Here is a 72089-nt window from a genome sequence, read left to right as displayed (position 1 = left end):
CATAGCAAACACCCTCTTCCAACAACACAAGAGAAGACTCTACACATGGACATCAACAGATGGTCAACACCAAAATCAGGTTGATTCTATTCTTTGCAGCCAAAGATGGAGAAGCTCTATATAGTCACCAAAAACAAGACCGAGAGCTGACTGTGGCTCAGATCATGAACTCCTTATTGCCAAATTCAGATTTAAATTGAAAAAAGTAGGGAAAACCACTAGACCATTCAGGTATGACCTAAATCAAATCCCTTATGATTATAAAGTAGAAGTGAGAAATAGATTTAAGGGAATAGATCTGATAGACAGAGTGCCGGATGAACTATGGACGGAGGTTCATGACATTGTACAGGAGACAGGGAGCAACACCATCCCCAAGAAAAAGAAGTGCAAAAAAGCAAAATGGCTGTCTGAGGAGGCCTTACTAATAGCTGTGAAAAGAAGAGAAACAAAAAGCAAAGGAGAAAAGGAAAGATATACCTATTTGAATGCAGAGTTCCAAAGAATACCAAGGAGAGATAAGAAAGCCTTCCTCAGTGATCAGTGCAAAGAAATAGAGAAAAACAATAGAATGGGAAAGACTAGAGATCTCTTCAAGGAAATTAGAGATACCAAGGGAACATTTCATTCAAAGATGGGCTCAATAAAGACAGGAATGGTATAGACCTAAGAGAAGCAGAAGATATTAAGAAGAGGTGGCAAGAATACACAGAAGAATTGTACAAGAAAGATCTTCATGACCCAGATAATCACAATGGTGTGATCACTCACCTAGAGCCAGACATCTTGGTATATGAACTCAAGTGGGTCTTAGGAAGCATCATTACGAACAAAGCTAGTTGAGCTGATGGAATTTCAGTCGAGCTGTTTCAAATCCTAAAATATGATGCTGTGAAAGTGCTGCACTCAATATGCCAGCAAGTTTGGAAAACTCAGCAGTGTAAACAGGACTGGAAAAGGTCAGTTTTCATTCCACTCCCAAAGAAAGTCAATGCCAAAGAATGCTCAAACTACCGCACAGTTGTACTCGTCTCACACACTAGTAACGTAATGCTCAAAATTCTCCAAGTCAGGCTTCAGCAATATGTGAACCGTGAACTTCCAGATGTTGAAGCTGGTTTTAGAAAAGGCAGAGGAACCAGAGATCAAATTGCCAACATCCATTGGATCATCAAAAAAGCAAGAGAGTTCCACAAAAACATCTACTTCTGCTTTATTGACTATGCCAAAGCTTTTGACTGTGTGGATCACAAGAAACTGTGGAAAATTCTTAAAGAGATGGGAATACCAGACCACCTGACCTGCCTCTTGAGAAACCTGTATGCAGGTTAGGAAGCAACAGTTAGAACTGTACATGGATAAGAGACTGGTTCCTAATACGAAAAGGAGTACGTCAAGACTGTATATTGTCACCGTGCTTATTTAACATATATGCTAAGTATATCATGAGAAACGCTGGGCTGGAAGAAGCATAAGCTGGAATCAAGATTGCCGGGAGAAATATCAATAACTTCAGATAAGCAGATGACACCACCTTTATGGCAGAAAGTGAAGAGGAATAGAGCCTCTTGGTGAAAGTGAAAGAGGAGAGTTTAAAAGTTGGCTTAAAGCTCAACATTCAGAAAACTAAGATCATGGCATCCGGCCCCTTCACTTCATGGCAAATAGATGGGGAAACAGTGTAAACAGTGGCTAACTTTATTTTTTTAGGCTAAAAAATTACTGCAGATGGTGACTGCATCTGTGAAATTAAAAGACGTTTACTCCTTGGGAGAATATTTATGACCAACCTAGACAGCATATTAAAAATCAGAGATGTTACTTTGCCAACAAATGTCCGTCTAGTCAAGGCTATGGTTTTTCCAGTAGTCATGTATGGATGTGAGAGTTGGACCATAAAGAAAACTGAGAGCCAAAGAATTGATGCTTTTGAACTATGGTGTTTCAGAAGACTCTTGACAGTCCTTGGACTGCAAGGAGATCCAACCAGTCCATCCTAAAGGAAATCAGTCCTGAATATTCATTGGAAGAACTGATGTTGAAGCGGAAACTCCAATACTTTGGCCACCTCATGCAAAGAACTCACTTATTTGAAAAGACCCTAATGCTGGGAATTGTTGAAGGTGGGAGGAGAAGGGGATGACAGAGGATGAGATGGTTGGATGGCATCACTGACTCAATGGACATGAGTTTGAGTAAACTCTGGGAGTTGGTGATGGACAGGTAGGCCTGGTGTGCTGCCCTCCGTGGGGTCGCAAAAAGTCAGACACGACTGAGCAACTGAACTGACTGATTGAAGAAGTGTTTTTATTTAAAAGCTTATGATTCTTTTAAATTAATGACAAGTTGTTTTTTGTTGTTGTTGTCCCCAAGGAAAATGTTTGTGTCAACATCCACATTAAAATAAGTGAAAGAGCCAGGGTTTGCATCTGTTGTTTATTTGAGGCAGCAGTAATTCAGCCCACAGCAGTTAACGTATAACTAGAAATCTCATCATCTCTAAGATCCTTTCTCACTGTAACAATCAAGGTTCAGGATCAAATGCTAAGTTCTACCTTTTTACCTAATAGAATTCATGATTTCTATGGACTTAATAAGGTTTTCATTTCTGTAGTTCTTGAAAGAATAAATGATCTGTTTCAGCTTCAGTATTGTGACATTGAGCTAATATCCCCCTTCTCTTAAATAAAAACATACGGAAAATCTAAATCTACCACCATATCAGGATATTTAACAGGACTCTAAGAAACTGATAGCTGAAGATAATAAAGTGAATCAACACATAGAATATTTGTTTAAAAATGTAAAGCTTGATCTAAAATATGCATCTAGAACCCTCCATGGACCCAGATAAATATTTTGACCAAGTTTTCAACTTTATTATAAATTATTTCCAAAGCACATTGAATATTTAAAGCCAAAAGAAGTCTTGAGCATTTCACCCCAAATTATATAAAACAAGCAAAAAAACCCTCTCTGACCATTAAGTCACTTAACTTCAAATTAACAATAAAAAGTCACAAAAAGATTCACATATGCAGTTTTTAATTTTATTTTTAAATTGGAGTATAGTTGCTTTACACTGTTGTGTTAGTTTCTGCTGTACAGCAGTGTGAATCACTATCAGTTCAGTTCAGTTCAGTTCAGTCGCTCAGTCGTGTCCGACTCTGCGACCCCATGAATCACAGCACGCCAGGCCTCCCTGTCCATCACCAATTCCTGGAGTTCACTCAAACTCATATCCATCGAGTCGGTGATGCCATCCAGCCATCTCATTCTCTGTCGTCCCCTTCTCCTCCTGCCCCCAATCCTTCCCAGCATCAGAGTCTTTTCCAGTGAGTCAACTCGTCGCATGAGGTGGCCAAAGTATTGCAGTTTCAGCTTTAGCATCAGTCCTTCCAATGAACACCCAGGATTGATCTCCTTTAGAATGGACTGGTTGGATCTCCTTGCAGTCCAAGGGACTCTCAAGAGTCTTCTCCAACACCACAGTTCAAAAGAATCAATTCTTCGATGATCAGCTTTCTTCACAGTCCAACTCTCACATCCATACATGACCACTGGAAAAACCATAGCCTTAAGTATACATATATCCTCTCCCTCTTGAGCCCCCTTCCCACCCCTCTAGACCATCCCAGAGCACTGAGGTGAGCTCCCTGTGATATATAGCAACTTCCCATTCACTATTTATTTTACACATGGTAGTGTACATATGTCAGTGCTACTCACTCAATTCATCCCACCCTCTCCTTCCCTGACCCCCGTGCCCAGAAGTCTGTTATCTACATCTGTCTCTCTATTCTTCCCCTGCAAAGAGATTCATCAGTGCCATTTTTCTAGATTCCATATCTATATGTATTAATACATGGTGTTTTTCTCTTTCAAACTTCTCTCTGTGTGACAGACTCTAGGTTCATCCACATCACTATGAATGACCCAGTTTCATTCCTTTTTATGGCTAAGATTCCTTTGTATATATGTGCCACATCTTCTTTATCCAGTTATCTGTTGATGGACCTTTAAGTTGCTTCCATGTCCTAGCTGCTGTAAATAGTGCTGCAGTTAACACTGAGGTACATGTGTGCTTTTGAATTATGATTTTCTCAGGGTATATGTCTGGTAGCGGGATTGCTGGGACATATGGTAAGTATGGGGCTTCCCTGGTGGCTTAGATGGTAAAGAATCTGCCTGCAATGTGGGAGACCCAGGTTTGATCCCTGGGTTCAGAGCATCCCTTGGAGAAGGGAATGGCTACCCACTCCAGTATTCTTGCCTGGAGAATTCCATGGACAGAGGAACCTGGTGGGCTACACTCCGTGGGGTGCAAAGAGTTGGACATGACTGAGAGACTAGCACACATGTGGGAGTTTTATTAATAGTTTCTTAAGGAACCGCCATACTATTCTCCATAGTGGCTGTATCAGTTTACATTCCCACCAACAGTGGAAGAGGGCTCCCTTTTCTTCATATCCTTTCCAGGATTCATAGTTTGTGTTAATAGATTTTTTTTTTCATGACAGCTATCCTGACTGGTGTGATATGACACCTCATTGTAGTTTTGATTTGCATTTCTCTAATAATGAGGAATGTTGAGCATTTTTTCATTTGTTTGTTGGCCATCTGTATGCCTTCTTTGGAGAAATGTCTGTTTAGGTCTTATGTTCATTTTTGATTGGGTGCTTGGTTTCTTTCCCTTTTTGTTTCCCTGATACTGAGCTGTTTATAAATTTTGAAGATTAATCCTTTGTCAGTTGCATTGTTTGCAAATATTTCTCCCATTCTGTAGGTTGTCTTTTCATTCTGTTTATGGTTTCTTTCTCTGTGCAAAAACTTTTGAGTTTACTTAGGTCCCATTTGTTTATTTTTTTATTTCTATCACTCTAGGAGATGGCTTGGAAAAGATTTTGCTGCAATTTGTGTCAAAGAATGTTCTGCCTATGTTATCCTCTTAAGAGTTAGTATCTGGTCTTACATTTAGGTCTTTAATTCATTTTGAGTTTATTTCTGTGTATGGTGTTAAAGAATATTCTAATTTCATTTTTACATATTTTCCCAGTGCTATTTACTCCTTTGTCATAGATTAATTGGCCATATATGTGTGAGTTTATTTCTAGGCTTTCTTATTTATCTACATTTCTGTTTTTTGTGCCAATATCATACTCTTGATGACTACAACTTTGTAGTATAGTCTGAAGTCAAGGAGCCTGATTCCTTCAGCTCCATTTTTCTCTCTCAAGATTGCTTTGGCTATTTGGGGGGTCTTTTGTGTCTCCATACAAATTTCAAGATTTTTTGCTCTAATTCTATGAAAAATGCTGTTGGTAATTTGATAGGGTTTGCATTTAATCTACAGATTACTTTGAGTAATACAGTCATTTTCAGAATATTGCTTCTTCCAATACAAAAACATGGTATATCTTTCCATCTGTTTATGTCATCTTAAGTATCTTTAATCAGCATCTTACAGTTTTCAGAGTACAGGTCTTTTGTCTCCATAGATAGGTTTATTCCTAGATACTATATTCTTTGTGATGTGAAGGTAAATGGGATTATTCCCTTAATTTCTCTTTTTGATCTTTTCATTGTTAGTATATAGAAATGCAACAGATTTCTTCTTTTTAATTTTGTATCATACAACTTTTACCTAATTCATTAATGAGCTCTAGTAGTTTTCTGGTAGTATCTTTAGGATTTTCTGTCTATATCTATAGTATCATATCATCTGCAAACACTATCAGTTTTACTTCTTTACAATTTGAGTTCCTTTTATTTCCTTTTCTTCTATGATTCCCAGAGCTAGAACTTCCAAAACTATGTTGAATAAAAGTGGTGAGAGTGGATATCCTTGTCTTGTTCTTCATTTTAGAGGAAATACTTTCAGCTTTTCACAATTGAAAATAATATTAGCTGTAGATTTGTCAGACATGGCCTTTATTATGTTGAGGAGGTGCCTCTGGGCTTCTCTGGTGACTCAGTGGTAAACAGCCTGCCTGCAATGCAGGAGCCACAGGAGCCATGAGTTCAGTCCTTGGGTTGAGAAGATCTCTTGGAGAAGAGCATGGGAACCCACTACAGTATTCTTGCCTTGAGAATCCCATAGATAGAGGAGCCTGGTGGGCTACAGTCCAGAGGGTCACAAAGAGTCAGACATAACTGAAACAACTTAGCATGCACACAGGTTCCCTGTATGCCCACTTTCTGGAGAATTTTTTGTAATCACAAATCGGTGTTCAGGTCAGTTCAGTCACTCAGTCATGTCCGACTCTTTGCGACCCCATGGACTGCAGCATGCCAAGCTTCCCTGTCCATCACCAGCTCTTAGAGCTTGCTCAAACTCATGTCCATTGAGTCGGTAATGCCACCCAACCATCTCATCCTGTCGTCCCCTTCTCCTCCTGCCTCCAATCTTTCCCAGCATCAGGGTCTTTTCAAATGAGTCAGCTCTTCGCATCAGGTAGCCAAAGTATCGTCAGCTTCAACATCAGTCCTTCCAATGAACACCCAGGACTGATCTCCTTTAGGATGGACTGGCTGGATTCCCTTGCAGTCCAAGGGACTCTCAAGAGTCTTCTCCAGCACCACAGTTCTAAGGCATCAATTCTTTGGCGCTCAGCTTTCTTTATAGTCCAACTCTCACATCCAAACATGACGACTGGAAAAACCATAGGTTTGACTAGAGGTACCTTTTTTTAACCAAGTCATGTCTCTGTTTTTAATATGCTGTCTAGGTTTGTCATAGCTATTTTTCCCCAAGGAACAAGCGTCTTTTAATGTCATGGCTTCGGTCACCATCTGCAGTGATTTTGGAGCCCCACAAAATAAAGTCTGTTACTGCTTCCATTGTTTCCTCATGTATCTGCCATGAAATGATGGGACCGGATGCCATTATCTTAGTTTTCTGATTGTTGAGTTTTAAGCCAACTTTTTCACTCTCCTCTTTCACTTTCATCAAGAGGCTCTTTAGTTCTTCTTCACTTTCTGTCATAAGTGTGGTGTCATCTGCATATCTGAGGTTATTGTTATTTCTCCCAGCAATCTTCATTCCAGCTTGTGCTTCATCCAGCCTGGCAGTTTTCATGATGTATTCTGCATATAAGTTAAATAAGCAGGGTGACAAGATACAGCCTTGATGTACTCAAAAGCTTTTTTTGCATCTATTGAGATGATCATACAGTTTTTATCCTTCACTTTGTTGATGTATCATACTGATTAATTTGAGGATACTGAAAAATCCTTGCATCCCTGTACAAATCCTACTTGATAGTGGTGTATGATCCTTTTGGTCTGTTGTTAGATTTGCATTGCTAGCATTTTATTGAGGATTTTTACATCAATATTCATCAGTGGCATTGGCCTGCAATTTTTTGTGTGTGGTATCTTTGGCTGATTTTGGTATCAGGGTGATGGTGGCTTCATAGAATGAGTTTGTGAGTATTCTTACATATGCAGTATTTTGGAATAGTTTCAGAAGGATAAGTGTTAACTCTTCTCTAAATGTTTGATAGAATTTTTCTGTGAAGCCATCCAGTCCTGGATGTTTGCTTGTTGAGAGTTTTTAATCCCAATTTCAATTTTATTACTTGTGATTTGTCTGTTCATTTTTTTTTTCTGTTTCTTTTTGGTTCAGTCTTGGGAAATTGTCCCTTTCTAAGGATTTGATCATTTCTTCCAGGTTGTCCATTTTATTGGCATATAGTTGCTTGTAACAATCTCTTTGTGATCCCTTGTATTTCTGTGGTATTCATTGTAACTTCTCCTTTTAAATTTCTAATTTTACTGTTTTGAGCCCTCTTTCTTCTGATGAAGCTGGCTAATGGGTTATCAATTTTATTTTTTCAATGAACCAGCTTTTAGTATCATTGATCTTTTATATTGTTTTCTTCACTTGTATTTCATGTATTTCTTCTCTGATCTGTATGATTTGTTTCCATCTACTAACTTCGGATTTTGTTTGTTGCTCTTTCTCTGGTTGCTTTAGGCATATGGTTAGGTTATTTTTTTGTGATTTTTTTTCTTGTTTCCTGAGGTAATATTGTATTGCTATAAACTTTCCTCTTAGACCTGCTTTTGCTGTGTCCTATAAGTTTTGGATTGCCGTGTTTTCATTTTCATTTGTCTCCAAGTATTTTTTAATTTTCTCTTTGGTTTCTTCAGTGATCCATTGGTTGTTTAATAGTATATTGTTTATCCTCAACGTGTTTGTGTTTTTTATGATTTATTTTTTTCTTTGTAGCTGATTTTTAATCTCATAGCATTATGATCGGAAAATATGCTTGATATGATTTCAATTTTCTTAAATTTACCAAGGCTCACCTTGTGGCCCAGCATGTGATCAATCTTGGAGAATGTTCCATGTGCACTTGAGAAGAATGTGTATTTATGTGCTATTGGATAGACTTTTCTTTTTACAAAGATTTATTCATTTTTTTGGGCTGCACTGGGTCTACATTGTTGTGCACAGGCTTTCTCTACTTGCAGAGAACAGGGGATACTCTTCATTGCAGTATGTAGGCTTCTCATTGTGGTGGCTTCTTTTGTTGTGAAGCACCAGATCTAGGTGCACGGGCTTCAGTAGCTTCGGTGTTTGGGGTCAGTAGTTGTGGTTCATGGACTCTAGAAAGCAGGCTCAGTAGTTGTGGCACATAGGCTCAGGTGTTCTGAGACATGTGAGATTCTCCAAGACCTGGGATCAAACCTGTGTCCCCTGCGTCAGCAGGTGAATTCTTAACCACTGGACTGCCAGGGAAGTCCTGGGTGGACTGTTACATAAATATCAACTAAGTGCATCAGGTCTAACGTGTCATTTAAGACCTATGTTTCCTTATTGATCTTCTGTCTGGGTGATTTATCCATTGAAGTTCCCCCACAGTTATTGTACTACTGTTGATTTCTCCTTTTATGCCTGTTAATATTTGCCTTATATATTTGGGGTACTCCTATCTTGGGTGTATGTATATTTAAAATTATTGCATCTTCTTCTTGAATTGATCTCTTGATCATTATGTAGTATCCTTCTTTGTCTCTTGTAACAGTTTTTAAAGCCTATTTTGTTTGACAGGAGTATTACTACTCCAGCTTTCTTTTGATTTCTGTTTGTGTGGAATACCTTTTTCCATCCTCTAATTTTCAGCCTCTCTGTATCCCTAGATCTAGAGTGGATCTCTTGTAACAACATATATACAAGTATCATTTTTGCATTTATTCAGCTTGTCTACATCTTTTTGTTGGAACATTTAATCCATTTATATTTAAGGTAATCATTGATATGTGTGTTCTTAGTTCTATTTTCTTATTTTGGATTTGTTTTTGGAGGTCTTTTTTCTTCTCTTCCTCTTTTTTTCTCTTCTGTATTGATGACTAACTTTTGTGTTGTGTTTGAATTCCTTTTTGGTTTTTGTTTGTGTATCTGTTGATTTTCGGTTTATGGTCACCATGATGTTTTAATAATTATGAAAGGGGAAATTAACAATAACACAACAATAGTGGGAGACTTTAATACCCCACTCACACCTATGGATAGATCGACTAAACAGAAAATTAACAAGGAAACACAAACGTTTTCAATCCCTGGTCAGGGAACTAAGATCCGACAAACTGCATGGTGCCCCCCACCCAAAAAATTTATCTGTCTGTGGTGATCTTGTTTGTCATATGCACCAGGATTGGGCCACCTCCACTGCCCTGCCCTTGGGAACACACTGTTCCCACCAATTTCTTAGGATAACAGTGGCCTAATTGATATTTGATCTGTTCTCTCCAAACATTATTTTAATCTTTGGGAGTGCTAGTTGTGGGTTTTAGTTGTATCAGCATTTTGTGCCTCCCGAGCACCGTTAGCTGACAGCATAGGCGAGTGATGCAACAAAGCCCATTATGACATAGGTGGCCAGGAGGTGATTTCTGCCTACTTTACTCAGGGGAAGTATGACATTCACCGTCCCCATGTGAAACCCTCTTTCCATCTGGGTTCTGGCAATCTGGACCCTAATGTCATTCCACACCCCAAACAAAGGCAGTAACACCACACCACTAATCCTTGCCACTGAGATCAACTGTTAAGCAGGGTTATCCATCTTCAGTGCAGACTCCTGACCCAGTCCAGACCTCTACTCTCTGGCTAACTGGGGGCCTGAGGGTCTGTTCCCCAATCTCCCGGGACTCCACACCCCTCCCCACTCAGGTGTCCACCTCTTCTCTTCCTTCCCTCCCTTCCCATCAGAAAATTCACACACACACACATATCATCTTTTTACCATTTGATGTTTATTTTAATGGCAGCCATCAGTTTATTATATTAGTGTGAGAGTCAGTCTTTTCCTGGTTGGACATTTGTAAGAAAGCAGACCTCTGGAGAAACAATTCTAAACTGTCTGACCTTTGGTGTTCAGTTACTGGCTGCCCAGGTTGTACTTCTCCAGGGTCTCTCATTCTGGGGCGGCTTAGCTTATCTTCTCTTTCGATTCTGCCTCCTTCTAGGACTCTGCCTCATATTTTGATAACGTTTTTGGCTTTGATTCAGTTTCTTACGTGCACAGGAACAGAAAAAATAGTTTGGTTTTGTTGTTTTCTTCACCTTGTTTGACTGAGTGGCATATGATCGGATTTTCTTTCTCAGAGTTCCTTGTAGAGGTCTTCTGACCCTCATGGTCATATTTCGTGCCTGGAAAGAAAAGAGAAGGGTATTAGTTTTGAGGAAAGAGTATAACAACTGAGTTGGAAGGGAGATTTCATGAAAAGGGATGTGGTCTGATGAGGGCTTTTGTGCCAGGCAAGGGCAGTGCAGAGGTCTTGGGCAGCAAAGTCAATGGAGAACATGGGGAACATAGATGGAGTCATCTTACCTTCACACTGCCTTTGTATCTCCGTTGAGAAAGGGTTGTCTTTCTTCCTTTCATCCTTGAAGCAAACCGCATTGCAGCTCTTCTTGGCTTCTGTGGCTTTCTGGTTCCCTTAGTCATGATGATCCCACAAAGTGGCCTAACCCAGAATCTCTGCCTCTGACCTCCCTATATATACCTTCTCAGAACAATGAGGAGCCACACCCTTCAATCTGATTGGTCAGCTAGGCACTCCCCCAGCCAGTGGTGGCCTTGGGGTCTTAGACATCACAATGTACCACTTTGCCTATCAACATGGGCTAGTGGATGCTGAGGGAGGCCATGATACAACTTACCCACTGCTGACACCTCTGTGTGTCTGATTCTGGGGAGTGGTGATTCAGGGGCATGGTGTTTCTGCTCATGACCTTCAGACTTTCCTTCAGTGCCCTTTATTCTTTGATTTATATGTCCCCCTTCAACACTGCTGCCTCCTCCATCCCTGTATGAACACTTTTCATCCCATTTCAGCACTTCAGAGTCCTCTAGTCACTTCATCTCTAGACCACCCTCTTCCTATTGGGAGTTCTTGAGGGGCTTAAGGAACTTAAGAGCAAGCACTTAACATGGTAAAAGGTAATTAAGAACATGTTGTATACTTTTTCTACTCCAATGAGCTTTAGAGACCCCAAGATTTGGTGAATCCTCAGTCTGTTGCCCCAAGGTCAATACACCGTCTCCATAAGATTACACATCAGAGCAAAGGACAGTGTTAAATGTCTCCTCCACTAATATTGTTGGGGACACTTCAACTCTCATATTGAGTAGGGAAACTCAACTTGCCCCATCTACCAGAAATACATTCCTGATTTTAAAAAAAAGTAAGGTGCCCAAAGGCAAGAGTCACATGACCACTGCACCACTGACTCTTGACTGAATCACTTCCCCACTGGTCCCTCATTGACAGTTATCATCAGGTAGGGCCCACTGTGTAGCTGAGCAGGAGAAGTACCAGTAGGTACCTCATTGATAGTTGGTTACTTATGGGCGAGGCCCAGGGATGCACTGTCCAATTGCTGAGCAAGACCTGTTGCTTAGTAACAGGATGTGGAGTAATAAGACACAGCAATGGCTACCTGCTAAGGGCTGTGCTCACACTGCTCTGTTACATAAGGATACTTTGGGTCCAGTGTGCTGGAATCTTTTTGATTGACTCCTTTCCAACCTCAGATTTTGATTTCACATGCTTGTTTAACTTTTGTACATTATTCTTTTCATTGTATTCCCAGGCATGCCTGTCAGCAGTGCTTATCTATATGCCCCTTCAACAGCTGCCACTTGATCCCATGTGCCACATATAGTATAGCTAATATTTCAAACCCGACAAGAATGTGAAGGCCAGCCCACCTTGAGAACTACTTTGACAAACCTTAACATCATAATGATTCTTATTCTATTCACAGTATAACAGAGCAGGATGATGGAAATTCAAAAAATATAAAAATGAAATTAGGGGACACCAATAAGTATGTCAATAGAAATATATACTGTTAATATTTTGTCTTTGTTGTTCTACCTAAATGTTTGTAACATATATATTATATGTGTTATATAATGCTAGAATATATAATACATATATATTTGGATGAGCATATATACATCAGTGAATTTTTTTTAATTTATAGTAATTGAATCAAACTATATGCACTATTATAGCCTTCTTTTTCGGAGAAGGCAATGGCACCCCACTCCAGTACTCTTGCCTGGAAAATCCCATGGATGGAGGAGCCTGATAGGCTGTCCATGGGGTCACTAAGAGTCAGACACGACTGAGCGACTTCACTTTCCCTTTTCCCTTTCATGCATTGGAGAAGGAAATGGCAACCCACTCCAGTGTTCTTGCCTGGAGAATCCCAGGGACGGGGGAGCCTGGTGGGCTGCCGTCTATGGGGTCGCACAGAGTCGGACACGACTGAAGCAACTTAGCAGCAGCAGCAGCAGCCTTCCTTTTCTATACAATACGCTGGAAGAATTTTTCCATCTCAACGAACATTGAATCTGCCATTATTTCTAAGGATTACTATAGTGTTCAAATGCTTGCTTATCCCATACTCCATGCAAGTGCTTTGAAGACAGGAACCATGTGTGTTTTGTTCACTGGTTGCTTCCATATCTTTTCTATTGTAAATAACGCTGTAATAAACATTGGAATTCATGTATCTTTTCAAATTAGTGTTCATTGTCTTCTGATATATACCTCGGAGTGGAATTGCTGGGTCAATTGGTAGTTCTTTTTTTAGTTTTTTGAGAAACTTTCATGATGTTTTCCATAATGACTGCACAAATTTACATTCCCACCAATTAAGTACAAGGGCTTCCTTTTCTGCACATCCTTGCCAACATTTGTTATTTTCAGACTTTTTGATTTGATGATAGCCATTCTGATGAGTGTGAGGTGATATCTCCTTGTGATTTTGGTTTTAATTTCTCTGACAATTAGTGATGTTCAGCATTTTTTCATGTGCCTATTAACCATCTGTATATTTTCTTTGGAGAAATTCAGATCTTCCCATTGTTTGTTTTTTTTTTTAATATCGAGTTGAATAATCTGTTTAGATAGTTTGAATATTAACCCCTTATAGTCATATCATTTGCAAATACTTACTCCCATTCAGTAGGTTGTCTTTTCATTTTGTCAGTGTTTTCGTTTGCTGTGCAAACGAAAGCTTTTAAGTTTAATTAGATCTCATTTTTTTCTTTTGCTTCCTTTGCCTTAGAAGACAGGTGAAAAAAATGTTGCTATGAATTATGTCAAAGAGTGTTCTGCCTACATTTTCTTTTAGGGGTTTCACAGTTTCCAATCTTTCATTTAGGGTTTTAATTCATCTTGATTTCATTTGTTTAATCATTTTTTTTTTGTGGTGGCTTATAGCTTTCTGTATATAGTATCATGTCAACTGCAAGTAGTGACAGTTTTACTTCTTCCCTCCAATTTGGATTACTTTTATTTATTTTCCTTGAATGATTGCTATGCCTAATACTTCTAGTATTTTAGAAGTGGCAAGAGTGGGCATCTGTGTCTTGTTTCTGATTTAAAGGAAAAGCTTTCAGCTTTTTGCCACTGAATATGATATCATCTCTGTTTGTTATAAATCACCTTTATTATGTTCAGATGACCACATGGACTATACAGTCCATGGAATTCTCTAGGCCAGGATACTGGAGTAGGCACAGTGTGACTTCCACTTTCACTTTCATTATGTTCAGATATATTCCCTCCATATCAAGTGTGGTAAGTTTTTGAAATGAATGATTATTGAATTTTGCAAAATGCTTTTACAGCATCTGTTGAGATGATCATGTGATTTTTGTCCTTCTCTTTCCTAATGTGGTGTACCACATTGACTAATTTGCAGATATCGAACCATTCTTGTACCCCTGGAATAAGTCCATCTTGATCATGGTATGTCATGGTTTCAATGTGGTGTTTTAAGAATATTCACATCTATATTCAACAGAAATATTGGCATTTAGTTTTTTTTTTTTTGGTGGTGTCTTTGTCTGGCTTTGGTGTTAGAAAAACAATAGTTTCATAAAATAAGTTGGGAGTACTCCATTTTCTCAATTTTTTTGGAATAGTTTGAGAATGTTGGGTATAAACTATTCTGTATATGTTTGTAAAGATTCTGCTGTGAAGCTGTGTGGTCCTGAACTTTGTTTTACTCAGAGATTTTTTATTATAAATTCAATTTCACTACTAGTGATTCAACTATACAGATTATACATTTCTTCCTGGTTCAGTTTTGAAAGATTGTATGTTCCTAGAGATTTGTCAGTTTCTTCTAGGTTGTCCAATTGTTTGGCATATAACTATTTGTAGTATCCTCTTATGATTTTATCCTATTGCTGTGATGTTGGCAGTAATGTCTCCTTTGCATTTGTTTATTTGAGTCATCTATCTTTTATTTTTGATGAACCTGGCAAAAGACTTAATTATTTTATCTTTTCAAAAAATATCTTTTCACTTAATTGATACTTTTTACTTTAGGAAAGGGGAAGTCTCAATTTTATTAATGTCCTCTCTGATCTTTATTATTGCCTTCATTCTGAGGATTTGGGGCTTTATTTATTCTTCTTTTTCTAATTCATTTATATAGTAAGTTAAGTTGTTTATTTCAGTTTTTCCCCCCCTTGAGGGAAGCATCTGTCACTATAAAATTTCCCCTAGAACTGCTTTTGCTAAATCCAATAGATTTTGGAATGTTGGTGTTTTTATTTGTCTCAAAGTATTTTGTGATTCCCTTTTTGATTTCTTCATTAGCTCATTGGTTTTTAGTAGCATGTTGTTTAGTTTCCATATGTTTGCATTTGTCCCATATTCCCCTTCTGTAACTGATTTCTTATTTTGTACCATTGTGGTCAGAAAAGTGCTTGATATAATTTATGTCTTCTTAAATGTGTTAAGACTTGTTCTGTGGCCTAGCATTTGATCATCCCTGAAAAAATGTCCTGTGAGCACTTGAAAATGTATATTCTGCTATTTGGGGATAGACTATGCCAGGTGGCTCAGAGGTAAATAATCTGCCTGCAACGCAGAAGATGCAGATTTGGTCCCTGGGTCAGCAAGATCCCCTGTAAAAGGAAATGCAATAAACTCCAGTATTCTTGCCTGGGAAATCCCATGGACAGAGGAGTCTGGAGGGCTACAGTCCATGGGGTTTCAAAAGAGTCAGACAACTTAGTAACTGAAGAACAACAACAAATGCTGTAGGTATCTATTAAGTTCAACTACTCTAATCTGTAGTTTAAGACTACAGTTTTCTTATTGCTTTTCTATCAGGATGCTCAGTCCATTGATGTAATAGGGTGTTTAATGTAGTTAGCATTTAATTTGCAATTCATTTGTCTTTTAATTTTCATACTAGATTATCTAGTTGGTTGATCCACAGCCTTTACTATGTGTTTGTGTGTACTGGTGGAAGTTTTTCCCTTCTCTGTAGATTTTTACTTCTTTTTCCCCTTAGAGAAGACTCTTTAATATTTCTTTCAGAGTTGGTTTAGTATGGATAAACTCTTAGTTTTTGCTTGTCTGAGAAGTTCTTCTCTCCAATTCTGGATGATAATCTTGCTGGGTAGAGTATTATAGGTTGCAAGTTTTTTTTTTTTCCTTTTAACACGTTAAATATACATTTTGACCCCTTTCTATCTCTCTTTTCCTTCTACGACCCCGATAACGTGAATGTTAGTATACATGATGTTGTCTAGAAGTCTCTTAAACTGTTCTCCTTTTTAACATGTTTTTCTTTTTGTTTTTCCTATTGGGCAATTTCCATAATTTTATGTTCCAGATTAATTTTGCTTCTTGTGTATTGACAACTCTCACTTTGGTGAGAGGTGGGGCTAGAGATAGAGGGGCTAGAACCAGTGCCAGGTAAGAGCCCGGACTTCTCCTGTGCTCAGTAGCCAACCCTGCCTATTGGGGAGTTAGGTTGAGTATCCAGTTGATGGTACAGAAGCCCTGAGTTTCAGGTCCATGCTGATTCCATTTCATGTAAGTGTGTGCTGTATCCCCTTCCAGCATTGGAAATTTTGCCCCAAAAGAAAGAAGTGCTGGAGCAAGAAAGGGTGCCCAATATGGGCTTGGGTGCATACTAGGACAGTCCCAGCACACCAGTCAGATTTCCAGATACTCCCACTGTGCCACCTCCATAGGCACTGGTAACGGCTGCTCTCAACTTGTTCAGATGTAGGCCAGATCTGAGTTGGCTCCATTCCTGGCACCTGTACATTCTTCTCAGCCATGGAAGCCTTTGCCATAGTTGTGGGAAGGGGTGTTCTATGAAATAAGAGGGGCTGAAGTAGGCATTCAGAGTGGGTTAGGTCATGACCTGACATTGTTATGGGGAAACAGCCAGCATCCTGTGTAATTTCAACATGTTTCCTCTGCCTTGTTTTGTGAGTAAGCAAACATGTGGTTGCCTCCACAAACTCTTCACATATAGAGTCTAGATTTCTTACAGCCTTCTTGTTAGTCCCAGTGGTTTTCAAATTAGCTAAGGGAACTCATTTTCCAGGTTTCTGACTCCAGGGTGGGGTTTCCAAGATGCAGTTTGAACTGCTCACGCCCCAGGAGTTTCTCTGAGCCTGTAAAATCTCCCACTCCTTTAATCCCCTCCCAGGAGTGCAGGTCCTAAGCTGATGGCTTCTTTTCCCTTCCTACCCAACTCCTTGTAGACCTTCTTCTACAGCTTTGGTTGTCTAAGTTTCTATCTGCCAGACTCCAGGTTTTTGGTGAGCATAGATATGTTTGATGTGTTCATGGGGGAAAGTGAGCTCAGCATCCACCAACTTCACCATCTTGCTTTCTTCAAGTATATGTTCTTTCTAAGACTTTTTATATGAATTGCCAAGCCATCTTTCAAAAATATTTTATTTCCAATTCACAGTCTCACAAAAACTAGATGAGAAAGTCATTTTCCTCAATATTTGCCAACCCAAAATATCAATTTCTTCAAATGATATGTGAAAAGATAATCTCACGTTACAATATGTATATATGTGATAACTCGTTGTTATTCAGTCTCTCAGTCAAGTCCCACTCTTTGTGACCCCATGGACTGCACCATGCCAGGCTTCCCTGTCCATCACTATCTCCCAGAATTTGTTAAAACTCATGTTCATTGAATCGGTGATGCCATCCAACCGTCTCAACCTCTGTCACCCCCTTCTCCTCCTGCCTTTAATCTTTCCCAGAATCAGGAAATTTTCCATAGTCAGTTCTTAGCATGTGGTGGCCAAAATATTGGAGCTTCAGCATCAGTCCTTCCAATGAATATTCAGGCTTGATATCCTTTTGGATTGTAAGAGAAAAATATTTTTATATTTTATTGACATTTATCACTTGTGTTTTCTTTCTTTTGTGAATTTCTCGATCACATCCTTTGCTGTTTGTCATTTTGCATTTGTGTCTTCCTTTTTTATAATAGCCTTTTATTTTTATAAAAGAAACTATTGTCTGGTTTTCTAGGCAGCAAATGTTGGAGTTGCTTCTAAAGCATAAATTTTACCCTTTCCAAATTGTACAGCATTCACATGATTTCAAATTGATTAGCCCCACACCCAGTTCCAGTAATAGACTTGGATTGTCCTAAACTATAACGAATAATTCCATTGTCTTTCCTCAGTGATTAGTTCAGGAACTGGCACCTAACTGAGCCCAAAGACAATCAGTGATTGGTTCAGAGGTGGCAAGTAGCACTCCCACAGAAGAACAATAAACTAAGGAAATTGGGGTAATTCCACGGTATAGTCCACAGGGATAGGTATTCAGTTCAGTTCAGTTGCTCAGTCGTGTCCGACTCTTTGCAACCCCGTGAATCACAACACGCCAGGCCTCCCTGTCCATCACCAACTCCCAGAGTTCACTCAAACTCATGTCCACCGAGTCGGTGATGCCATCCAGTCATCTCATTCTCTGTTGTCCCTTTCTCCTCCTGCCCCCAATCCCTCCCAGCATCACAATCTTTTCCAGTGAGTCAGCCTTTCGCATGAGGTGGCCAAAGTATTGGAGCTTCAGCTTTAGCATCAGTCCTTCCAATGAACACCCAGGACTGATCTCATTTAGGATGGACTGGTTGGATCTCCTTGCAGTCCAAGGAACTCTCAAGAGTCTTCTCCAACACCACAGTTCAAAAGCATCAATTCTTCAGTGATCAGCTTTCTTCACAGTCCAACTCTCACATCCATACATGACCACTGGAAAAACCATAGCCTTGACTAGACGGACCTTTGTTGGCAAAGTAATGTCTCTGCTTTTTAATACGCTATCGAGGTTGGTCATAACTTTCCTTCCAAAGAGTAAGCGTCTTTTAATTTCATGGCTGCAATCAGCATCCGCATTGATTTTGGAGCCCAAAAAATAAAGTCAGCCACTGTTTCCACTGTTTCCCCAACTATTTGCCATGAAGTGATGGGACCAGATGCCATGATCTTAGTTTTCTGAATGATGAGCTTCAAGCCAGCTTTTTCACTCTCCTCTTTTACTTTCATCAAGAGGCTTTTTAGTTCCTCTTCACTTTCTGCCATAAGGATAGGCACTAGCTCAGGCTTAATGTGGAGAAATAACTCCAGAAAGAGTGAAGAGATGGAGCCAAAGCTAAAGCAACACCAAATTGTGAATGTGACTGGTGATAGAAGCACGGTCTGATGCTGTAAAGAGCAATATTGCATCAGAACCTGGAATGTTAGGTCCATGAATCAAGGCAAAATGGAAGGGGTCAAACAGGAGATGCCAACAGAGAATGTCGACATTTTAGGAATCAGTGAACTAAAATGGACTGGAATGTGTAAATTTAACTCAGATGACCATTATATCTACTACTGTGGGCAAGAATCCCTTAGAAGAAATGGAGTAGCCCTCATAGTCAACAAAAGAGTCCAAAATTCAGTCCTTGGATTCAGTCTCAAAAACGACAGAATGATCTCTGATCATTTTCAAGGCAAACCATTCAATATCACAGTAATCCAAGTCTATGCCTGGACCAGTAATGCGGAAGAAGCTGAAGGTGAAGGGTTCTATCAAGACCTACAAGACCTGCTAGAACTAACACCCCCCAAAAAGATGACCTTTTCATTATAGGGGACTGGAATGCAAAAGTAGGAAATCAAGAAACACCAGGAGTAATGGCAAAATTTGGCCTTGAATTACAGAATGAAGCAGGGCAAAAGCTAATAGAGTTTTTCTAAGAGAACACACTGTTCATAGCAAACAGCCTCTTCCAACAACACAAGAGAAGACTCTACACAGGGACATCACCAGATGGCCAACACCAAAATCAGATTGATTATATTCTTTGCAGCCAAAGATGGAGAAGCTCTATATAGTCAACAAAAATAAGACTGGGAGCTGACTGTGGCTCAGATCATGAATGCCTTATTGTCAAATTCAGACTTAAATTGAAGAAAATAGGGAAAACCACTAGACCATTCAGGTATGACCTAAAGCAAATCCCTTACAATTTTACAGTGGAAGTGAGAAATAGATTTAAGGGACTAGATCTGATAGAGTGCCTGATGAACTATGGACTGAGGTTCCCAACACTGTACAGGAGACAAGGATCAAGACCTTCCCCAAGGAAAAGAAGTGCAAAAAAGCAAAATGGCTGTCTGAGGAGGGCTTACAAATAGCTGTGAAAAGAAGAGAAGTGAAAAACAAAGGAGAAAAGGAAAAACATACCCATTTGAATGCAGAGTGCCAAAGAATAGCAAGGAGAGATAATAAAATCTTCCTCAGTGATCAGTGCAAAGAAATAGAGGAAAACAATAGAATGGGAAAGACAAGAGATCTCTTTAAGAAAATAAGAGATACCAAGGGAACATTTCACGCAAAAATAGGCTTAATAAAGGACAGAAATGGTACGGACCTAACAGAAGCAGAAGATATTAAGAAGAGGTGACAAGAATACACAGAAGCATCACTACGAACAAAGCTAGTGGAGGTGATGGAATTCCAGCTGAGCTATTTCAAATCCTAAAAGATGATTCTGTGAAAGTGCTGAAACGCAATTGTGAAACTCAATATGGCAGCAAATTTGGAAAACTCAGAAGTGGCCACAGGACTGAAAAAGGTCAGTTTTCATTCCAATCCTAAAGAAAGACAATTCCAAAGAATGCTCCACCTACATGACAGCTGCACTCATCTCCCTCACTAGTAAAGTAATGCTCAAAATTCTCCAAGTCAGGCTTCAGCAATATGAGAACCGTGAACTTCCAAAAGTTCAAGCTGTTTTTAGAAAAGGCAGAGGAACCAGAGATCAAATTGGCAACATCCACTGGATCATTGAAAAAGCAAGAGAGTTCCAGAAAAACATCTATTTCTGCTTTATTGACTACACCAAAGCCGTTGACTGTGTGGATCACCATAAACTGTGGAAAACTCTGAAAGAGATGGGAATACCAGACCCCTTGGCCTGCCTCCTGAGAAGCCTATTTGCAGGTCAGTAAGCAACAGTTAGAACTGGACATGGAACAACAGACTGGCTCCAAATAGGAAAAGGAGTACGTCAAGGCTGTATATTGTCAGCCTGCTTATTTAATTATATGCAAAGTACATCATGAGAAATGCTGGACTGGATGAAGCACAAACTAGAATCAATATTGCTGGGAGAAATAGCAATAACCTCAAATATACAGATGACACCACCCTTATGGCAGAAAGTGAAGAACTAAAGAGCCTCTTGATGAAAGTGAAAGAGGAGAGTGAAAAAGTTGGCTTAAAGCTCAATATTCAGCAAACTAAGATCGTGGCATGTGGTCCCATCACTTCATGGAAAATAGTTGGGGAAACAGTGGAAACAGTGGCAGACTTTATTTTCTGGGGCTGCAAAATCACTGCAGATTGTGACTGCAGCCATAAAATTAAAAGATGCTTGCCCTTGGAGGAAAGTTATGACCAACTTAGATAGCATATTAAAAAGCAGAGACATTACTTTGCCAGCAAAGATCCATCTAGTCAAGGCTATGGTTTTTCTAGTAGTCATATATGGATGTGAGAGTTGTACTATAAAGAAAGCTGAGAGCTGAAAAATTGATGCTTTTGAACTGTGGTGTTGGAGAAGTCTCTTGAGAGTCCGTTGGACTGCAAGGAGATCCAACCAGTCCATCCTAAAGGAGACCAGTCCTGAGTGTTTATTGGAAGGACTGATGTTGAAGCTGAAACTCCAATACTTTGGCCACTGATGTGAAGAAATGACTCATTTGAAAAGACCCTGATTCTGGGAAAGATTGCAGGAGGGAGGAGAAGGGGACGACAGAGGATGAGATGGTTGAAAGTCATCACTGACTCAATGGACATGAATTTGGGTAAACTCCGAGATTTGATGATGGACACAGGGAGGCCTGGCGTCCTGTGGCCCATGGGGTCACAAAGAGTTAGACATGACTGAGCAACTGAACTGAACTGAACTGAAGTGAAACAGGTGATGGAAATAGTCCCTGAACAAAGTGTTTGAATTTAAGGGTGATCTAATCAGAACTAATGTTAAGTTGTTTTTTGATAGTTATGGGAAATAGAATATTTTTTCCTCTTGGAATAAAAAATGGATAATACAGACCCAGTTGCCAGTCACAAACATTTTATGATTTTCAAAGAAGCCAAAATGAGGACAAAGCCAACACTAGAAATTATATGGAATCGAGAAAAATGATTAGACCCAGAGCTGGGTTATAACCATGCTAGAAATCTCCTCAAACTGAGAAAATATAATTTAAAAAAATATTTTAAAGCAGTGTAATTTGTGCTGTCACTCATAACTAAAACCACCTGATTGTTGTAATCTTATAATTTTCATTTTTAAAGTTCTTCTTTGTCACTTTGTTCATGATACTTTCATAATGGTTTAACATTTATTCAAATATACTATTCTTGGTGTATTTTTTAAACTATGACATTTGTCCTAGTTGTCATACAAAGTCAGTGCTAAGTCTCAAGACCCACACAACATTTCAAGGTGTCATTTTTCTGTTACCATTCTACGCATACCAAAATGTATAATATTTATTTCTCAGGATTCGTGTCCTTTACCCAATAGAAATCATATGATCTCCATGAATCCTTACTTTTCTAATTCTGTGGCTTTTATTTTATGGAGCGCATTAAAGAACTTTGACTGTGGATGTCTTTTGAGACATTGTTGGCCCCTTGAGTGAGACAGAATACAGTTACTAAGCAGTATTTATTTTTCCAAATTGCAATTTTGCGTATAATTGTTGCTGTTATTTTAAGAACATCTTCTAAAATTGAACAGCATATTGTAAACATCAGTATAAAATGATGAGCTCCTGAATTATTTTTGATGTTTCAGAAGGTTTTATTGACAGTCATTCACATTCAAGTTACATAATATACAGGCAACTTCTGATATATTTCTTTTTTAATTTTAATTTTTTAACATCAAAATCAGTTTGTGTTGGGGTATACATGATTAACAATGTTGTGGTAATTTTAGGTGAACAGTGAAGCAACTCAGTTATACATATACCTGTATTCATTTTCCCCTCATTTCTTTTTTTTTTTTCTTTTTTAAAAATTATTTTATTTATTGAAGGATGATTGCTTTAAGAATTTTGCTGTTTTCTGTCAAACCTAAGCAAGAATCAGCCATAGATATACATATATCCCCTCACTTTTGAAACTCCCTCCCTCCTCACTTTTGAAACCACCTCTCTAGTTTGCTACAGAGCCCCTGTTTGAGTTTCCTGAGCCATACAGCAAATTCCCGTTGGCTATCTATTTTATATATGGTGATGTAAGTTTCCATGTTAACTCTTTCCATACATCTCGCCCTCTCCTCCCCTCTCCCCATGTCCATAAGTCCATTCTCTATGTCTGTTTCTCCATTGTTTCCCTGTAAATAAATTCTTCAGTACCACATTTCAAGACTCCGTATATATGTGTTACAATACGATATTCATCTTTCTCTTTCTGACTCACTTCACTCTGTATAATAGGTTCTAGGTTCATCCACCTCATTATAACTAACTCAAATGCATTCCTTTTTATGGCTGAGTAAAAAGGAATTGTGTATATGTACCACAACTTTATCCATTCATCTGTTGATGGACATCTAGGATGGTTCCATGTTCTAGCTGTTGTAAATAGTGCTGCAATGAACAACAGGATACGAGTGTCTCTTTCAATTTTGGTTTCCTCAGGGTATATGCCTAGAAGTGGGACTGCTGGGGCAAATGGTGGTTCTATTTCTAGTTTTTTTTGTTTGTTTGTTTGTTTGTTTTTAAAGGAATCTCCATACCGTCTTCCATAGTGCCTGTATCAATTTACATTCCCACCAACAGTGCAAGTGGGTTCTCTTTTCTCCACACCCTTTCCAGCATTTATTGTTTGTGGACTTTTTGATGATGGCCATTCTGACTGGTATGAGATGATATCTCATTGTATTTTTGATTTGCATTTCTCTAATAATAAGTGATGTTGAGCATCCTTTTATGTGTTTGATAGCCATCTGTATATCTTCTTTGGAGAAAGTTTGTTTAGATCTTTCTCCCACTTTCTCATTGGGTTGTTTGTTTATCTGGCACTGAGTTGTATGAACTGCTTGTATATTTTGGAAATTAGTCCTTTGTCAGTTATTTCATTTGATACTTATTTCTCCCATTCGGAGGGTTGTCTTTTCGTCTTGCTTATAGTTTCCTTTGTTGTGCAAAAGCTTTTAAGTTTAATGAGGTCCTGCTTGTTTACTTTTGTTTTTATTTCCATTACTCTAGGAGGTGTGTCATAGAGAATCTTGCTTTGATTTATGTCATCGAGTATTCTGCCTATGTTTTCCTTCAAGAGTTTTATACTTTCTGGTCTTACATTTATGTCTTTAGTCCATTTTGAGTTTATCTTTGTGTATGGTGGTAGGAAGTGTTCTACTTTCATTCATTTACACGTAGTTGTCCAGTTTTCCCAGCACCATTGATTGAAGAGGCTGTCTTTGCCCCATTGTATATTCTTGCCTCCTTTGTCAAAAATAAGGTACCCATAGGTGCATGGGTTTATTTCTGGGCTTTCTATGTCATTCCATTGGTCTATATTTCTGTTTTTGTGACAGTACCATACTTACTTGATGGCTGTAGCTTTGTAGTATAATATGGAGTCAGGAAAGTTGAGTCCTTTCTTTTTTCCCAGGATTATTTTGGCTATTCAGGGTCTTTTGTGTTTCCATATGAATTGCGAAATATTTTGTCCTAGTACTGTGAAAAATGTCATTGGTAATTTGATACGGATCACAAGTGAATATGTAGATTGCACTTGGTAATATAGTCATTTTTACAATATTGATTTTTCCTACCAAGGAACATGGAATAATATCTCTCCATCTGTTTATGTCATCTTTGATTTCTTTCATTCAGTTCAGTTCAGTTCAATTCAGTCGCTCAGTTGTGTCTGACTTTGCGACCCCATGAATCACAGCACGCCAGGCCTCCCTGTCCATCACTAACTCCCGGAGTTCACTCAAACTCATGTCCATCGAGTCAGTGATACCATCCAGCCATCTCATTCTCTGTCGTCCCCTTCTCCTCCCACCCCCAATCCCTCCCAGCATCAGACTCTTTTCCAGTGAGTCAACTCGTCGCATGAGGTGGCCAAAGTATTGGAGTTTCAGCATTAGCATCAGTCCTTCCAATGAACACCCAGGACTGATCTCCTCTAGAATGGACTGGTTGGATCTCCTTGCAGTCCAAGGGACTCTCAAGAGTCTTCTCCAGCACCACAGTTCAAAAGCATCAATTCTTCGGCTATCAGCTTTCTTCACAGTCCAACTCTCACATCCATACATGACCACAGGAAAAACCATAGCCTTGACTAGTGTCTTATAATTTTCTGTGTAGAATAATTTTCTACCTTCAGTTCATTTCAGTTCATTTCAGTCGCTCAGTCATGTCCGACTCTCTGTGACCCCATGAATCACAGCACATCAGGCCTCCCTGTCCTTCACCAACTCCCGGAGTTCACTCAAACTCATGTCCATCGAGTCGGTGATGCCATCCAGCCATCTCATTCTCTGTTGTCCCCTTCTCCTCCTGCCCCTAATCCCTCCCAGCATCACAGTCTTTTCCAGTGAGTCAACCCTTCGCATGCAGTGGCCAAAGTATTGGAGTTGCAGCTTTAGCATCAGTCTTTCCAATGAACACCCAGGACTGATCTCCTTTAGAATGGACTGGTTGGATCTCCTTGCAGTCCAAGGGACTCTCAAGAGTCTTCTCCAACCCCACAGTTCAAAAGCATCAATTCTTCAGCGATCAGCTTTCTTCACAGTCCAACTCTCACATCCATACATGACCACTGGAAAAACCATAGCCTTGACTAGACGGACCTTGGTTGGCAAAGTAATGTCTCTGCTTTTTATCCTTAGGTATGTTTATACCTAGATACTTAATTCCTTTTGTTTCAGTGGTAAATGGGATTGATTCCTTAATTTCTCTTTCTGATTTTTCATTGTTAGTATATAGGAATGCAAGTAATTTCTCTGTATTGATTTTGTATCCTGCGGCTTTGCTAAATTCACTGATTAGCTCTCTAGTAATTTTCTCATACTACCTTTAGGGTTTTCTACGTACAGTATCATGTCATCTGCACCCAGTGAGAGTTTTACTTCTTCTTTTCCCATCTCTATTCTTTTTATTTATTTTTCTTCTCTGACTGCTGTAGCTAGGACTTCCAGAACTATGTTGAATATTAGGGGCAAAAGTGGACACCTTTGTCTTGTTGCTGATCTTAGGGGGAATGCTTTCAGTTTTTCACCATTGAGAATATTGTTTGCTCTAGGCTTATCATATATGGCCTTTACTCTCTTGAGGTAGGTTCCTCCTATGCCATTTTTTGAAGAGTTTTAATTATAAGTGGGTGCTGAATTTTGTGAAAAGCTTTTTGTGAATATATTGGGATTATCCTATGGTTTTTATATTTTAATTGGTTGATATCGTATATCATATTGTTTGATTTGTGTATATTGAACAATCCTTGCATCACTGGAATAAATCCAACTCGATCATTTTGCATGAGTTTTTCATGTATTGTTGAATTCTCTTTGCTAAAATATTGTTGAGGATTTTTGCATCTATATTCATCAGTGATATTGGCCTGTAGTTTTCTTTTTGTGCGTTGTCTTTGTCTGGTCTTGGTATCATGGTGATGGTGGATTTGTAGAATGAATTTGGAAGTGTTCCTTCCTCTGCAATTTTTTGGAAAGAGTTTTAGAAGGATAGGCACTAGCTCTTCTCTAAATGTTTGATAGAATTCTCCTGTGAAGCCACCTGGTCCTGTCTGTTTTTAGGGGATTTATGATCACAGCTTCAATTTCAGTGCTTGTATTTGTGTTGTTCATAATTTCGATTTATTCCTGGTTCAGTCTTGGAAGATTGAGCTTATCTAAGAATCTGTCCATTTCTTTCAGGTTATCTATTTTATTACCATATAGTTGTTCATAATAGTCCCTTATAATCCTTTGTGTTTCTGTGTTCAGTTCAGTTCAGTTCAGTCGCTCAGTCATGTCTGACTCTCCGCGACCCCATGAATCACATTGTAAACTCTTTTTCACTTCCAATTTTGTTGATTTGATTCTTCTCCCTTTATTTCTTGATGAGTCTAGCTAAAGATTTATCAATTTTGTTTACCTTCTCAAAGAACCAGCTTTGAGTTTTATTCATCTTTACTATTGTTTGATTTCTTTATCCTCAGATAATTATGATATCTTTCATTCTACTAATTTTGGGGTTTTGTTGTTCTTTTTCCAGTTGTTTTAGGTGTAAGCTTAGGTTGTCTATTTATTCTGTGTTTTTCTTGTTTCTTTAGGTAGGATTGTATTGCTATAAACTTCCTTCTTAGAACTGCTTTAGCTGCATCCCATAGCTTTTGAGTTGTCATGTTTTCATTGTCATTTGTTTCTAGAAATGTTTTGATTTCCTTTTTGTTTCTTCATTAACCTGTTGGTAATTTAGAAACGTGTTTATCTCCATGTGTTTGTGTTTCGTATACTTCTTTTTTCTTGTAATTGATATCTAGTCTCATAGTATATGATAGGAGAAGATGCTTAATATGATTTCAATTTTCTTAAATTTACTGAGGTTTGATTTGTGACCCAAGATGTGGTCTAGCCTAGAGAATGTTCCCTGTGCACTTGAGAAGATGTGTTCTGCATTTGGATGGAATGTTCTGAAGATATCAATGAGATCCATCTCATCTAATATATCATTTAAGACTTGTATTTCCTTATTAATTTTCTGTTTTGATGATCTGTCCATTGGTATGAGTGGGGTGTTAAAGTCTCCTACTATTATTGTGTTACTGTCAATTTCTTCTTTTATATCTGTTAGTATTTGTCTTATGTATTGAGGTGTTCCTATGTTGGGTGCACAGATATTTACAATTGTTATGTCTTCCTCTTGGATTGATCCCATGATCATTATGTAGTGTCCTTCCTTATCGCTTGTAATCTTCATTATTTTAAGGTATATTTTTTGTGATATGAGGACTGCTACTCCAGCTTTCTTTTGCTTACCATTTGTATGGAATATAGTTTTCCATCTTCTCACTTTCAGTTTATATGTGTCTTGAGGTCTGAAATGGGTTTCTTGTAGACAACATACAGGCTCTTGTTTTTGCATCCGTTTAGCCAGTGTGTGTCTTTTGGTTGGAGCATTTAATTCATTTTCATTTAATGTAATTATTGATATATATGTTCCTATTGCCATTTTCTACTTGTTTGGGGTTGATTTTGTAGATCTTTTTTCTTCTCTTGTATTTCTTGACTATATAAGGCCCTTTAACATTTGTTGTAAAGCTGGTTTGGTGGTACTGAATTCTCTTAACTTTTGCTTGTCTGAAAAGCTTTTTATTTCTCCCTCAATTTTGAATGAGATCCGCGCTGGGTACAGTAATCTTGGTTGCAGATTTTTCCCTTTCAGTACTTTAAATATATCCTGCCATTCCATTCTTGCCTGCAGATTTGCTGCTGAAAGATCAAGTTGCTGAGTATATGGGGTTTCTCTTGTATGTTACTTGCTGCTTCTCAGTTGCTGCTTTTAATATTCTTTCTTTGTGTTTAGTCTTTTTTTAGTTTGATTAGTATGTGCCTTGGTTGTGTTTCTCCTTGGATTTATTCTATATGGGACTCTTTGTGCCTCTTGGACTTGATTGACTATTTTTTTTCCCATGTTGGGGAAATTTTCAACTATAATCTATTCAAAAATTTTCTCATACCCTTTGTTTTTCTCTTCTGCTTCTGGGACCCCTATAATTTGAATGTTGGTGTGTTTGATATGATCCCAGAGGTTACTGAGACTGTCATCAGCTCTTTTCATTATTTTTACTTTATTCTGCTCTTCAGAATTTATTTTCACCATTTTATCTTCCAGCTTACTGATTCTTTCTCTTGCTTCAGATATTCTGCTATTGATTCCTTCTAGAGTATTTTTAATTTCAATAATTGTGTTGTATGTGTTGTGTTGTGTGTTTATTCTTTAATTCTTCTAGGTTTTTGTTAACTGATTCTCGCATTTCTCCATTTTGTTTTCAAGGTTTTTGATCATCTTAGCTATCATTATTCTGAATTCTTTTTCAGGTAATTTGCCTATTTCCTCTTCATTTATTTGGACTTCTGTGTTTCTAGTTTGTTCCTTCATTTGTGTAGTATTTCTCTGCCTTTTTTTCTTTTTTTCAATGTTTGAGGTCTCCTTTTCTTAGGCTTCAAAGAAAGTTGAATTATTTTCTTGAAGAAGGTTGAATTCTTTCTTCCTTTTGGTTTCTGCCCTCCTAAGGTGGGCTTCCCTGGTGGCTCAGAGTTTAAAGCGTCTGCCTCCAATGCGGGAGACCCAGGTTCAATCCCTGGGTTGGGAAGATCCCCTGGAGAAGGAAATGGTAACCCACTCCAGTATTCTTGCCTGGAGAATCCCATGGAAGGAGAAGCCTGGTAGGCTACAGTCCACAGGGTCGCAAAGAGTCGGACACGACTGAGCGACGGAACGAACGAACGAACGAAGGTTGATCCAGTGGTTTGTGTGAGCTTTGTATAGGGTGAGATTTGTGCTGAGTTTTTGTTTGTTTGTTTTTCCTTTGATGGGCCAGGCTGAATTACGTGGTAATCCTGTTTGCTAATGATTGGGTTTGTATTTTTATTTTGTGTGTTGTTTAGATGAGACATCTTGCACAGGGTGCTACTGGTGGTTGAGTTTTGCTGGGTCTTATATTCAAGTGGTTTCCTTATTGTGAGTTCTCACTATTTGATACTTCCTAGGGTTAGTTCTCTGGTAGTATAGAGTCTTGGAGTTGGTGCTCCAACTCCAAAGTCTCAGGGCTTGGTCTCTGGTCAGGAATGACAATTCCACAAGTGGCTTGTTATGGGATTAAGTGAGATTAGAACAAATATCCAAAAAACGAGAAACCAAAGATAAATTCCAGACAAATGGTAGTTACAAAATCAGGTGAATACTAATTAAAATAGTGGAATATACACTTACACATATACTCCCATGAGCAAAGTGAAAACAGTCCAACAAAAATAAAGTACAGTAGATTGACCCGGAGAACAAAGGAAATCAAAAATTATATTTACCAGTTAAGAACAAAACTAACTTAAGGACAAACTGGAAAACAAAACTAAAGCAAGGTGCTAAGTGGGGAATAAAGCTATGAAAACAAAACTAAGAAATACATTGAGAGGAAAGGAAAGGAAAAAAAAAGAAAGAATAGATATGCAAAGTTAAATAGAGAGAGGAAGATTTACATACACTGAAGATTAACTGCAAGGGGAAAAGAACAGTAAGAAAGGCAAACAAAGGAATAAATGTAGAATAAATATAATGGGTTTAAAAAATTAAAACTTAAAATCATAAGAGAAAAGAAAAAAAAAATGGAAGAAGAAAGGTAAAAGGATAAAAAAGGAAAACTCCGCAGAATTGCAAAAGCCCAATGTAGAGGCAGAGGTTTATAACAACAATAGAAAGTGTGACTGAATATACACATAAACATATACACCCATAAGCAAAATCAGAACAGTCTGACAAAAATAAAGTACAATAGATTGACCCAGTGAACAAACGAAACCAAAAAATGTCTCTACCAGAATAAAACTAAATAAGGCACAAACTGGAAAACAAAACTAAAGCAAGGGAACAATTGGGGAATAAAGCAATGAAAATAAAAGTAACAATTATTTTGAGAGGAAAGGAGAGAAAGAAAGTATAGATATGCAAAGTTAAACAGAGGTAGATAAAGAAGATTTATATATATATTAAATATTAACTGCAAGGGGAAAAGAACAGTAGGAAAATCAAACAAAGGAATAAATGGAGAAAAAATAGTAACAGGCTTAAAAAATTAAAAATTAAAATTAAAAAATGGGAAAAGAAGAAAAAGAGGAAAACTCCACAGAACTGCAAATGCCCAAAGTAGAGGCAGAGGTTTATGACAACAATAAAAAAATATGACTGAGAAAAAGAAAAAGCTCAAAAAATTGGATTTCTTAGTTCCAATAAAATTGACAACTATAACAAAGGAAGGATAAGGGGGAACAAAAAGAAAAATAATCTGAAAGAATCTACAGAGCAAGTCAAAAAATAAGAATAGTAAATGTTTTCCTTGAGTCAATGCTGTCAGAGACCTTTCCCTCACTGGGAGTCACAGTCCACCTTACCCCACTAGGATGCCCTTCAACACTCTGTTGCTCTCTGGACCTGCTGTGGGGGCAGCTCAGATTCTAATCTGGTCCTACTCCTATGTGTTCTTGCCTCCAATGTCCACAGCTATCAGAGCTAGTGCTTTTTCTTTTGTGGGCTCTCTCAATGGCCTTTTATATATTCCATAGACACATAGACATAGAATCTGTCTGCTTGATCTTGTGGATTTAATCTGCAGCGTGTACAGCTGGTATGAAGGTTTTGAGTCTTTTCCCTTAGCTACAATGCCCCTGGGTTTCAATTGTGGTTTTATTTCCACCTCTACATGTGGGTCATCCACTGGGGTATAGCTTCTGAGGCTGCCCTGGAGGGCTTGAGTTTTCCCCTGTGAGGGCCAGGTGTGGAGGTGGTGCAGCTGCTTGGGTCACAGGGTTTCTGGCAGCACAAGGTACTCAGGGGTATTGGCAGCTAGGGCAGCAGGAAATAGAGTGCTCTAGAAGGGTATGGCAACCAGTATTGGCTAATACGCTCCAGTATTCTTGCCTAGAGAACCCCCTCTCTGACAGAGAAGCCTGGCAGGTCACAGTCTACAGGGTCGCAAAGAATTGGACACGACTGCATGCATAAATACAAGACTTTTTTGCCTGTGGCAGTTCGGCCTCAGTGAGAGGTAAGCGTGAAAGTGGCACAGCTGCTTGACCTGTGGGGACCCTTGCAGTGCCAAGTTTGCAGGGACATGGACTGCCTCCGCCGCGAGAGTTATGGCCCTGCTGCTGCTGCTGCTGCTAAGTCGCTTCAGTCATATCCAACTTTGCACGACCCCATAGATGACAGCCCACCAGGCTCCCCAATCCCTGCGATTCTCCAGGCAAGAACACAGGAGTGGGTTGCCATTTCCTTCTCCAGTGCATGAAAGTGAAAAGTGAAAGTGAAGTCACTCAGTCGTGTCTGACTCTTAGCAACCCCATGGACTGCAGCCTACCAGGCTCCTCCGTCCATAGGGTTTTCCAGGCAAGAGTACTGGAGTGGGTTGCCATTGCCTTCTCCAGTTATGGCCCTATCAGAGTCATTTTTCCAGCCTCTTGTAGCTGGCGATCAGATGTCCTCTTTGGCCAATCTTTCTCCATAGCTCCACCCATTCAGGCACTTAGAGTGCTCCCTTTCCTGGGGTCCTTCTCTGTTTTTCAGCATGTCAGGCACATAGAGGGGCCCCCTTAGCTGGAGTCCTACTCTGTAGATGGGCACATCAGGCACTTAAAGGGGCACCTTGGGTGGGGTCCTACTCTGTGGTTGGGAGCATCAGTCACTGAAAGGAGCACCCTGGGTGGGGTCTACACTGTAGTTCAGTGCGTCAGGCCTTTGATGGGCCGCTTCTCTATTGTTCAGCTGCCAGTGCTGGCATGTGGGGAGAGAGAGGCTATGGTTATTATTCCACCCCTACACGTGACTCAGCAGTATCACCTTGCTTCCATGGCTGCCTGACTTACCTCCACCAGCATTTCCCACCACGATCTCCTCCCTCACATCCCTTGATCAGTCTCTCCACAGTCAACAGCACCCCCGCCCTGGGCTTGCTCAATAATCCCTAAACTCCAGCTCCTAGCTGCTGCCCCTTCCAGGAGACCAGCATTCCTGTCCAACGTATGTATGGCTACGGCAAGGACTGTCTGATCTCATTCCATTTAGGCTCCCACAGATCAGCTGTTTCACTCTTAGACTTAAATGTTTCTCCTCTGACTCAGACAATTGCCCTGCTGTGGGGATTGGATCCCTGCTTCAGTTCCCCTGCCAGGAGAGGGTAGGTACAGTCCTACTAACACTCCTGTTTCCCCCACTAGTTCCTTCATCCTACCGAGTTTTGCATAGTTCTATATATTCTTTTCCACTGGTCAGGTACTCCTGTCCACTCTCAGATGGTGTTCTGCATGCTCTTCTGTGACTGAAGGTGTATTCCTGATGTATCCATGGAGAGAGGTGTACTCCATATCCAGCTACTCCTCTGCCATCTTGTTCTCCCGAGCTATTGAATTTTAATTTTTAAGAATAAATAACTTTATATGCATGAATGGGCTTTAAAAAATAAAAACAGGTATATATAAGAAGTAAAATAATCTATCAATAAAATTATATGAGAGATATGCACATTTTATATCCAAATTGAGAAAATTAGAATTTCCTTCCACTTTTGATTGTGTAAATAAAAAATATATAAAATTCCACAGTTTATGTCAGTGAAAACAACAAGTCTTTCACAAGGATAAATATAAACTAAGATAAATGATACAAGAAAAATTTAATTAGTGCATTTGATTTTATGCACTTTAAATTTTGCACAGTGATCTTTAATCATAAAAAGTAATGACATTGAGTATGTCTGGTTTCAGCTCTGACATGGAAAGGGCTTAAAAGTCAAAACTCCCACCCTTTAAGAAAGAAAAGACCTGAACAAACTGAAAATAAATGACTTCCTGAAACCATCAGAGAATTGAAGTCACAGGGCTTCACAGGGTTACCACTCCCAAATATCGGTAACAGGAAAATACAGAGAACCACAGCTCAGATCTGTTTACCTGAAATGGATGATGCTGGAGCCACAAACTGGTAAGTCCACTTAAACAGAAACTTTGATGAATTGCCAGAGACTGAGTATGGACTAGAGTGAGTGTCGAAAACTTCTAGGGACTGCAAAATTTAGGAAGGCCTCCATGCTTTCATGGGGTCCAGGATTTCAAGTCTCTGGCAGGAGGAGGAGAAAAGTAAATTATTTTGTCAAGGCCACAGCCCAGGAACACACTAAAAGGCAGATTTAATGAGATTAAAGAACTTTTATGTGCCCATACCTTATAGCAAGGAGAGATAAGAAACACTTCCTCAGTGATCAATGCAAAGAAAAAGAGGGAAATAATAGAATGGGAAAGACTAGAGATCTCTTCTAGAAAAATAGAGATAAGAATGGAATATTTCGTGCAAAGATGAAATCAACAAAGGACAGAAACTGTATGGACCTAACAGAAGCAGAAGATATTAAGAAAAGAGGTGGAGGAGGAGGGAGGAAGATGATGGAGGAATAGGACAGGGAGACCACTTTCTCCCCCACAAATTCATCAAAAGAACGTTTGAACACTGAGTAAATTCCACAAAACAACTTCTGAATGCTGGCAGAGGACATCAGGCACCAAGAAAAGCAGCCCATTGTCTTCGATAGGAGGTAGGAAAAAATATAAAAGATAAAAAGAGAGACAAAAGAGGTAGGGACGAAGATCCATTCCGGGAAGGAAGGCTTAAAAAAGAGAGAAGTTTGGAAACACAAGGAAATACTCTCACTGGCGAGTCTGTGGCAAGCCTTGGAACCTCAGAAGGCAACATAACCGGGAGGAAAAATAAATAAATAATTAAAACCCACAGATTACGTGCCCAACGGTAACTCCCAGTGGAGAAGCAGCACGGAAGCCTGCATCCCACACTAGCAAGCGGAGGCTGGGCAGGGAGGAGCAGGCTGCGTTGCTTAGAGTAAGGTCCAGGCCTGAATGCCCCAAGGGCAATCTGAGGGAGCTAACTTGAGATAGCAAAGCAGACTGTGGGATAGCTACCCCACGAAAAGGCAAAAAGCCCTAACCTAAGACACCGCCAGACCTGCTCACAGAACAAAGGACTGAGCAGAGCTAGCCAGCTGCAGATGGCCCATCCCCCACCGAGACAGGCAGGGGAGGGCAGCCAGAGCTGGAAGGGGGCAATCGCGGCCCAAGAGAGGCATCATCTATCAAATTGCAAGCAGGGTTCATTGCTAATCAAGACTTCTTGGGAGTCTGGATGGTCAACATCCACCTGAGAAGGTGCGCCGGTTGTGCACCCAGAAAACTGAGCAGCAGGGACCAGGGAGGAGATAAGTTGCAGCAACCTCACTCACCAAACACCTGGTCACCTGAGCTGCTTGGACCGGGGAAGGGCACAAAACGCAGGCCCAACCGAGTCTGTGCCTTTGTGGAGTACCCGAGTACCTGAACCTGAGTGGCTTTGACCTGGGAAGTGCATGCAACCCAGGGCCCACCTCAGACAGTTCCCAGCAGAGCAACCTAGAGCCTGAGCAGTATAGACAGGGAAAGCACACGTGCCGTGAGCGGGGGCAAACCCAGTATGGCAAAGACAGTGTGAGCACTCCCCACAGACGCCACAGTTATTTGTTTGCAGTATTCCTCCCTCCCCACAGCACAACTGAACAAGTGAGCCTAAAAAACATGGCCATCACCACCCCCTAGTGTCAGGGCGGAAATTAGACACTGGAGAGACCAGCAAACAGAAGAATCTAAAACAGAGGGAACCACCTTGGAAGTGACAGATGGAGAAGACTTGAGGCTACTGCCAAGAATAAGACTGAAAACCAGAGGCAGAGGCTTAAGTCCAAATCCCGAGAACACCAGAGAACTCCTGACTCTGGGGAACATTAATTGATAGGAGCTCATCAAACACCTCCATACCTACACTGAAACCAAGCACCACCCAAGGGTCAACAAGTTCCAGAGCAAGACATACCACACAAATTCTCCAGCAACACAGGAACATAGCCCTGAGTTTCGATATACAGGCTGCCCAAAGTCACTTCAAACCCATTGATGTCTCATAACTCATTACTGGACACTTCATTTCACTCCAGAGAGAAGAAATCCAGCTCTACCCACCGAAACACCAACACAAGCTTCCCTAACCAGGAAACCTTGACAAGCCACCCATCCAACCCCACCCACAGCGAGGAAACTCCACAGTAGAGAGAATGCCACATACTGCCAGAAGACGGAAAGGCCACCCCAAACACAGCAATATAAGCAAGATGAAGAGGCAGAGAAATACCCAGCAAGTAAAGGAACAGGATAAATGCCCACCAACCCAAACAAACGAGGAAGAGATAGGGAATCTACCTGATAAATAATTCCAAATAATGACAGTGAAAATGATCCAAAATCTTGAAAACAAATTGGAGTTACAGATAAATAACCTGGAGACAAGGATTGAGAAGATGCAAGAAAGGTTTAACAAGGATCTAGAAGAAATAAAAAAGAGTCAATATACAATGAATAATGCAATAGAAGAGATCAAAAACACTCTGGAGGGAACCAATAGTAGAATAATGGAGGCAAAAGATAGGATAAGTGAGCTAGAAGATAGAATGGTAGAAATAAATGAAACAGAGAGGAAAAAAGAAAAACAAATTACAAGAAATGAGGACAATATCAGAGACCTCTGGGACAATGTTAAATGCCCCAACATTGGAATCATAGGAGTCCCAGAAGAAGAAGACAAAAGGAAAGACCATGAGAAAATACTTGAGATAATAGTTGAAAACTTCCCTAAAATGGGGAAGGAAATAATCACCCAAGTCCAAGAAACCCAGAGAGTCCCAAGCAGGATTAACCCAAGGCAAAATACCCCAAGACACATATTAATCAAATTAACAAAGATCAAACACAAAGAACAAATATTAAAAGCAGCAAGGGATAAACAAGAAATAACACACAAGGGGATTCACATAAGGATAACAGCTGATCTTTCAATAAAAACTCTTCAGGCCATGAGGGAATGGCAGGGCATACTTATTATGATGAAAGAAAATAACCTACAGTCCAGATTACTGTACCCAGCAAGGATCTCATTCAAATATGAAGGAGAAACCAAAAGCTTTACAGACAAGCAAAAGCTGAGAGAATTCAGCATCACCAAACCAGCTGTCCAACAAATGCTAAAGGACCTTCTCTACACAGGAAGCAGAGAAAGTGTGTATAAACCCGAACCCAAAACAATGAAGTAAATGGCAATGGGATCATACTTAGCAATAATTACCTTAAATGTAAATGGGTTGAATGCCCCAAACAAAAGACAAAGACTGGCTGAATGGATACAAAAACAAGACCCTTATATATGTTGTTTACAAGAGACCCACCTTGAAACGAGGGACACATGCAGACTGAAAGTGAAGGGCTGGAAAAACATACTCCACGAAAATAGAGACCAAAAGAAAGCAGGAGTAGCAATACTCATATCAGATAAAATAGACTTTAAAACAAAGGTTGTGAAAAGAGACAAAGAAGGACACTACATAATGATCAAAGGATCAATCCAAAAAGAAGATATAACAATTATAAATAAATATGCACCCAACATAGGAGCACTGCAATATGTAAGGCAAATGTTAATAATTATGAAAAGGGAAATTAACAATAACACAATAATAGTGGGAGACTTTAATACCCCACTCAAACCTATGGATAAATCGACTAAACAGAAAATTAACAAGGAAACACAAACATTAAATAATACAATAGACCAGTTAGACCTAATTGATATCTATAGGACATTTCACCCCAAAACAATGAATTTCACCTTTTTCTCAGGCACACACGAAATATTCTCCAGGATAGATCACATCCTGGGCCATAAATCTAGCCTTGGTAAATTCAAAAAAGTTGAAATCATTCCAAGCATCTCTTCTGACCACAATGAAGTAAAATTATATCTCAATTACAGGAGAAAAACTATTAAAAATTCCAACATATGGAGGCTGAACAACACGCTACTGAATAACCAACAAATCATAGAAGAAATAAAAAAAAGAAATCATAATATGCATAGAAATGAATGAAAATGAAAGCAAAACAACCCAAAACCTGTGGGACACTGTAAAAGCAGTGTTAAGGGGAAAGTTCATAGCAATACGGGCATGGCTCAAGAAACCAGAAAAAAGTCAAATAAATAACCTAACTTATATGCAGAGTACATCATGAGGAACGCTGGGCTGGAAGAAGCACAAGCTGGAATCAAGATTGCTGGGAGAAATATCAATAACCTCAGATATGCAGATGACACCACCTTTATGGCAGAAAGTGAAGAGGAACTAAAAAGCCTCTTGATGAAAGTGAAAGAGGAGAGTGAAAAAGTTGGCTTGAAGCTCAACATTCAGAAAACTAAGATCATGGCATCTGGTCCCATCACTTCATGGGAAATAGATGGGGAAACAGTGTCAGACTTTATATTTTGGGCTCCAAAATCACTGCGGATGCTGATTGCAGCCATGAAATTAAAAGACGCTTACTCCTTGGAAGGAAAGTTATGACCAACCTAGATAGTATATTAAAAAGGAGAGACATTAGTTTGCCAACCAAGGTCCGTCTAGTCAAAGCTATGGTTTTTCCAGTGGTTATGTATGGATGTGAGAGTTGGACTGTGAAGAAAGCTGATCACCAAAGAATTGATGCTTTTGAACTGTGGGGTTGGAGAAGACTCTTGAGAGTCCCTTGGACTGCAAGGAGATCCAACCAGTCCATTCTAAAGGAGATCAATCCTGTTCATTGGAAAGACTGATGCTAAAGCTGAAACTCCAATACTTTGGCCACTTCATGCGAAGAGTTGACTCACTGGAAATAACTGTGATGCTGGGAGGGATTGGGGCAGGAGAAGGGGACGACAGAGAATGAGATGGCTGGATGGCATCACTGACTCAATGGAGGTGGGTTTGAGTGAGCTCCGGGAGTTGTTGATGGACAGGGAGGCCTGGCGTACTGTGATTTACAGGGTCACAAAGAGTCGGACACGACTGAGCGACTGAAGGCCTAGGATTAGAACTAACAGAACATGACTTGACTCTCTTTCTTATGGACAAAGCAAATCATATGACTGAAGTCAAAGGGAGAGGAAATAAAATGCACCTCTTTAGAGGGAGGAGCTACCAAGTCATATGTCAAAGGGCATGAATAGAGGAAGAAGAGACAGTGAAGAACTGGGACAATTAATGACATCTACCACATACCTCTTGCATGTTCTGAGCGTGATATATGTAATACAAAAAGTCCCATAAGTCATAATTTCTACCCTGAATTGGAAGCCAGAATCTCAATGAGAAAGGAAAGACTGAAATGATTAAAATCCCAGGGTTTGCTAGCAGCCAGACCGGAAATTGTATATATGCTTTGTGTGTTAGTCACTTAGTCGTGTCCAAGTCTCTGTGACCCCGTGGACTATAGCCCACCAGACTCCTCTGTCCATGGGATTTCCCAGGCAAGAATACTGAGGTGGTTAGCCATTCCCTTCTCCAGGGACTCTTCCTGACCCAGGGATCGAACCTGGGTCTCCTGCATTGCAGGTGGATTCTTAACCATCTGAGCCACCAGGGAAGCCCTTATCTGTTTTATTCCTTGCTAATCAGGTAACTTTGAGCATGTTAATTTCTCTGAGGAATAGTTTTCCCAACTAAACAACAACAAGTGTAATAACTGGTAACTCTAATATTTCTTTTAAGATCAAATGAGATAATACTGGAAAGTTGTCTTTCCAAGCACAACTACATACACTTAGTAAGAGTTCAAAGTACCATATCTATAATTTTTTTCTCTTTCTCTTTATTTATTAATCTTTTCCTCTTCTCATTTTCCTCTCTCCCACTCTCTTCCCCCCCCCCTTCCAACTCTTTCATTAGCATTTATTTCCTGGCTATTATGTCCATTCCTGACCATCTCATTTTAGATAAAATGTATTCATCAAGATATCATTTAGCCTTTTCCCCCAATTTTATTTTTATATAACTGACACACCTCATTGTATGAGTTTAAGGTATATAGCATAATGGTTTGACTAACGTATATTCTGAAATGATTGCTGCAATTTAAAAATTTGCCTTAAAGTTGAACCATCCTTGCATCCTAGGGATAAATCACACTTGACCATGGAGAATGATCCTTTAATGTGTTTCTGAGTTCAATTTGCTAATATTTTGTTGAGAGTTTTGGTATCTGTTTCATCAGGGATATGGTCTGTAGTTATCTTTACTGGTAGCATCTTTTTCTGTCTTTCATATCAGGATAATGTTGGCTTTGTAAATGTTTGAAAGTGTTCCTTCCTCTTTGATATATGGCAAGAGTTTGAGAAGAATTGGTGTTAATTCTTTAAATATTTAGTAATATCTCTGTCAATCCATCTGGTCCTGAGTTTTTCTTCATCAAGTCACTAGTCAGAAATCTTCCAAGCCTCTTGCAAGTGACTTCAGACTTTATATTTCTTCTTGATTCAGTCTTTGTAGATTGCATATTTGTAAGAATTTTTCAATTTCTCTAGGTTGTTCAGTTTGTTAATGTATATTTGTTCATAGCAGCTTCTTAGAGTTCTTTTTAGTTCTGTGGAATCAGCTGTAATGTCTCCTTTTTCATGTATTTTATTGACTCATGTCTCCCTCTCTTTCCTTTGGTTAGTCTAGCCAAAGTTTTCTCAATTTTGTTTACTTTTTTCAAAGAATCAGCTCTTAACTTGGTAATCTTTTCTGTTGTTTTTATGTGCTCTATTTATTTATGTTGTAATCTTTATTGCTTCCTTCCTTCTGCTAACTTTGGGCTCAGTTTTTTTCTTCTTTCTGGCTCCTTAAGATGTCAAGTTAAAGTGTTTATTTAGAATCTTTTTTGCTTCTTAATGTAGGTGCTTGTTGTTATTAACTTACCACTTAAGACTGATTTCGCTGTATCTTGTAAGTTTTGGTATGTTGTTTTTCTGTTTTTATTTGTCTCAAGATACTTCCTCCTTTCTGTTCTCCTTCTGGAACATAAAAGTAATGCAAATATTGTTTTCTGTTTGTGTACCCCATAAGTCGCATAGACTTTCTTAATTTGTTTTCATTCTTCTTTTCTTTTTTCTTCTATAACTGGGTAATTTCAAATGTTTTCTTTTAGGTCATTGATTCTTTCTTCTTAGTGCTCAAGTATACTTTTGAAGCTTTCTATTAAATTTTTCAGTTCACTTATTGTATTTTTCAGCTCTAGGATTTCTGGGGTTATTTTTTTTTCATCGTTTCTGTTTCTTTATTGAACTTCAGTCTATGAATTGTTTTTCTAATTTCATTTAATTTTCTATATGTGTGTTCTTGTAGTTTCTTTCTTTAAGGTGATTATTCTGAATTATTTGTCTGACAGTTCATAGATCTCCATTTCTTTAGAGTCAGTTATTAGAGTTTTATTAGTTTCCTTTGGTATCATCATAGTTACCTGAATTTTCATGATCCTTCATTCTTTATATTAGTATCTGCACCTTTGGATCCTTCAGGCTTCACAGGTTTGTCTTGGCAGAGACAATTCTTCACTAGTTGGCTCAGTTTGAGTTTCTGGACATGGCTCCTGGTAATGCCCTTGGGTGGGTAGGGCCAGCTATTAGGGTCTATTTTAGGAAGAGGCCCTTTTTCAAGCTTTGTGGTGGAGTACAGGGGTTGCCACTGGCTGTGAACAGCTAGATAGGACTGAGTTTCCTAAGTGAGGCTTTAAGATGGGCTGCACTGATGCCTGGATTCTCTAGTTAGGCTTACTAGACATTCAGCATTAAGTATTACACTCAGCAAAAGGTGTGACTATGAATTAGCTTCCCTGCCCTGGCAGGGCTTAGAGAAGCAACTCCAAGGCCACTGTGGTTCTATGTATGTGGTCTTGACTCTTAGCTGACCCAAGTTCCTTGACCAAACAGGGCCACTGACTTTGCTCTCAAAGTTATCAGCTCTATCTCCTCCTCTCAGCTTGAGTATTGCTGAATTATTCAGTCTATAACTCTTCTTGTTAGCCCTTCAAGTCAGATGAGGGTGAGGAGCCATGCTCCACAGCAGGTCGGGCTATGACTCATCTCTTCTGCCTGGGAGTGAGCAGACCAGGCTCCAGGGCTGGCAAAATTCCCCCTTTGAGAGCCCAAATCAGGTAGACCTGTGCCACGCTAAGTTCCCTGATCAGACTGCACGAACTTGGTTCTGAAGATAAGCAAAGCCATTGGCTGGGACTACTAGTTGGGCTCTGCACGTAGAAACTCAGTCTTCCAAACTGATCCCCCATTCTGTGTCATGATGAGATTCCCAATAGTTGAGTCCCTCAGATTTCCCTATGATCAATCTTCAGCAAAATCTGAGTTCTGGGGCTCCCATGAAGTGACCCACAACGCTTGGGGGCTAGATATCACCTCTGACCTGTTTCCCCACTGGAGGAACCAGCGGCTCAGGGGAGACCACTCCAAGTAGTGCTGTGCTGGTCTGGGGGAGGTGCAGAGTGGTCAGTGTGTAGTCACTCGTCTTACCTTTCTCACACACTCTGCCTTGGTCTCTGCGGTACAGAAGGTACTTCAGCCTCACTCTCACATTCTAGGATTCTCTCACTGTTATCTGTGAGTTATTGTTCTTCTTGTAAGGAGGGGTTAAGTCAGGAACAACTTGGCACTATCTTAGTGATATCAAGTTCCAAATTATTTGTCTTAAAAAGACACTTTTCAAAAGAGAACTAAAAAATAATTTCCTAACTTTGGCCCCTGAGTCTGAAAAATACCTCTCACACAAAACTAAATATAAAGCAGTTCTCTCAAAGCTATGAAAAAAAAAAAAGTCACGAGGTATCTAAATTCAACATAGCTTAAATTTTGCTGTGAAAGAAATATTGATTTTCTGTATTCCCAACCACGATCTTGCATTTGTGGTAACCATGGCAACTGCCTGCATTGTGAGGCCTAGGAAAGCCAACATGGCAGATTCATATTAACTTAGCTGGAGGAAATGACAAGGGTGGGGGTGTAATCAGCATAACTATTTCTGTCCCTTGACTATCTAGTTTTTAATAATCTCTAAGGCCTTCCTTGACATCTTCCTCTGATCCAGAGGGTCTCATGCTTGGCTGCACACTAGAATCTCCTGGGTAACTTTTAAAAACTCCAAGGGCCCATCTACAGAGATACTGATTTCATGTCCATGGAATGTAGACATCTGTATTTTTAAAAATCCCCCAGATGGTTCTAATGTGCAGCTGGGTATGGAGAACCACTGTTATAAACTAATATATATCTCCTCATTTGTGATATAAGTAGAGATAAACTGCCCAAAGTTAATCATAACAGTCCCCTCAACTGGCTAAGCAGTGTAACTGCATCAAAGAACCTAAAAATATTTGAAATAGATAATAGGGAAAGCCAGAGGGGCATTAGGAGTAGGACTAGTAGGAAACATATCAAACTAAACACAGGTTAAACCCATACCTTGGAAACATACCAATGGAGGCAGTTTGCTATTCTAGAAGGATTATACAGGGACTCAGACCCTTGACTCTGGCCTTAACGCAAGCAGAAATACTTGCATAAGCCAGTCACTGCCCTTCTCTGGACCTCATTTACCTAGTCTACAATATAAGAGGACTTGGTGCATTGATTTCTAATTTCCCTCCTCTTCTCAAGTGCCGTGGTTTCTAAAATATAGAAAGATTAAAACATGCTATGCCAGGGCCCCTCGTCAAACCAACTAAATCAGAACTTCCAGGAGTAGAGTGTGGATTTTTTTAAATGCTTTCAAATGATACTAATATTCAGCTAGAGTTACTAACAGTTGGACTTAAAGAGCCTGCTCTGGTACAGTTTTATGTGGGATGGAAAAAAAGAGAATAAAGTCTTTCAAGAAAAAAAATGGGATAAAAATCACTAACACTTTTATAGGTTAATTAAAAACTCATATTACCTTTTCCATCTCTTTTTGACTTCTTTTTTCATTTTTACCATAGTCTTAGATCATGCTTCAGCATCTGCTTTCCCTCTTCTCTTTTAAACCTGCCTTACTCAGACATTTCATTACCAATGAATATTTCATTTGGAGAAATGAGAAAGTGATCAAAAGCAGTATTACTTGGGAAATGGAACTTACAAGATCTACTGCCAAGAGGGATGTCACCAAAACAGTAATAGAATATATTTTATTTTCATTTTTGCAGCTGTGAGAATGTGTGCTTTCAGTAAGTGTACGTTAAAGGTAATTAACTGTAAAAATGTCAGAGTCTGTAAAAATAAAATGGAACACAGGAAAACAGACTAAATGTAGTCATAGAGAGGCTAAAGCCATCAATTTTATTATAGAAAGTGGTTCAGAGTATAGTAGCTTAGCTCCACCCCTTCAAAAAAAAAAAAAAAAACCTGGGCAAAAGGGCAGTTATTGCTGTTGTTCAGTCATTCAGTCATGTCTGACTCTTTGTGACTCCATGGACTGCAGCATGCCAGGCTTCCCTATCTTTCACTGTATCCTGGAGTTTGCTAAAACTCATGTCCATCGAATCGACAATGCCATCCAACCATCTTATCCTCTGTCGCCCCCTTCTCCTTCTGATCTCAATCTTTCCCAGCATCAAGGTCTTTTCCAATGAGTCAGCTCTTTACATCAGGTGGCCAAAGAATTGGAGCTTCTCTTTACATCAGGTGGCCAAAGAATTGGAGCTTCAGCATCAATCCTTTAGGATTGACTAGTTTGATCTCCTTGCTGTCCAAGGGACTCTGAAGAGTCTTCTCCAGCACCACAGTTCAAAAGCACCAGTTCTTCAGTGCTCAGCCTTCTTTATGGTCCAGCTCTCACATCCATACATGACTACTGGAAAAATCATAGCTTTGACTAATTGGGCTTTTGTCGGCAAAGTGATGTAATAAGGTGTCTAGGTTTGTCATAGCTTTTACTCCAAGGAGCAAGCATCTTTTAATTTCATGGCTGGAGACACTACCTGCAGTGATTTTGGAGCCCCCCAAAATAAAGTCTGTCACTGTTTCCCCATCTATTTGCTGTGAAGTGATGGGACCAGATGCCATGATCTTATTTTTTTGAATGTTGAGTTTTAAGCCAGCTCTCTCACTCTTTTCTTTCACCTTCATCAAGAGGCTCTTTAGTTCCTCTTCACTTTCTGCCATTAGGGTGGTATCATCTGTATATCTGAGGGTATTGATATTTCTCCCAGCAATCTTGATCCCAGCTTGAGCTTCATCCAGCCCAGCATTTCGCATGTTGGACTCTGAATATAAGTTAAATAAGCAGGGTGACAATATACAGCTTCGATGTACTCCTTTCCTGATTTGGAACCAGTCTGTGTTGTTCCATGTCCAGTTCAAACTATTGCTTCTTTACCTGCATATAGATTTCTCGGGAGGCAGGTAAGGTGGTTGGTATTCCCATCTCTTTAAGAATTTTAAGCAGTTTGTTGTGATCCACACGATCAAAGGCTTTAGCGTAGTCAATTAAGCAGAAGTAGATGTTTTACTGGAATTCCCATCAGTGTCTGGTTGGGGGGGGGGGAGAATCTTTTCCAGATGTACCGCATTCACCCCCAAAATCTTCCTGAAGTCTTCAGCATTTCTCCCCTTTTTTTTAGAAGCAGTTGGAAGAGTTTGCTCCCAGAAATTGCATCTCTCAGAAGTCCTATCTAAATCTCTGAATATCCCAATCAACAGTTGCTAACCACATGGGCCTATAAAAATTTAAATTAACTAAAATTTGAAATTTAGTTCTTCTGTCACATTAGCTACATTTCACATACATAATAACTAATTACATGTGGGTATTGGCTACCATATTGGATTGTGAAGAATATTTTCATCTTCACAGCAAGTAGTGTTGGACAGGGCTTCACTAGCATCTTAGAAGTACAAAAGTTAAACTTACATGCTAAGTAAGGGTAATTTCCTGTTCTTTTGCTAGCCCTGTGAACATAGAGATTAATTCTGAGTCTCAGTTTTCTCCTCTTATAAATGGATATAAAAATAATGTTTGACTCCAAACAAAAGGGTTATAGAATTGTTTAAGCGTCCTATGGAGCATTATTCTAAATAAAAACACCTTACACATAAAAAACAGCTGTGTTATAACTCATAATATGGGAGTGAAGAACAGAGCCTAAGGTGTAATATTCAGAAGGATTACCAGTGTTTCTCAGTATATACTCGATGAACCACTTAGTTTGGACTCCCCCACCACCACCCACCTCCCCCATTGCTTGGTAAAGATACAGATTTCTGTGCCTTATTCCAGACTTACTGAATCAGAATTTTTGGAGTAGAATCCATAACTGAGCATTTTAACAACCCCCTGGTGATGCTTATGCATGCAATTTGACAAAAATGCCTTTTTGGAAAAAAAAAAATTTCTTATCCTCCCTAGCACCCCCATTTTGTGTTTACATTTTAATTTGACTGGTTTAATTTATCACTCCTTTGGTCATTAGGTTATTTGCAAACCCATTTGCAAAGTCAACGGTCTCTCCAACAGTGAGATTACACCTATGATCCTGCAGAGTGAAATTGCAGTGTATTCCATACTCACTTTTCCTTTGACTGGGCAGTACCATTGAGTTTTAGTAATTTTATTTAGCATATCTTGCATAAATTGCTCATTTGGGGCTAGCCAAATGATTACCTAGAAAATATTTCGCACCGTTTCTGCAAGAAGCTGTTTCAATTGCAAACAGCAGGAAAACACAGCCATTAAAAGAGAAAGAATGCCTATGTTTTTACAGCAAAATAATTAGAAGCCATTACTGGCGCCATTTAGATTTCAGTAGACCATCTATCTTACTTTCAATGAGAAACAGTGTGCCCAAATAGGAAAAGTCTGGTTAAACATGAGTGCATTTGACTGCACTGTTTTAACCCCATTGATAACATAGTCTATTCAGTTTTCTTTTAAGTACAGCTTTGTTGACTGATACTAGTTTCTGAGGTAAAGAGCTGGGTACCAATTTTATGAATTTATACCCATTTTTATCTATCCTGATAGTAGAATCTCAAAGATTATTTTTTTAGCTTTAATCCCCAAACTTCTACATGAAATTCAGATCATTGCACAGCTTTCCTAATGAGTGGCTGTCCATCTTTCCATTCCTTCCAAAGGAAGCTCTCCCTACTCTGGGACAGCGCTTACTCATACAAACTTCCTGCATCTTTTATCATCTTGGTCTAGTTCTGACCTCTCGGACCACAAGGGATAGACCTAATTCTTCTTTATATGACAAGTTTTCCAAGAGTGGAAAATTACTAGAGTTTCCTCTTGTCATCTCTATTGCATATTCAGAAATATTTTCTTTTAACTTACATATTCTGGCTTTTAGCTAATGGTGATGAAAATAGAACAAATCATTAACAATTTCTTCTACTTCACAACAATTCCCCATATTATACTTCTTAATTTAGACAATGAAGGGTTGACAATTTGTATTGCCAATTCACAGAGACATAACCTACACTGCAACAGAGATTATCTTGACTAAAAGAGATTATTAAGAAAGTATATCCATTTCATTTAAACTCCAATGTTCTATCTATTGAATCGCTTCTGTTAAAAGCTCAAAGTTTACTCGCTGAATCAGCTTATTTATTAAATGTCCAACTGCTACTGTAGGGGCACAATCATGAGTTAGAAGCAGTGGGGCCACAGGCAATGGTGGGTGAGGGTTTGGGAGTGGCAGCAGCAGAAAGAGCTCTAACCTAGTTTTGAGAGAGGGAAAATCTACCAATTCAGCTCTACCTAGGAAACACCATTTAGCCTGATTCTGCTGTATTTTGTATGTTCTACCTGCCTTGTCAATTTGCATATATTATGTTTTGTTTTAATCGGTTGAGATACTTGTCAAATGACTTTTTGCTAAAGAGAATGAAGCACAGCTTACTAAACACCAACACACTAAACTGTTTTCACTATATGTTTAGTTTACAAAGTGCTCCTCAAAAATTATATCCTTAAATATTTTCAAAGATTTGTGAACTCTTACTTGATTTGTGAGGGAAAGAAACTATGACTGGGATGAGATAGGCATTCAATGTAGAAATTATCACAGTGAGCTTTATCATTATCTACCATGTAGCCATTTCCAAGTTGTTTTGTTAATGTCTAAAGAAATATTTTTCACCAAAAGTTAAATCTGCCCTCTACTTTGTAGATTCTAAAACTAATTTGATAGATTATATATCCTTCTCTTTAACAGCCTTAAATTTTTTCACGATAGATAAACTTTTGCCAATTTCCAATCTTTGCCAAACTGATCAAGTAACTGATCTTATGACTTGTCTCATGGAGCTCGTTTCCAATTTGACATTTTTCCTCCTACTATTTTAAGTTATTTTTCATTGTTACTTCATTGATTTATGCATTCCCATCCTTCTGTTTTCCTGTTATCTTAGTATTCCTTAAGCATAGATTGGAATTATTAATAATTAATAGAATGATAAAATAGCAAAATGTTATAATACACAGAGAAAGATCCCTGAAGGTTGCTTAGATACTAGAAGATAGCTTTGATCTCTAAAAAGATCAAACAGATCCATATGTTAATTGCTAAATAGAATGACAGATTTTAGATAGAAAGGAAAATTTTTTGTTTGTTTTTGGAACCATTTTAATGAAGAATAAAAGTCGTTGAAATATCAATCCCTAGAAATTAAAATTCCTCTATAGCAACTCAGGGTGACAATATACAACCTTGACGTACTCCTTTTCCTATTTGGAACCAGTCTGTTGTTCCATGTACAGTTCTGACTGTTGCTTCCTGACCTGCATACAGGTTTCTCAAGAGGCAGGTCACCGACTCAATGGACATGAGTTTGAGTGAACTCTGGGAGTTGGTGATGGACAGGGAGGCCTGGCGTGCTGTGATTCATGGGGTCGCAAAGAGTCGGACATGACTGAGTGACTGAACTGAACTGAACTGAACTGATAGCAACTCAGAAACTAAAATTTCCTCCTACTGTTTTAAACGTAGCTGCTGAAACATGAATATCAGAAGGAAAATAAAAAGATCTCTTGAATCAGTAGCTTGATCCCCTTCTGTGCTAGTTCCCTTTTCCCAGAAATATACTTTGTACTGTTTTGTAGTTGAGTTTTAAGTGTCTCAAGAGGTGGTGGTTCTGGCACTTCCTTGGCAGCATATTTCACAGTCTAATAATCTTAATAGCTTTAATACTCTGGAATGTGTTTAATCCAGTCTTATTTGTTTGTATAGGCTAAAATTTTCCAAGGGCCTCTCATCACCCTAGCAATAAGAATTTTTAAATAGTTTCATCACTTTTTAATTGCTTAAACTTTTACTTTTTATTTTCAGTGTTTAAAATAAAAGGTTTGGAATGGACATTTTAGTTTGTTCTGCAAAGGCCTTGAATTATAACCAGGATCACTTTCCACTTGCTTTCTCAGCTTAATCCTACAGCTTTCTCCTTTTGTCCCTTCTCATCAAATTAAGTGAGTTCTGAGTCTATTTAGGTGCATGTGTGCTAGATCACTTCAGTTATGTCCAACTTTTTGTGACCCCATGAACTGTAGCCTGCCAGGCTTCCCTGTCCATGGGATTTTCCAGGCAAGAATACTGGAGTAGGTTGCCATGCCCTCCTCCAAGGGATCCTCCTGACCCAGGGTTCAAACCTGCATTGCTTACGTCTCCTGCATTGGTAGGTGGGTTCTTTACCACTAATACCACCTGGGAAGCACCTCTTATTTAGGAAGCAATAATTTAAATAGTGCCTATAATTTACTCCTTGTTTACTGCATGATGGGCTGTGCACTTTACCAAAGTTTCTTGATCTTGGCACTATTGACATTTGGGGTCGGATAATTCCTGGTTATAGGGGACTATCCACTGTAAGATGTTGAATAGCATCCCTAGGTCCTACTAACTAGATGCCAGTAGTATCCCCAAGTTGTAACAACCAACAGTGTCCCCAGTGTTCCCTAAGGAGCAAAACTGCTCCTGAGAACCATTGACTTACATGGTCTCATTTAACCCCTATAAAACCCTTGTAAAACAAATGGTATTATAATTTTATAGCTAAAGAAAATAAGGCTAAAGGAGGATAAATAATTTATCTAGAATCACATAGCTAGCAAGTGGAGAAGTCAAGATTTGAAACCCACTTCTGACTTCAGAGTTAATGATTTTCCTCCTGTCAATACAAACTTACCTCAATAATATATTCACAGTGTTAGTTTTGCTCTAATATTTTTATCACATTTGAGTTGAGTGGCATTTCATTTTATTCACATTTCCTCACACTTTTTTTCTTCAGATTTATTTCATTTGAACTGTTAAATTTCCTTCCTTAGAGGAAAATAACTCCCTCAACTTCTGTGTAAAGATCTTTTTTTTGTATTATTATCAATCCATACTTTATCATTGTCTTTTTTGAAGCCAGGATGTCTTATATGATTTATCAAGATCTCATTTTGTTTTAATCTCAACTTCTAAAGAATATGGAATCACTCTAAGCTTGCCTAATCCACACATTTCATTATTCTTTCCACTATTATATCAATAAAATATTTGCTATTCTAGATGGCATACTCCCTTACATGTCTCTTCCCAAAATACCTTTCTATTTGGATTTTTGCCCATTTATAATGCACTGATTCCATCTATAATTCATAGTATTCTGACTATCCAGAAAGATAAGATCAGGTGTTGAGGAGAAGCAGAGGCAAAGGATAATAAACAGGTAAGCAGTGTGTTAGAAGCAGCAGCATCCAAAGAAAGAGCCTATTCCTTCATCTCCTAGAGGCATATGCCTTAGGAAAAGCACCAAAACACCACAGAATGCAGTTTGAACTCAACCTTAGTCAACATAAATGAAGAGTATGAAATACAGTTGATCCTTGCACAACACAGGGTTTAGGAGTGCCAACCCCCTATACAGTCACAAATCTTTGTATTGCTATCTCTGCTTCAAAAAGAAAGGAATTAACTGATAAATGACTCACCAAAGGCAGGAAGCTGAAACAGTTTGGATAGCATCAGGACTCAAACCATAGTTCTTTTGATTCCATATATTGTGATCTCTAATCGAACACAAAATTTTCCCTGAACATAAAGATCTGTAAAATGGAAATGTTTTATTGAAAAAACATACATGTAAGTGGGGCCTCACAGTTCAAACCTGTGTTATTCAAGGATCAACTGTATATGGTTTAAACTTATCCTTGACGTCCTTGTTTATACTTATTAGCTGCAGTGACGGAGAAGGCAATGGCAAGCCACTCCCGTACTACTGCCTAGAAAATCCCATGGATGGAGGAGCCTGGTAGGCTGCAGTCCGTGGGGTAGCTAAGGGTCGGACACGACTGAGCGACTTCACTTTCACACATTGGAGAAGGAAATGGCAACCCACTCCAGTATTCTTGCCTGGAGAATCCCAGGGATAGGGGAGCCTGGTGGGCTTCCATCTATGGGGTCACACAGAGTTGGACACAACTGAAGTGACTTAGCAGCAGCAGCAGCAGCTGCAGTGAAAACCCTGATTTACATTTTAAGAGTTCAGCAATCATTTCAGAGGAAAAGGAGGACATCTTTTTAAATGTAGCATTCTAGGCCCTACAGAAAAAGCTAAGCTGACCAAAAAAATAGACTCATTTTTTCCCTTTGGTGACTCTAATTACATTTTCTGGAGATCAGCACTCCAGATATAACAGAATGAGATTCAGAGGTTGTGGAGAATGTCAAATAAGCCAAAGAACAAAGCTACAACTGTGGACCATGAAGGACTAAGAGACATATACTGAATATCTTTCTTAAGGGTGACCAAAGTAATGCATTTGTAAGACGTTTGGCTAAATTGAATGTGAAACCCAACTCTCATATGGAACAGAGTTCATTCAAACACTGGTGGTGTGAGTCTGTGGCAGAGGTTTCATGAACACTTTTCTCTGACCAGCTGCAAGCTATGAAATAGCTGAATTACTGATCAGATATTTTGTAAACAACCTGTGAGGTGATTGAATTCAGTTTGTTTCCTTTTCCTAGTATGCACGCGTAGTAAGCACATGAAAGTAACTTGAACAAATGAATGGTATGTGCTAAAATGACATATTTCCTTGTGGCATCTAGATACTTAGGAGAAAATTAGAGAGTGGGAAAGGTAGGTTGACTTTGGACCCTTAAAAGTTTCTGTTTATAGTTTTACTATGCTTATCAACAGAACACATGTTTTTTAAAAAAATATAATTTTATTTATTTTTGGCTGTGTTGGGTCTTTGTTGCTGTGCAGTCTTTTTCTCTTGTGGTGGAGAGCACAGGCTCCTCTCTAGTTGTGGTGTATATGCTTCTCATTGTGGTGGCTTCTCTTGTTGCAGAGCATGGGCTCTAGGGCACATGGGCTTCAGTAGCTGTGGCTCCAAGGCTCTAGAGCACAGGCTCAATAGCTGTGGTGTACAGGCTCAGTTGCTCTGTTGCATGTGGTGTCTTCCTGGATCAGAGATCGAACTCATGTTTCCTGCATTGGCAAGCAGATTCTCTACCACTGAGCCACCAGAGAAGTGAAGTGAAGTCATTCATTGTGTCTGACTCTTTGCAACCCCATGGACTGTAGCCTCCCAGGCTCCTCCATCCATGGGATTTTCCAGGCAAGAATACTGGAGTGGGTTGCCATTTCCTTCTCCAGGATATCTTCGCGACCCAAGGACTGAACACGGGTCTCCCACATTGTAGGTAGACGCTTTACCATCTGAGCCACCTAATGCAAATGAAGTATCTTACCCAGTCAGAAACACTCACAAACTTAGAAAACCAACTTATGATTATCAAAAAGATGTTAGGGATGAGGGATAAATTAAGAGTTTGGTAATAACATATACATATTGGGGTGTGCTTAGTCACTCAGTCATGTCCAACTCTGAGACACCATGAAGTGTAGTCTACCAGGCTCCTCTGTCCATGGGGGTTTTCCAAGCAAGAAAAGTGGAGTGGGTTGTCATTCCCTCTTCCAGGGGATCTTCCTGACCCAGGGACCGAAGCTGCGTCTCTTGCATCTTCTGCATTGGCAGGCAGGTTCTTTACCACTAGCACACCAGAGAAGCCCCTCAAAAGAGCATACCTTTGTTTAAAAGACTCAGGAGGGTTGAGGAAATAGCCGTATACGTTGTTTAATGATATATCAAAGCCCAGTATTGAAAATGCCATGGAAAATATCTGGTTGAAACTGAAACAAAAGTGATAATTTCCCAAATAGTTAAATATATGTAAAGTTGGAAGTAAAATACCAAATATTCTGGTTTTAAACTCAAGTTTTGCACATATTTGCTGAAAGATGTCAGGGAGATACTGACTTTAGCTCCACTAAGAGGTGGAGCCATGAACAAATCATATTTCCAAAATAGTAGGTATGCCATATAACTTCCAGAAATCCCTGTGACTGTATCAAAATATCCTGAGTAAGATGAGATGCTTGCAAGTGAGTTCTTTTAAAATTCATGTGGTTTCACAGTTTTCACAAACATTGATGAACACTAAACATCAGAGATGTGATCATTCTATGTGTTGTTTAATTACCAGAATTCTCATATTCAAGGGGTCTCCTTTTTGGATTATGACTGAGGAAGGTAAGGACATAAATAAAATCAGGTGACTTACTTGGATAGATACAAATTGGACACTCTCTGTACCTCTGTCTTAGCAAACAGTGCTTGCTTAGGTTGTGTTCTCCCAACAGCAATCCCAGAGCAAGGATTTAAATGCACACAGTTTATTTGGGAGGTAGTTCCAGCAATTACAGAGCAGAAAAGGAAGACATAGGATAGACAAGGGAAAGAAGCCAGTATGGACAGCATTGTGATCGGGTTCCCACTGAGGGCAACTGGGCCACAATCCCACTGAGAAATTTCAGGAGACAGTGGAGAAGACACCTCTGAGCTGATCCACCCAAGAGCCAAGGGGACTCATGGTATATTTCTTCCACTTCTGATTGTCATTTATGCATGGACAACTGCTCCCTAGGGCAAAAGCCCCCATAGTGGACCTGCCCCATGCATAGCTTGAGCAAGCTCCTGCAGCTGGAGACTGCCCTCTGGTAGACAGACACAGAAGCTTGTAGTAAGATGCCCTTGACTCTTGAGTGGAACACTGATTGCATCTGTGATGGCACTGTTATTGCTTACAATATCAACCTAAAGTCCCCTAAATGAAAAATTCAAATAGGTCAGAGTTTGGGATCAGACCTATGAAATCCAAGTTCTAATAACTGCCTTAAAAAAAAATAAGGAAACCAATATTTTCCTTATACTTTTCAAAACTGTTGCTCACCCAAGAAAATCTATGGAACCCTTGTAAATATGTTCCCTCCCCATTTTTCCGGCAAAGGCTGTTGTATGCTAGCTCGGTTTAAACAGAAAACCTCACTGGTTCTGACTTGCTTTTGTCAATTTGCTGATGGCCTGTGGTGCTTCTTTCACACACAGTTTATAACTGAATAACACTTTATAGGACTTTATACTTCCCTGGTGGCTCAGATAGTAAAGCGTCTGCCTAAAATGCGGGAGACCCGGGTTCAATCCCTGGGTCAGGAAGATCTCCTGGAGAAGGCAATGGCAACCCACTCCAGTATTCTTGCCTGGAAAATCCCATGGACGGAAGATCCTGGTAGGCTACAGTCCATGGGGTTGCAAAGAGTCAGACACAACTGAGCGACTTCACTTTATAACTGAAAGAGTGGTCCTTGGAGATGAGTCTTGACAATCATTTTAATTAGCGGCAAGTTCAAGACTATCTTTTCTTTCTTCCCCCAGTAACCTTAATGAACCAAGAGATAAGCTTAAAAAGTTTTGCCCCAAAGGTTTCTCAGCTGGCAACTGATCAAAATGTGCAGAGGCAAAAATATTAGACAACTATTTCCTATTCAGGCAGATTTTTAAACTGTTATAGTCCAGCTAAGAGGTGAAGGAAGGTCCAAGATTACTAGAATCCTTTATAAGTTGTTTTCAGCACTCTTTGTTCTACTCTGAAATTACAAAGACCCCAGGAAAAAAAAAATTCATGTGCATCCCAAAGATAAACTTTAAAAAAAATGTTCTTTACTCTCTGAAGAGCTTATCTCTTCCCAACTATCCTTAATAACTACCCTTAATCTTTTCTAGTCTCACAGTTGAGGAAATCCTTAAATATGCAGTTAAAACTGAACAAAACCAGAACCATAAAGCACAAGAGAGTAAGACAAAATATTCACTCACATCTGTACACTTTCGCTATATTTTCCTTTTAGATGAAGTTTATAAAGTCCATTTCCAATTTGACCAGACCCTACTTTGATTTTGTTTTAGGATGATGGTTTGGATTTTTTTTTTTTTTTTTTAGGATAACAGTTTTCTCTCTTGCTTTCTTTCCCTTTCTTTGAGCCAATCTTAGGCCAACTGTTAGAATAGGTTCAGATGCTCCAAGAAAATGCTTCATTATATGTCAGTACATTCTCATTCTTCTTTAAACTTACCTAAACACCTGTACCCTGAGTGAGGCAATACTGGGAAGAGATAGTAACGGGAAGACCTCAGATGAAGAAGAGAGCTCTACCAACTGAGCCCTTTGTTGCAGAACAGCGCTTTCTAATGAGCATTTTCTAATCATTCTTGTTTTCCAGAAACAAGTTCTCTGCTGTTATATTTTCAGTAACTAGTGTCATTTTAGAGATGCTCTTTTTATGTGCAAGTCAAATGGCACATTTTAAATCATCTCCTCTTATAAAATGCCCTGATAGACAGCATTATATAAATTCAAGGCATGTACAGTACTATGCACAATTCTTGCTGAATAAAAGTAGATCTTAGCATCATCTAATTAGTCTCTATACAATCCTTTAATGACCCATGCCATATGAAAGACTCAGGTGGTTAGTGTTAGTCAGGTTGTTTCAGCTTCATTAAACCAAGCACCTAGTGTACATATAAATTGTTTAGGTGCTTGATCACATTGTCTCCACGTCTGATCTGCTGACTTGGCTTTGTGGCAGTAAAGCCCTGGAATCCCACTGATTCTCTGAAAATGTGTTTATTTCTGATGAATAATACTATCTTTAAGTTACTTTTCCAACATTTCCATAGTGATTGGCATAGGCCCTGACTTTGTTACATGTCTCCATTAATTGATCATAATAAAAATAATACCAGGCTCACTTAAAGATGAAATGTATAAAACATAACATTGTAACTATTCTGAAGTCAGACTAAACAATGCAAAGTACTTGATGCTGGGAAAGGTGGGGGCGGGAGGAGAAGGGGACGACAGAGAATGAGATGGCTGGATGGCATCACCGACTCTGTGGACATGAGTTTGAGTGAACTCCGGGAGTTGGTGATGGACAGGGAGGCCTGGCGTGCTGTGATTCATGGGGTCGCAAAGAGTCGGACACGACTGAGTGACTGAACTGAACTGAACTGAACTGCTAGACTTGGGTTTTCTGGAAATATAGTCTTTGCTGTTTTCAGAAAATAACTTGAAGTATTCTTGTGGGCTGTCTAATGAGATGAATTACCAGATTTATTGCCTTTTATAAACTTGAAGGAGTTGAATGGTTGTTCTTTTTCTTGTCTGAGCCAGTTCTTTTTAAGTGTTTCAAGCCAGCATTGGCATCTCAGCATGTGGCTTTTCCAGGACTGTCTGGTGGTACTGCTGTGAAATGTGATTAGGGAATTTGAGGGAGAAGGAAGTTGGCTGAAGGTCATTACCAATTAGATGAAAACTAAAGGCTACTGAGCTACTCAAATACAGTAATGAATAATTATCCAAACTTTCTGAAAGACATTTAGAATGTAATATCATTGTGGATTTTCATTAAGTTGAAAAATAGCAGAATCAAGTCCATCCAGACACCCAAATACACGTATCTCCATGACAGGGCAATTTCCTGTAAACAGAGAGAAGTGGGGAATGGGCTGAGGTTGGAGCAGGATTACAGTATAGCTTAAGCCATCATCAGTAGGTACCTAAATAGGTAAGACAAGTTTAAGCCAAAGTATGGCCCTTTAATTACCAACCCTAGTAGCCTCACAGGAGAAGGCACTGGCGACCCACTCCAGTACTCTTGCCTGGAAAATCCCATGGACGGAGGAGTCTGGTAGGCTGCAGTCCATGGGGGGTCGCTAAGAGTCGGACTCAACTGAGCAACTTCACTTTCATTTTCCCTTTCATACATTGGAGAAGGAAATGGCAACCCACTCCAGTGTTCTTGCCTGGAGAATCCCAGGGACAGGAGAGTCTGGTGGGCTTCCGTCTATGGGATCGCACAGAGTCGGACACAACTGAAGCGACTTAGCAGTAGCAGCAGCAGAGAAAAAAATAAGGTAGCCATCTCCTGAGACCAGCATTTGCCTCACCTAATGGAGGGGGATTAGGTTCTTTGCTTGTTTCTCTAATAGGCTGATATAAAATACTAATTTTCCCCAGTTTAAAATTATATTGCAAATATTCCCTGTGAGCATATAAGTGTATAACAACAACTTAATTGTTTTGAAAGGTAAAATGCAGAATAAACAACTATCCACAAAATCAGATCCTTTTCTCATGTATTACTTTAATTACAGTCATTTCACCAGCGTCACCAATTACATCTCCTATTTTTCTCAAAAGCAATGTAATTATAGATAAATAACTGAACTCAAGCAAAGAGATGGCTGTGCAGGCCCAGAAACATGTGACTGATTCTAGTGATCCCAGAATGAATAATAATTTAATATTTATCATTGAACTTTATGAGCAAAAGGAAACCATAATAATATAAGTCTTAAGCATTAAAAAGGAAAAGATATGGGAATCCCACCAGAAGAAACTGTTTTACCTAGAATAGACTACAAAGACTGGGAAAATAAAAGTCAAAGAACCATCATAAAATCCTCCATTAGAGGTCAGAAAATTTTGGAAAATTAGAAATCAAAATTTCAGACAGTGTTCAGTTATTTCACCCAAATTACAAACAATTAGAGTCTATGATGAAGGTGGATATTATAGATCAGCTTTTTCTCATTTCTCAGTTACAGAATGCTTTGTAAAATTAGGTTGTGTTATGTCTCAGAAATGCATTGAATTGTCCAAACATATCTGAGTCAGAACTTCTAAAGAAGATAAAGCAGTCAAATGCATCCATAGAAAATAGAAAAACTAAATTACATAGCCTTTCTGTGAAAGGAACTCTTCGGCAGCTATGAATCATAAGATGAAAATTAGTTCTGTGTTTAACTGCAGGAAAACTAAATCCAAATTAAACTAATTTAGTGCTGTCATTTTTATACATTCCGTTCCGTTCCATTCAGTCGCTCAGTCGTGTCCGACTCTTTGCGACCCCATGAATCACAGCACGCCAGGGCTCCCTCTCCATCACCAATTCTCGGAGTTCACCCAAACTCATGTCCATCGAGTCGGTGATGCCATCTAGCCATCTCATTCTCTGTCGTCCCCGTCTCCTCCCGCCCCCAAGCACTCCCAGCATCAGAGTCTTTTCCAATGAGTCAACTCGTCTCATGGAGTTTCAGCTTTAGCATCAGTCCTTCCAATGAATATCCAGGATTGATCTCCTTTAGAATGGACTGCACATTAAACAAATATTATTAAGGAAACAATCAACAGAGTGAAAAGGAAAACTACAGACTGGAAAAAATACTTGTAGATCATATCTGATATAGATCAACATCCAAAATACAAGGTCCTCTTCAAACTCAATAGCAAAAATAAATACAGCTTAATTAAAAATGGGTAAAGGAACTAAAACATTTCTCCAAAGAAGACATACAAATAGCAAGCAGGTATACGAAAAAGTGCTTAACCTCAATAATCATTGAAGTGAGATGAAATGAAAATCGCTTAGTTGTGTCCAACTCTTTGCAACCCCTTGGACTATACAGTCCATGGAATTCTCCAGGCCAGAATACTGGAGTGGGTAGCCTTTCCCTTCACCAGGGGATCTTCCCAACGTAGGGATCGAACCCAATAATCATTAGAGAAATGCAAATAAAATGACAGTGCAATATCACATCACACCTGTTAAGATGGCCATTATCAAAAATTAGCAAGTGTTGGAAAGGATGTAGAGAAACTGGAAACCTTGTGCAGTGTTGGTGGGAATGTGACATTATATAGCCGATATGAAAAACAGTATGGAGGACCCTCAAAAAATTAAAAATAAAACTACCATATGATCTAGAAATCCCACTCTGGGTACTTATCCAAAAACTTGAAATCATGATCCTGAAGATATATTTGGACTCCCATGTTCACTGCAGCATTATTTATGATAGCCAAGATGTAGAATCAACCTAAATGTCCATTGAGAGATGAATGGATAAATAAAATGTGGTATGAGTGTATGTGTGTGTGTATACAATGTGATATTATTCAGCATTAAAAACTAAGGAATTCCTATCATATTGCAAAAACATGGATGAATCTTGAAGACATTTTGTTATTCAGTCATTAAGTCATGTTTGACATTTTGTGACCCCATGGTCCGCCGCATGCCAGGCATCCCAGTATTTCACCATCTCCCGGAGTTTGCTCACACTCATGAACATCGAGTCAGTGATGCCATCCAACCATCTCATCCTCGGTTGCCTCCTTCTCCTCTTGCCCTCAGTCTTTCCCAGCATCAGGGTCTTTTCCAGTGAGAAGACTCTTTGCATCAGGTGACCAAAGTATTGGAGCTTCACCTTCAGCATCAGTCCTTCCAATGAATATTCATGATTGATTTCCTTTATGATTGACTGGTTGGCTCTCCATGCTGTCCAGGGGACTCTCAAGAGTCTTCTCCAGCACCACAGTTCGAAAGCATCAATTCTTCAATGCTCAGCCTTGTTTATGGCCCAGTTCTGACATTTGTACATGACTACTGGAAAAACCATAACTTTGACTACACAGACCTTTGTTGGCAAAGTGATGTCTCTGCTTTTTAATATGCTGTCTACGTTTGTCATAGCTTTTCTTTCAAGGAGTGAGAACCTTTTAATTTCATGGCTGCACTCACTATCTGCAATGATTTTGGAGACCCCCAAAATAATGTCTCTCACTGTTTCCATTATTTCCCCATCAATTTGCAATGAAGTGATGGGACCAGATGCCGTGATCTTAGTTTTTTGAATGTTGAGTTTTAAGCCAGATTTTTCACTCTCCTCTTTCAACTTCATCAAGAGGTTCTTTAGTTCCTCTTCGCTTTTTGCCATTACAGTGGTATCATCTGCATATCTGAGGTTGTTGATATTTCTCCCAGCAAACTTGAATCCAGCTTGTGCTTCATCCAGCATGGCATTTCACATGATGTATTCTGCATAGAAGTTAAATAACCATGGTGGCCAGATATAGCCTTGATGTAGTCCTTTCCCAATTTTGAACAAGTCTATTGTTCCAAGTCCGATTCTAACTGCAGCTCTTCTTGACATGCACACAGGTTTCTCAGGAGGCAGGTAAGGTAGTCTGGCATTCCCATCTCTTTAAGAATTTTCCACAGTTTGTTGTGATACACACAGTGAAAGACTTTAGCATAGTCAATGAAGCAGAAGTAGATATATTCCTGGAATTCTCTTGCTTTTTCTATGATCCAATGGATGTTGCCAATTTGAACTCTGGTTCCTCTTCCTTTTCTAAAGACAACTTATACATATGGAAGTTCTCGGTTCACGGACTATTGAAGCCTAGCTTGAAGGATTTTGAGCATTACCTTGCTAGCGTGTGAAATGAGCACAATTCTGCAGTAGTTTGAACATTCTTTGGCAGTGCCCTTCTTTGGGATTGGAATGGAAACTGACCTTTTCCAGTCCTGTGGCCATTGCTGAATTTTACAAATTTGCTGGCATATTGAGTGCAGCAATTCACAGCATCATCTTTTACGATTTGAAATAGCTCAGCTGGAATTCTGTCACTTTGACTAGCTTTGTTTGGAGTAATGCTTCCTAAGACCCACTTGACTTCACACTTCAGGATGTCTGGCTCTAGGTGAGTGACCACACCATCGTAGTTATCCAGGTCATTAAGACCTTTTATTTGTACAGTTCTTCTGTTTATTTTTGCCACCTCTTCTTAATCTCTTCTGCTTCTGTTAAGTCCTTACCATTTCTATCCTTCATACGTTAAGTGAAATAAGCCAGTCACAGAAGGATAAATACTGAATGATTCTAGCTATATGAGGTATCTAAAATAGCAAATCTCATAGAAGAAGAACAATTATGGTGGCTTCCAGGAGCTACAGGAAATGGAGTGTTGCTGTTCAATGAGTATACAGTTTCAGTTATGCAAGATATTCACATGTTCTAGAGCTCTGCTGTACAACATGGTGCCTATAGTAAACATTACTGTGCTACACACTTAAATATTTATTGATAGGGTAAATCTTATGTGTGTGTTTTTACTACAATAAAAATATACCATTTTTACATGTAATCATTTCAACCTGTTTTGAGATATTTTGTCACTAAGACATATCAATTATTGGCACATAAATATTTTTTAAAAATGAATATCACTGTGGTTGCCAAAAAGGAGAGCATGATAAAACACAGATGATTATTTACTTCTTCATTTTATAATAAACTATTTTTTAACTTTTTTAGAAGTGTATCACATATCCCAAATTAGAAAAATATAGCTCAGTTATTTATTACAAAATTGAACACACCAAGCAATAATCACTCAGATCAAGACATCAAATTATCAGCCTCCAAAAAGCCACACCATCTTGCCTCCGCTCAATCAGGATCCATTTATCTCCCAAATGTTACCACTATCCTGAATTCCAAGAACACACATTATTTTTGCTTCTTCTTGAACTTTATGAAAAAATAATCATACAGTATCTATTCTTTAATGCCTAACTTCTTTCAGGCAATAATATTATTTACCTATTCTATACTTGATGTAAATTTAATGGTATTTTCTCCCCTATTTCCTAGTCATTTCAAATAAAGCTGCTGTAAACACTTCTGAACAGGTCTGGTACAAATATGTATACATTTCTATTGGTGACATGCCTCAGAGTGGAATTTTGGCGTCTTGGGATATGCATATGTTCAGTTTTGGTAAATACCGACAAAGTTTTCATTGAATCAGTTAGACCTCCCACTAGTAGTATACACATTTCTCCTTGATCCACATTCTTGCCTACATTAGATAAATTTAGATGGTCTTTTTTTAAATTTTAGCCATTTTGGTAAGTCTTTAGATGTTTAGTTTCCCTCTTTAAAGTTAGTTTAGCTTTTGAATATCATATTTTATGAAATGCCTATTTAAGTCTCTTGCCTGTTTTTATGTTCTTTTGTCTTTTCATTTAATCAAACAAACAAACAAAATAACAGTTGGCCCATTTCTCCCACCTACCTCCTCTGGCAACCACCAGTCAGTTCTCTGTATTTATCAGTTATGAGCTTGGGTTTAGTTTTTGCTGCTGTTGTTTCATTTCTCAGATTCCACATATAAGTGAAATCACATGGTATTTATCTTTCTCTGTTTGACTTTAATCAGCATAATGCCTTCAAGGTCCATCCATGTCACAAATGACAAGATCCCATTCTTTTTTATGGTCGAATAATGTTCCATCGTATGTATGTATATATGCATGCTATATGTGTGTGTGTATGTGTGTATCACTTTTCTTTATCCATTCTTTATCCAGTCATGCACTGATGGATACTTCGGTCGTTTCTGTCTTGGCTATTGTAAATATTGCTGCCATGAACACATGAATATGGGGATGCAGATTATCATTTAAATTAGTGTTTTCATTTTCTTCAGATAAATACCCAGAAGTGGAATTGCTAAGTCTTGATGAAAGTGAAAGAGGAGTGTAAAAAAGTTGGCTTAAAGCTCAACATTCAGAAAACTAAGATCATGGCATCTGGTCCCCATCACTTCATGGGAAATAGATGGAGAAACAGTGGAAACAGTGTCAGACTTTATATTTTTGGGCTCCAAAATCACTATGGATGCTGACTGCAGCCCTGAAATTAAAAGACGCTTACTCCTTGGAAGGAAAGTTATGACCAACCAATAGCATATTAAAAAGCAGAAACATTACTTGCCAACAAACGTCCATCTAGTCAAGGCTATGGTTTTTCCAGTGATCATGTATGGATGTGAGAGTTGGACTGTGAAGAAAGCTGAGCGCCGAAGAATTGATGCTTTTGAACTGTGGTGCTGGAGAAGACTCTTGAGAGTCCCTTGGACTGCAAGGAGATCCCACCAGTCCATCCTAAAGGAGATCAATCCTGGGTGTTCATTGGAAGGACTGATGATAAAGCTGAAACTCCAATACTTTGGCCACCTCATGCGAAGAGTTAACTCACTAGAAAAGACTGTGACACTGGGAGGGATTGGGGGCAGGAGGAGAAGTGGTCAACAGAGAATGAGATGGCTGGATGGCATCACCGACTCGATGGACATGAGTTTGAGTGAACTCTGGGAATTGGTGATGGACAGGGAGGCCTGGCATGCTGTGATTCATGGGGTCGCAAAGAGTCAGACACAACTGAGCAACTGAAATGAACTGAACTGAACTGAAGAACTTCTATACTGTTTTCCATAGTGGCTGTACCATTTTACATTTCCATCAGTGGTCTGCAGAGGTTCCCTTTTCTTCACATCCTAGCAGACACTTGTTTCTTCTTGTCCATTTGATAATAACCATTCTGACAGTTGTGAGGTGATATCTCATCATGGTTTTGACTTGCATTTCCCTGATGGTTGGTTATGTTGAATGTTTTTTCATGTACAGGTTGGATATCTATTGGGTTGGCCAAAAGGTTCATTTGGGTTTTTATGTACCATTTTACGAAAAAATCTGAATAAACTTTTTGGCCAATCTAGTGTATGCCTTCTTTGGAAAAATGTCTATTCATATCTTATACCCAGTTTAATCAGATTTTTTTTTTTTTTGCTTTTGAGCTATATGAATTCTTTATACAGTTTGGATATTAACCTCTTGTAAAATATAAGAGTTGCAAATATTTTCTTCTATTCAATAGGTTGCCTTTTCATTTTGTTGATGACTTCCTTTGCTGTGTAGATGTTTTTAGTTTGGTGAGTACCAGTTGTTTATTTTTGCTTTTGTTGTCTTTATTTTTGGAGTCATATCTGAAAAATCATCACTAAGATCAATGTCAAGGAACTTACCACTTATATTTTCTTCTAAGACTTGTATGGTTTCAAGATTTACATTCAAGTCTTCAGTCCATTTTGACTTAATTTTTGTGTATGGTGCAAGAAAGTGGTCAAGTTTCATTCTTTTCCATGCATGTGGCTGTCAAATTTTTCAACATCATTTATTGAAGAAACTGTCCTTTCCCCATTGTATATTATTGGCTCCTTTGCTGTAAATTAATTGATCTATATGCATATTTCTGGGCTATTTTTCTGTTCCAGTGATCTTTGTGTCTGTTTTTATACCAGTAATATACTGCTTTCATTATTATAGTTTTGTGATATAATTTGAAATCAGGAAGCATGATGCCTCCAGCTTTGTTCTTATTTCTCAAGACTGTTTTGGCTATTCAGGGTCCTTTGTAGTTCCCTACATACTTTAGGACTATTTGTTCTATTTCTGTGAAAAATGCCATTGAAATTTTGATAAGAAGGGCACTTAATCTGTAGATTTCTTTTGGTGTTATAGACATTTAAACAATATTAATTCTTCCAATTCATGAGCATGGAATGTCTCTCCATTTATTTGTAGCTTCTTCAGTTTATTCCATCCGTCTTACAGTTTTCATGTACAGGTTTTTGACCTTGCATAAATTTATCTCTAGGCATTTTATTCTCTTTTTAAAAAAAATATTAATTTTTTCATTGAAGGATAATTATAATATTGTGCTGGTTTCTGCCATATATCAACATGAATCAGCCATAGGTATACATATGTCCCCTCACTCTTGAAACCCCCTCCCAATTCTACCTTCCTACCCCTCTAGGTTGTTACAGAGCCCCAGTTTGAGTTACCTGAGTTATTCAGCAAATTCCCATTTGCTATTTATTTTACATATGGCAGTGAGTATGTTTCCATGCTACTCTCTCCATTCTTCCAACCCTCTTCGTCCTCCCCCCGCCCACGTCCATAAGTCTGTTCTCTATGTCTGCATTTCCATTGCTGCCTTGCAAATAGGTTCGTAAGTATCATCTTTCTAGATTCCTTATATATGCATTAATATACAATATTTTTCTGTTTCTGACTTACTTCACTCTGTGTAATAGCCTCTAGGTTAGAGCCTACTAGAATTAGAGCCTACTAGAACTTCACTTAAATGGGCTCCTTTTTATGGCTTCATAGTATTCCATTATATGTGTGTGTGTGTATGTATATGTACCACAGCTTCTTTATTCATTCATCTGTCAATGGACATTTAGGTTGTTCCCATGTCCTATCTATTGTAAATAGTGCTACGGTGAACACTGGGGTACATGTGTCTTTTTCAATTTTGGTTTCCTCAGGGTATATGACTAGTAGTGGGATTGCTGGGTCATATGGTAGGTTTATTCCTATCTTTTTAAGGAATCTCCATACTGTCTTCCATAGAGGCTGTATCAATTTACATTCCCACCAACAGTGTAAGAAGATTCCCTTTCTAACACACCCTCTCCAGCATTTATTGTTTTTGGATTTTTTGATGATGCCCATTCTGACTGTTGTGAAGTGATATCTCATTGTAGTTTTGATATGTGTTTGCTTAATAATGAGTGATGTTGAGCATCTTTTCACGTGTTTATTAATCATCTATATGTCTTTTTTGGAGAAATGTCTGTTTAGGTCTTTTGCCCACTTTTTGATTGATTGCATCGTTTGTTTTTCTGGTATTAAGTTGTGCAACCTGCTTGAATATTTTGGAAATTAACCCTTTGTCAGTTATTTCATTTGCTATTATTTTCTCCCATTCTGAGAGTTGTCTTTTCACCTTGTTTATAGTTTCCTTTGCTGTGCAAAAGCGTTTCAGTTTAATTAGGCCCTACTTTCTTATTTTGTTTTTATTTCTGTTACTCTGGTAGATGGGTCACAGAGGATCTTGCTGTGAGTTATGGCATACGGTGTTCTGCCTATGTTTTCCTCTAAGAGATTTATAGTTTCTGGTTTCACATTTAGGTCTTTAATCCATTTTGAGTTTATATTTGTGTATGGTGTTAGGAAGTGTTCTAATTTCATACTTTTACATGCAGCTGTACAGTTTTCCAAGCACCACTTATTGAAAAGACTGTCTTTTCCCCACTGTATATTCTTGCCTCCTTTGTCAAAGATAAGATGCAGATAGGTGTGTGGGTTTATCTTTGGGCTTTCTATATTGTTCCATTGGTTTGTATTTCTGTTTTTGTGCCAGTACCATACTGTCTTGATGACTATAGCTTTCTAGTTTAGTCTGAAGTCAGGAAGGTTGATTTCTCCAGCTCCATTCTTCTTTCTCTCTAGATTGCTTTGACTATTTGAGGTCTTTTGTGTTTCCATACAAATGGTGAAATTTTTTGTTCTAGTTCTGTGAGGAATGATTAAGCATTTTATTCTCTTTGATGTAGTTATAAATGAGATTATTTTGTTAATTTTACTTTCTGATAGTTACTTATTAGTGTATAAAATCACAATGGATTTTTGTATATTTATTTTGTATCCTGAAATTTTACTGAATTTTTTTGTTAGTTCTAACATGTTTTTGGTGGAGTCTTTAGTTTTCAATATATAAAATTATGTTGTTCACAAATAATGACAGTTTTACTTCCTCCTTTACAGTTTGTGTGCCTTTTCTTTCTTTTCCTTGCCTAACTCTTGTGGCTAGGACTTCCTATACTATGTCAAATACAAATGGTGAGAGTAGGCATCTTTGGCCTGCTCCTGATTTCAGAAGAAAGGCTTTCAGCTTTTCAACATTGAATATGATGTTAGCTGGGCTTGACATATATACTCTTTGTTATGTTGAGGTACATTCACTTGATAACCACTTTGTTGTGAGTTTTTATCATAAATGAATGTTGAATTTTGTCGAATGTTTTCTTTGCATCTGTTGAAATGATCATGTGATGTTTATGTATTGTGCAATGTGTTGTATCACTTTGTTTAGCAGACATTGAACCATCCTGCATCATGGATGAATCCCATTTGACAATAGCGTATAATCCGTTTAATATATTATTGGATTTGGCTTACAGATATTTTGTTGAGGATTTTTTCATCTATGTTCATCAGGGATATTGGCTTGCAATTTTCTTTCTTGTGGTGTCTTTGGTATGGGTATCAGAGTAATGTTGGCCTCATAAAATGAGTTTGGAAGCATTTCTTTTTTGCTGTTTTTTGGAAGAGTTTGATAAGGACTGGTATTAATTCTTTGAATGTAGAATTCACCAGTGAATCCATTTAGTTCTGGATTTTTGTTTGTTGGGAGGTTTTTGCTTACTTATTCAGACTCTTTACTAGTAATTGATCTGTTCTCTACTTATTCATGATTCATTCTTTCAGTTGTATATTTATAGTTTATTAATTTCTTCCAATTTTTCTAGTTTGCTGTCATGTAAGTATGCTTAGTAGTCTCTTAATGATGTTCTTTATGTCTGTGGTATCATGTTTCATTTCTGATCTTAATTATTTGAGCCCTCTTTTTTATCTTTTTTTCAGAACCAGCTCTTGGATTTATTGATCTTTTCTTTTTAGATTCTATTCATTTAATTCTCTTATCTTTGTTATATCCTTCCATCTACCAACTCTGGGCTTCTTTTGTTTTGTTCTTTTCTAGTTCCTTGAGGTGTAAAGTTAGGTTGTTTATTTCAGATCCTTCTTGTTTCTTTAGGCAGACATTTATCACTATGAACTTCCCTCTTAGAACTGCTTTTGCTGCATGCCGTAAGTTTTGGTGTATTGTATTTCCATTTTTATTTGTCTCAAGGCCTTTTTGAATGTCTCTTTTGAGTTCTTTGTTTACCCTTGGGTTGTTCGGTAGCATATTGTTTAATCTTCATATATTTGTGAATTTTCTAGTTTTCTTCTTGTAATTGATTTCTAGTTTCATACAGATTTGTTTTGTGGCCTAACATAGCTATCTTGGGGAATGTTCAATGTACACTTAAGAAGAATGTGTATTCTGTTGCCTTTGGATGGAGTGTTCTGTATATATATCTGCTAAGTTTGTCTTGTATAACATGTCATTTAAGGCTGATGTTTCTTTATTGATTTTGTTTGGATGATCTGTCCGTTGATGTGAGTGGGGTAGTAAAGTCCTGTACTATTTTCTTGTTGCTGTCTAGTTCTCCCTTTAGATCTGTTAATATTTGCTTTATATATTTAGTTTCTTTTAGGGTTCCAACAGTAATCCTGCAGTATATATTAGGATTCCTCCTTCTTGGTGGTCTTTAACTTGAATTTTCACCCCAGGATGCTTCTGAGTCTATTGAAAGCTCTGTCCCCCTTATTTGCCTATCAGCAACTGCTTTTGGAATTGTCAAACACCTTGGGGTACAAAGCAATGCCAACTTCCAGGCTCACTTCTCTGATTTTTCTTCTCTGTAGGATCCTAGGGCCACTAATCTAATCCTTGTACCTTGATATATTTCCTGTGCCTTCAAATAGAGGGTTTTTTAAAATAATACTTTGTTCATATTTTCTCTTGGTTCTCAGTGAGAGACACATTACATTGCCAAATGCTGAACTCCCTCTCAGTCTATACACAATAGACATAGGCTTACACAAAATCTCTTGAGTGCTGCCTAAATACTGGGTGCTAAACAAAAGGTTTATACTTATCTAATAATCCTCATAGTAACTCTGGGTTCAAGAATTTCCATTTCATAGACAAAGGTAAAGATATTGTCTGAGACTTTATACTTTGTAATTTCCAGGTGTGGAATTTCATACATTTAGTTGTATCTTTGTCTTCACATCTTATGCTGCTGCTGCTACTGCTGCTAAGTGGCTTTGGTCGTGTCTGACTCTGTGCGACCCCATAGACGGCAGCCCATCAGGCTCCCCCATCCCTGCGATTCTCCAGGCAAGAACACTGAAGTGGGTTGCCATTTCCTTCTCCAGTGCAGGAAAGTGAAAAGTGAAAGTAGTCACTCAGTCATGTCCAACACTTTGCAACCCCATGGACTGCAGTCCACCAGGCTCCTCCATCCATGGGATTTTCCAGGCAAGAGTACTGGAGTGGGTTGCCACTGCCTTCTCCACATCTTATGCTAGATATCTGTAATTATTTTAATATTAAATGAGGCAAATTTGGAGTTTTGTTTTTCCTTCACATACTAGAAAAATGCATCTCTCATCACAGTTGTAGAAGTTGAAGCTTTCCTCAATGTCCAGCATTATTGTTGTGTAATAGTTCACCCGCTTCATTATTTACTTCAACCCATTTCTTCTTTTTTCTAATTTTTATTGGAAAGGTTTCCAAATGCAATAAGGAATAGAAAATAGAATGAATCTTAATAAATTTATCACATAGTTTCAGTCATCATAAATATTTTGGCATTTAAAAAACCTATTCCCTTTTACCTTCTCCTTTGCTATAGCCTTTTAAGCAACTCCTCAGAATTTATCCCTTAAATACTTAAGTTTGCCTCTACAAAAGTGAAAATGCTTTTGCTTCATACTTTTAAAAGATCCTACTGAATGTGTCTTGCTCATATCAAACTGGAGCTCAACTTTATTAAAAGAAAAATCATCATTCCAGAAGTTCTATTCTAGGTATTTACTCAAGAATCAAATATATATGTTCACCAAAATGCATTTACAAGAATGTTCATAGCAGCTATATTCACAATATTCAAAAAAAAATTAAGAACTACCAAATAACCAACAGAAGACTATATAAAGTATAGTATATTCATACAACAGAACAAACTACTGCCACATGCATCAACATGAGTGAATTTCATACACAGAATGTTGAGTAAAAATAAATAGATGAAAAATATATATTACCTTATTTATATACATTTTAAAAATAGGCAGAATTAATTCATGGTAATAGCCTTTAGCGAAAAAACAATGAGTAACTTTGGGAGAGAATGTTGACTAGGAGAGAGCCTTTCTGTGATGCTGGAAATCTTTTTTTTTTAATTTTTCTCTGTGTGATGGTCACCCAAGTGAATCCCTATGTGAAAGCTCAGATGTCATACTCTTCATTCACGTATTACATTATGATTCAGCACAAAAGTAATTTTCTAAAGGAGTAACAACCATATTCTAGATCAGGAGTTGGAAATTTTTTCTCAAGGAACCAGAAAGCAAAAAATGTTGGCTTTGTGGTTCATAAGGTCTCTGTCACAGCTCCCTACCTATGTTACAGTGCAAAAGCAGCCATAGATGAGTGTGTTATGATAAAGTTCTATGGATATCAACATTTAAACTTCATATAATTTTTGTCATGAAATAGTCTTCTTTGTACTTTTTCCCAACCATCTAGAAATATAGAAACAAGTCTTAGCTCATGAGACATACAAAAGTACAAAGTGGGCATTTTGGACTACATATGGACAAAGGCTGCAGTTTGCAACCCCTGTTCTGGATATGCTTGTGTATAAACATATTAGGAATGTATGGATGAATATGGGCCTGAGAACTTTAGCAGTTCTGGAAAAGCTGGAGTCCAAATAGGGTATACATCCATGTGTGGAAGATTTATTTCAGGTTTTCTACAATTGTAGGGGAAGATGAAAAGAGCCAGTGTTCCATGCTGGTTGGTGACAGTGGTCAGTAATGGGAATGTATACTGTTATTTTCATGCTATTATTTACCATGAAAGTAAACAATGCTCTCGGATTTGTGTCATTAGACCACGGTATAAGCATTTAACTTTTTCTTCCCTCTGTGCTTTTTATTTACCTGAAACTTTTACTGCACACAGTGGTGACAATGGTAATTTGGAATTTCAGGGAGATGGCACTAAATGCAGGCAGTTTGTACGTGGAATATCTCAAATGAGCTTTTTTTACCAGCCCATCTTCAAAGCAGACTTCTGTTATGGATATGTTTTGTGTGCATGTATGTGTGTGTGTGTGGCTTGGAGGTGTTCATGGCAGTAATGATAATAATAAGACTATGGAGAACAGTGTGGAGATTCCTCAAAAAATTGGAAATAGAACTGCCATATGATCCAGCAATCGCACTCCTGGGCATACACACCGAGGAAACCAGAATTGAAAGAGACACGTGTACTCCAATGTTCATTGCAGCACTGTTTATAATAGCCAGGAAATGGAAGCAACCTAGATGTCCATCTGCAGACGAATGGATAAGAAAGCTTTGGTACATATACACAATGGAGTATTATTCAGCCATTAAAAAGAATACATTTGAATCAGTTCTAATGAGGTGGATGAAACTGGAGCCTATTATACAGAGTGAAGTAAGCCAGAAAGAAAAACACCAATACAGTATACTAACACATATATATGGAATTTAGAAAGATGCAAATGATAACCCTGTATACGAGACAGCAAAAGAGACACAGATGTATAGAACAGTCTTTGGGACTCTATGGGAGAGGGTGAGGGTGGGATGATTTGGGAGAATGGCATTGAAACACGTATGTTGTCGTATGTGAAACGAATCACTTGTTCAGGGTCGATGTATGTTATAGGATGCTCGGGGCTGGCATGCGGGGATGACCCAGAGGGAGGATAAAGGGAGGAGGGAGGTGGGAGGGGGGTTCAGGAGGGGCAACTTATGTAAACCCGGGGCAAATTCATATCAATGTATGGCAAAACCAACCAATATAATATTGTAAAATAAAAAAAAAGAAAAAGCCTAAGAAACATATTAAGAAACTTAAAATTTTACAGAAGTTTGTCTTTACAACAAACAGTGGCTGACTTACTTTTAACATACAACTTTTCATAAGTTTTAGCCATCTAAAAGAAGATAGAAGTGCCAATGAGATTGCTGCAAAGATGTTTCTCTGTTGTTAAACCTTAGTTCATGAAGACAGCAATCAGAGGTTAGATATTAAATATTATTTAAATAATCTTCTATGAAAGAATATTAATACAAGTCCCTATCATTTTAAAGAAAAAGCATTACCTGTGGATAACAGAAAGTGCTTAATAAGACACAGAGGTAACACCACTATGTGGGGCTTCCCTGGTGGCTCAGCTGCAATGCAGGAAACACAGCAGATGCGGGTTTGATTCCTGAGTTGGGAAGATACCCTGGAGGAGGGCATTGCAACCCACTCCAGTATTCTTGCCTGAAAAACTCCATGGACAGAGGAGCCTGGCAGGCTGCAGCCATGGGGTCACAAAGAGTCTGACAGGTCTGAAGAGACTGAGCATGAGCACAACACTGTACTGCTGATTGAAGTGCAAGCAATAAATTAACTATGCTAATAATGTATAGCTATTTGAATTTTATGCTCTGAATAAACATCTCATGATTTTGAAAAAAAAAAAAATAATAAGACTTGGCATTTATATGGTGTCTCCTTTCAGAGTGCTTCTCTCTAAAAAGAACCTAAAGGGTACATTTTTAAGTCCATCTTCTTTTCACAGCAGAGGAAGCCACAGTTTTTACTAACTCCAGAGAATCACTATGGCCTTTTTGAAAATATATACCTAGTTTGCTACTAGAAAACTCTGGCTATGACCAGCA

Source organism: Moschus berezovskii, chromosome X, assembly GCF_049115385.1.
Source record: "Moschus berezovskii isolate FMDL1 chromosome X, NW_MosBer_1.0, whole genome shotgun sequence".
Taxonomy (NCBI): Eukaryota; Metazoa; Chordata; class Mammalia; order Artiodactyla; family Moschidae; genus Moschus; species Moschus berezovskii.
This window is presented reverse-complemented; position numbering follows the sequence as displayed.